Consider the following 70,548-nt stretch of genomic DNA (forward strand, 5'->3'; position numbering starts at 1 on the left):
CCCTTGGGCTTGTGGCAGGAGTACAAGTTCTCTGCTGCAGGTCTTACGGAAAAGTTTTATTTAATTTCATATCAGAGAACGGTGATAAGTCTCCAGAAGCTGTCGGTAGAACCCTGTGATCAAACTGCTCTTACTGTTGCATTTCAGAAGTGAAGTTAGAAGCCAAAGCAGCTCTGAACCAAGCCCTTGAAATGAAGCGCCAAGGAAAGCGAGAAAAAGCGCACAAACTCTTTGTATACGCCCTCAAAATGGACCCTGATTACGTGGATGCCCTGAATGAATTTGGCATTTTTTCTGAAGAGGAAAAAGACATTCTTCAAGCAGACTATTTGTACTCCAAAGCACTAACCCTCTCTCCCTGCAACGAAAAGGCTTTGATCAATCGGGACCGGACGTTGCCTTTAGTTGAAGAAATTGATCAGAGGTATTTTAGCATTATTGACAGCAAGGTTAAAAAAGTGATGGCGATCCCCAAAGGCAATTCTGCCCTGCGCCGAGTGATGGAGGAGTCCTACTATCACCACATCTACCACACGGTTGCTATTGAAGGGAACACTCTGACGCTGTCAGAAATACGACACATCATCGAGACCAGATATGCTGTTCCTGGAAAAAGTTTAGTGGAGCAGAATGAGGTGATTGGCATGCACGCAGCTTTGAAATATGTCAATACCACTCTGGTCTCACGAATAGGCTCCGTTACCATCACTGACATCCTGGAGATACACCGGAGAGTGCTGGGCTACGCTGACCCCGTGGAGGCGGGGCGGTTCAGGACTACGCAGGTGTTTGTGGGGCATCACATACCCCCACACCCCCAGGACGTTGGCAAACAGATGCAGGAGTTTGTGCAGTGGATTAACTCTGAAGATGCCATGAGTTTGCACCCTGTGGAATTTGCTGCGTTGGCCCACTACAAATTGGTTTACGTCCATCCTTTTACAGATGGCAACGGGAGGACGTCACGTTTGCTAATGAACCTCATCCTGATGCAGGCAGGCTACCCACCCATCACCATCCGCAAGGAGCAACGGGCAGAGTATTATCATGTCTTAGAAGTGGCCAACGAGGGCGATGTGAGGCCTTTCATACGCTTTATAGCTAAGTGCACTGAGACAACGCTGGACATGTTGCTCATTGCCACCACAGAGTACTCTGTGGGCTTACCTGAAGCTGATGGCAGCAGTGCTGGATGCAAACAAACCATCCCTGTCAAGACCTGAAGGTTGTGGGTGTTGAGAAGACAGGGAATACATGGGTGAACAGGAAGCCATGCTGCTCAGAATTTCTGCTGGGAAGAGACTTGACAGCAGGAGGTGTCACTCTTTAGCATTTCATTTATTTAAAGCCTATTACATTTGGTTAAATTAATATAATTTATTTACATATATTATGCCAAGCTAAATTGTTGATGTTGACTGTGTGCTGTAACTCGCCTGTGCTACAGTAAGAGGCGGGGAAAAACATCAGAGGGGCTGAACAAACTGAAGTGGAAATCATTTCATTTTTCCATAAAATTAAGCATTCAGAAGCTGCTTCCATCACAGCCCTACACTAAGTCAGCAGCCTTGTCCTACCTTGTCATGGAGCTGCTAGGTGGGACAAAGCCTTAAAAGAGTTGTTGCTCTCATACTACCCCCTTTGTTCTTGTTCAGAACCCAAAGCCTTTGCAGTAACAGCATGCTCCCAGCTGCATTAGGCTGGCTTTCTCCTTCACTATGACACATTCAGCCAGAAAAGATGAGGAAGAAGGCTAGCTGCAGGGTGGCAGTCGCATTTCTCCCCTTCTGTTTCTGCTTTCAGTAGCACTTTGCATATTTACTTTCAGTTGCCTTTCCTAGGGTAATGTATGTGGAACAAATGGGAAATGTTTGGTTTCTGATTACAGCCCATGTGACTGGAACAAGACAAGAAATGCTCTCTGACTTGTTTCACGGAACAGCAAGGTGCTCTTGGTACGTCTTCACCAGGACAATTTTGTGCTGAGACCCTGCTTCACATTGCCTCCCCAGAAGGCAGGTCCCCTGGGAAACTGCAGCTGTCTGCAGGTTTCTGTTCAGGCTTGAAAAGAGCTTGTTTCTGTAAGCTGCAGGCAGAAAAGGTCATTCCACATAGCCACAAGACTGCCTTTATCTGCTGGGCTGTTTTGGTAAGAATTCATATAGTGAGTTTGCCAAAAACTTAAGTTTCCTTCATCTACACAAGAGAGCTTTTCATGATAGGTCTATTAACTACCAAATCCTGTTATTCCTGTGATAAATGCATAAAGAACCACCTAAGGCCTCTCCCTACTGCAGTCTCAGTTTGCACAGCACCTAGAAGCTGCCGCCCAAGTCAAAGTGCTTTTAAGGTAAAAGCAGTTGCAGTTAAACATTGAAAGGAGTTGCTCCCTACACCCCACCTGCCAGCTGTACAAGTGCATAATTCCAGGTATCATCGATCCCAACACCTTCAAGCTCAGAAGACATGGAAGGAATGAATTCCTGTACTGTCCCAGGTCTATTTCTCTCCCCTTTAGCTCTCTTACCTGCAAGGTAATTAGGATACGTTTTATACAGCAAATAGACAACAAACCAAGACCAGGAATTACCTGTACACTGTAGCACCAGCCTCTCCTCGTGTATTATTGCTGACAGGGAATGTGAACAAGTGTTCTATTTTTACAAAGCATGCTTATTTTTGTAGTGCAATGTGAGTATAAAAGTATTCTGCACTTTAGAGCTCTGGAAAAAAAAAAGACGTTCATTTTAATAACAGATTAATAAAGTATTTTAATATTAAGTCTGCAGTAAAATCAGAACTGCTCACAGCTCAGTTCCTGGAGTAGCAAGTTTTACAGCAAGTCCAACGTTAGCAATCCAAGGAAACTCCATTAATTGCTCCTGCTTTGTGCCTGCCTGACATCAGGGTGAGGTAAGCATCTGGAAATACCAGCCCCCACATTAAAGCTCCATATTAGATTGTTATTATATGCCACAAAGCAGATTGAGATCTCATGTTGCTGCTTCATACTGAGTGGTCAGCCCAAGCTCGTAGCACAGAAGCAAATGCACACTGTACTACAAACAAGCTCCACAGGAGGATTCAGGCCCTTGCTCTGTTACCCACACAACTGTTTTACACAGCAAAAACCTACAAAGCAAACCAAGTAAAGCCAAGTCAAAGAAGCACAGAAAGTAAGCACTGAAAATAGTGTTTATTTGCAGCAGTGCTTATGTTGTACAAGTGAACTCGGTGCTGCTCTCCCCCTCACATTCAAACCCCCCACGTGCTGACTTCCAGTTAGCAGCATTTTTAGATAAGCAGTAATATTTCTATCCAAGACCATGTACCAGGTTATTTTCAAGTCTGAGGTGATTACTGAAGTGGTTTCAAGATACTCATACTAAATGGAATGAACTACTTAAAGGTATGCAAGTGACACTGTATCTCAGCGCACCTGAGAGGTGAGGTACATCAGTATTAACTAGCTGCCATAGGATAAGTGCAATTCCAACACCCACATTTCAACAAAAGCAACAGTATTTATAGAAAACCTTTGAGAACTTGAGTTTAATAAACTGTGAAACTTCAGCGTGCACTTCACATTTGTACAAAACCATACAGAAACCACCTGCAAAAGATAGATGAACTAGCTAGCAAAAAAACAACTAACAAAAAAATGGTCCTCAGCAAGAGCATGTACAGCTTTCATGGGGAAAAAATACCAGGTCTAAGTATTATCTCATGACACTTAAAAATAATCTGAATGTCTTTTACAAATACACAATATAAAAAACGGGTCAACTTGAACAGAACATTAACTGAATACATATATATGTATATTGTGTATATACATATACACAGAAATGTATAGAAACTCTCCCAATACTAAAATAGGCCATTGTGGTGAAGTTACTAGCATTTGCCATCTAACTCTTAATGGAAGGAGATCAAGGTGTGAACATGTTTCGGTGTAAAACGGGTCTGTCGTCAGAGAGAATGACTGCAATCACAATCTGAGCTTCTGACCAGTGGATCTCAACCAGGTTATGGCTAGGCCTTCACATGGCATCTCATTCTTTAATGAAAGAGAAATATCTGTAAAGTATTCAGAAAACGGTGTGGCATCCAACCTGTACAGGAAATGTTTCCCCCTCATTACCCTCAATATGAGGAATCACATAACGCCATTTTACCAGAACGTAGTATAACTCTTTGCTCTTAAAAAACAGAGGAAAGTGGATTTGTTCCATCCTACACTGATCTTAATGAATGCAGTAGTCCAGAACAGTATTTACATGTGATTGTGACTGGCGTTCTCTCCTTGCTAGCATAAGGACACAACATGGCTTCCATAAAGGCATTTCACATTTTACCAGCTCAGCTGATTGCTGACCATTTGCTCACTTGTTCAGCAGCATCTTGGCAAAATCAGCGTTGGACATCTTTTTAGGCTCCTCAGTGCTTTCAGACGAAGTTGCTGGTGAATTCTGGACCATCCCATTCTCAGCCTTAGCCACAGGATTACTCTGGCGTTGCAATGCTCGAGGCATCATGGAAAGCTGTGTCCTTCCCTTCCCTCGCCTGGAAAGCAAAAAACGGCACTTAAAAATATCCTCATGCTCTGTGAACATCCTGTTTTAGCCTAGAGAAACAGAAAGGGCTTTGTTTGATCCAGAGAACACTCCTTAAGTATTATTCTTGCCGTTTGTTTCAGTAGTAAGCAGTGCAAAGCTTACAGTGGATGCCCTTTGAAACAGCATTCCTAAACACTGACAGAAAAAAATGCCCAGCAGTTTCCAGAAGCTGAAGCTCCATGTTTTATCTACAGGGCAAAAGCAATTGCAAGCAGCAAGAGCACTTGGGAGGAAGAAAGAGCAGCCTCAGAACTCATTGTGAACAGACTTTGGAACTCTTTGGAACAAGAGGCTGTGGAAGTTAAAAGGGCTCAGGCACGAACACCAGACCACAGGACGTCCAACTCTTGGTCACTACAGACCTATTTCTATTGCTAATGTAAAGAAGAAAAGTCTGCTTCTCCATCAATCAATCATCATTATTATTTAGTACCTCGTTCCCTCACATTCCAGAGGGAACTCCTACGTTTTTGCCTACAAAGCAACCCAATGTTTGCTTTCAAGCACCCCCAAGCTGTCTCCCTTGCCAGCACTCACGCTCCATAAATCTGCCGTGGCACTGCAAACTGGGAGGCTCTGCCTGCCTCAGCCTTGTCTGGCAGCTTTCGGAGAGGTGGGTTACTGATTGCCACCTTGATGACGTGTTCCTTAATTGTCAGGCCATCCATTTTCAGCACGGCTTGCGAGGCCTGGGCTTCGTTTTCAAATTCCACATAGGCCAGGCCCTAAATAAGGAAAAAGGTAACCCAGGTTAGTTTTAGTGCTTCTTCCTCTGTGTGACAGCTGGAAAACACCATACAGAAAGTGGAACTAAACACGGCCACAAATCCCAGTATTCTTTAAGATCAACTAAAGAGAAGTTCTTACCTATGCAAATCTATAACCTGCATTCTTTCTTCACATATAATTTGTGGAAAAGGTATTTAAAAACAAGATCCCAATAAAACATAACAAAGTACTGCCTCAGCAACAAGGCTTTACTTCTAAATATACATCATACATATATCCAGGATAGATCTGATATTGGACTGATTTCCATTCACAGGGGGTGAAAACACCACATGAATTCATGCAGCTAGAACAGAAAGATCCACAAGAACTCTTCTGTGATTTTCCACTACGCTACAGTTTGCATCTATGGAAGGAAGCCCACTAACATAGGCCCACCTTAGTTTCATGGGGAGTAAAACCCACCCCAAGCAGCAATAACAACACAAAGACACTGCTTTTAAGTGACTGGAATCGCTGCCTCCACAACAGAGATGATGACAAAAGCCTTCTTTGCAGGAAATGAATCTGTGTTGCTTTCACAAGGTAACAGCTGCTAACCACCTGCTGCTGGTACACCTGGAGTAATGGTGTCTTGTTTCCAGCAGAGCGAAGGAAAAGGCCCCCCTTGGCATCTGCTGTGCCAGGCTGCTACCAGGGAGTGCACTATAGCTGGAAGGCATCACCTCCCAGTTCTCTTATTGCTATTCTGAAGTTCCACTCAAGCCCTTATGCCGTGTTTTTGGATTAGCCAGCTTCACAGGGCTGGAAATACACCAGGATTCATACAGCATTCAATTCTAGAGTATTTGTTTGCGGTTTAAATAAAATCACAGCTCTCACAGCAGAGAACATGGACTACACAGGGCTTGGGACACCAAAAGAGAACTCTTTAGAAGACATGCACCAACAGGAACTGTCCTTCAAATATTAAGTTAAAAAGAAGTTAAAAATCCAATTTAAAATGCATACACATCACCACCAGGATGGCACCTGTTGGAAGCGCCCGACATCCAGACAGGGCAGAGCTTTCAGGTGGAATTTTGGCAGAACAGCCACTGGTTTAGTTCTTAGTTAACAAACACCCATTTATTCCAGCATGGAAATAACACCTGTCAGAAAGGTGTCTCATTTCTCACTGGCAAATCCATCATTGCAGCAGGTGCTCTGAACAATAGCATCAAGAAACTGAAGATAGAGGAGGAAGGGAATCAGTTACAACAAGTGAACTCTATCCAGTCAGTTACTTCAGAAACAAACGTTCTTTGCAGGTTCACTAATGCCTCTTTTTTATTAAACTGAGAATGCTGTAGATAACCTTCCCCCCTCCCCATTTACATCACACAATCTTTTCCCCCCTCCCCATTTACATCACACACTTTTCTTAAGCAACCGAATGAGCATTTCAGAAAAAAAAATCTCATTGTCCTCTTTTTCTTATCTGTTGGCATAAAACCACATGTTGTATAAAGGTTGACCACAATAATTATTCAAGGCATTTGCATTAAGCTGTAAGACCTACTTTTTGTACCCAGATCTTTTTGAAGGATTTCATTGAAATTAAGAGTGCATTAATGATGCCTACCTTGGGTTTTCCAGCTCGGTTGGTGACCAGCCTAATGTCTTTCACATTCCCATGGGCTTTACATATATCTTCCAGCTCCTCCTTAGTGCAGGAAAATGGCAGACCAGATATAAACAGCTTGTGTTTCTCCAGTGTGGTACTATACCTGAACACCTGAAGAAATTAAAAGGCTGTTAGTGCTCAAATCATTTAGAAACAAAGGGAATTTCAACCTATTATAAAATACTCAGGCATTTGAGGTTATATTTCTGTGATTAAAAATAACAACAACCCACTAAAGCCACAAGCAGCACCTTGACAGATTGACAGTGGTGCTCACTTAGGAAGCTGGTACATGGAACATCACACCATTAAGGTGCTCAGATTATTCAAAGATCCACAGGAATCTGCTAACATCAATCCTAGTTTATGGCAACATCACACAGTATAGAAGAACTAGAAAATGCTGAGACATTACCATTCCCAATTAATACAAGACAAATTCACTAGATGCAGGCAGTCTGAAAGCAGAACGTTCTGCTAGCTTTCCAATGCACTCCCACTATTCAATTTATTCCTTATTCCAACATATTCAACATACTATTGAAAGAACGAAAGTTTACCTTAAAGTCTGGATTCTTGTTCTTGTCAACACAAGGAGAAACAAACATGGGTCTTCCCTCCACGACTTTACGGTCCAGCCCAAGAGCCTGCAGAGCAGACTTCTCGTCCTTGAACTCCACATAGCAGTAGCCCCGGAAAGTCCCCTTGTTGCTGAAAACTGGACGGATTTGAGCAACCTCCCCACAGCTCTCAAAGAGCTCTTTCAGTTTTACTTCAGGATCTGTCATGTTGTAGGAAAGGTTGCTGACGAAGACGGTGATGTTGTCTTTGCTGCTGTCATGCAGAACTTTGGGGACGTCTTTTCGGCTGGTGGACGGCTTTTCCTTCTGGTTTGTGGAGTGATCTGGTTTCTCAGGTCCACTTCTTCCAAACAGCCCAGTTTCCAATTCCATGTCTTCTTCAAGAAGCAAACCATCACCATCTCCCTTATGTCTCTTGCTGGGTTGCTCTGCAGATGAACGGAATTGAAAGACTTAATAGAGAAGTTAACACCATTTCACTTCCCACTCAAATTAGTTTGTCCTCCATCACCAACGTGGAATCTGCAAATAGCAAACATGAATGAAATCAAGAACACAATGACAGATCCCACAGACAAAACAGAAACTTCCCTCTGGTTCTTATTAATAGTTGATTACTTGCCCAAGACAGCAAGGACTTAAAATGGAAGCACCAATGATTTATTTTTCCATCAGTTACAACTACTGACTCATGTTCTAAGAGGTTTTTTACTAAAAAAAATTAAATATCTTAAAATCTTCTTATCACCTTCCAAAAGACTGCTACACAACCGAGCAACCCAATTTAGCCTGATGACTCTGCATCATTTGATGAGTTGAATCATTAAAAAAAATAAAAATCAACACATTATTCATCTGAAGTAATAAAGATCTTTTGAAATCCGTAATAGTTTTTTTTAAACATTCACTTCTGGCCAAAAAAACATTTCGTCTTGCTTTCATTTCATTACATAATGAAGATTTCCTTGGAAAAAGAGCACCTGACAAGACAGCACCTCTAAGGGCAGTGATGGCACCTCCCCATCTGCCTTTAACTGCAGGCAGACACCTGTGACCAAAAGACTGAAACTCTTTTTTCTTTATTTTCTTTTTTACCTTCTTCCTCTTCTTGTCCCCATTCACCCTCATCATCATCATCTGCTTTGCGCTTTTCTCCAATCCTATTTTTCTTCGCCTTTTTGGAAGCTTTCTTTTCCGCTCGAGATTGTTTTCGTTGCTCAGCTTTCTCCTCCTCCTGCCTTGCCAGAGCAGCTTCTTTCTCAGCAGCCTAAAAACATGCAAGATTTTTTTAGGTGACTGCAGACTGCAGAACGTTCTCATATGCTGTTTTTTCCTTTGCTTTTTTTCTCCACTCAACTTGGAAGGTTTTCTCCGAAGCTACATTACACAAACTAATAGGATCATCACTGAAAGCACATCTCAACTGTCTGCTCTTATAGCTTTCCTGGAGTGCTCACGTTATTCTTGTATTTATCCGAGTGCCAAAAGGTGAAATAAAAAAACAGCATCAAAAATAAATTAATCACACTTTAAAATGAAAGTCAATACTTCTGAAGCTTTAAGACAATTTGGGCTTATCTACATGAACCAACGTTAGAAATCTGACATTCATAGCTCATCAGCAGATATTTCCAATAAACTGCTTATATTGTTCACAAGGTTCTGACCTTTGCTCTCTGTTCATTAACACGAGCTAATCTGTTTTCTGTTTTCTGAACAGCTGCATCCCAGTCTTCCAATGTTCCTAAAAGATTAAAAAAAAAAAAAGCCTTGTATTCAGCCTTACAATAAATTGTAAACACAATTCTAGAAAAATATGAATCACTGAGTTCTGTCATTATTCATGACAATTCTAAATATAAATGAACAGCCTTCAAAGAAAACAACACCTAATCAGAGCAGAAACCCCCCATTTGTCATACAGCACTTCAGAAATGCATGGAAAAATCCAACCAATTTCAGCTGGCTCTCAATCGGTCCAGAGAAGGGAAAGAAGTTTTCTGTCTGTCTGTCTGTCCACTGACTACACTGTAAAATGAAATGATGTGCAGTTTGTTACCTTCTATCCTTTCCAGTGTGAGCAGCACCTCGCAGACATGCTCTGGATAGTCACTTGTGCACTGCACTGCTCGATGCAAGGCCTTCCTGCAGTGCTGGGTGTCACCATGAGCTCTACAGTGTAGAAAACGCAGCAGTAAGGAGCCAATCCTCTACATGGTGACTGCAAAGCAGGACTGTTAACTACATTCTATGTAAATCCTCCCCCTCCATCACCAGCTAGCTCACGCTACGCTTTGTTGCTGCAATGTTTCTAAACTACACTCCATAGACCTTCTCTGATAACCTCAAAAGCACACCATAAACCCTTATGAAGTACACCTTTGCTGAGCAAACCAGACTTCTCTCAAACAGATGAGCAAATTAAGAAAAGGTTATACACACACACACACACACACACACACACACACACACACACACACACACAATTCCCTTCAGCCAAGCTCTCACCTTTCCAGGTTATAATATTCCAGCCACATGTTAGCATACTTGGCATTCCCTTTAGTCATAATGTTGTCCCAGAGCTCTCTGGCCTTCTGCATGTTATTACATAAGCGGGCCTGAAAAGCAGAACTCAACACGTTCAGCACAGTTTAGGACTATTTGTTAAGCACCACATCCCTCCCTGCCATCCCCATCATCTCCTCACCAAACCAACCAAAGAACCCCAAGAAACTCCAAAAACCCATAAACATAAAAACTCAACCCACCTAACTAAGCACACAAACCCAGCAAACAGAATTAAACACCTGAGGTCATTCTATCACTGAGTAACACCCCCTGTGCCCACCTGCTGTATCAGTCTCAGTTTCTGGATCTCACATATAACTTCATTTTGATCATTATAAAGCACTGGAGATAATTATTTCTGAACTTTTCCTTCTGTCTTTATTCATTCTTGTTCCTAATACAGCACACTGATACCAGTACTAATTTGAAACTAGCTTGTGTAGGCAGCACTAAATTAAGGAGAATTCAAGGCAATTTCCCAGAGTGAAGTATTCAGCTCCAAGGCACCATGGCTAGTCTGCTGATCAAGGTACTTGCATGTCTGTACTGCAGCACAGCCACAGCAGCAGAGACATTCTAAAAGCCCTGGTGATTTTCTCTAACAGACTGCTGTCCTTTCCAGGACATCCTGCCTCAAACCAGAGGCTACATTATGTGCAGGAATGGAAAAAGAAAGATTTACTCACTGAAGTTACAGAAACAAAATGAAAAGTACAAGAAGATTGCCTGCAATAGCTGGAATGCTTAAAGAGAAATTCCCTCTGGTCTAGCAATTAAAATAGAAAAGATAAAAGCATCACCTCAACCCTTGCCCAGTTCTGCATGATAGTACAGGATGGATCTCCACTTTCACTGAAGCCTGGGAAGAAAAACACTGTTTGTGAATGGCTTTTGGAAAAATTATTCTGAACAAAGCAGGTGATACATTGCATGACTGAACTTACGCTCCTCTACTTCTTGTTTCAAATACTCCACAGCACGGGCAAACGCAGATCGCAGCTCTTCAAGTTCTTTACTGGAGTCTTTAGAGAAGAGAAAGAAATGCCTTACTGTTACCATTTTCATTTCTCATCCCCTAAAGCCTCTTCACCAACACCCATGTATGACTTTATTTTGGCAGGAAATGAAACAGGTACAACTCACTACTTCAGTGAAACTCAAACAGCAACAAAATTTAACACAAGCAACAAAGCCCATCAAGTAGCTAAAATATTAATCAGGGCCTTTCTGTGACAGCAAGATCTATTCTTTCAGCAAGGAACTGCTCTAAAATAGTTGATTTTATAGACAATAACTGGGGGGAGAAAGTAGTTTTTGTGAGAGATACAAAGCTTGTGTTTTTCTGTATGCTTGTTTTTAATAGCAGTTCTGTGCATCCGAAATAGTGGCAGTAAACAAATGTATATTCAAACATATTGTACATACCTTGTGTAAAATCCACCCTTCTTCTCAGGTAGTCAAGATATGCCTGCCAGATTTCTACATAGTCTGTTGCCTGAATAAAGCCTGCATTCAGAGCCTTTTCAAACATGTCTGAAAGAAATGGAGGGAAAAAACCCACACAAACATGTATTTCCTTTTCCACTGTATTTCAAAGTATAGGACAAAGAAAATACAAGAAGTCCTGCACACAGTGAATTAGTTAAGAAATTCAATGTAAAGCCAGTTTAATTCAGCAGTGTTCAAGCAAAGCTTGAAATGAAGCACTTACTCAGAAGTGAAGCTGCTCAACCAACACAGCTGTGCCTCAGAAGCACACTACTGTAAATTTCATCAGTTTTAAGACTGCTACAGAAGGGTTGCAATGAATTCTACAGGTCACACATCATTTAGAGCACAGCAAGCAGTTCTGCACTGTAAAGAAATTCGGTTGAGGTCATCTTTCCTTACCAGAAATAATGCAGTGATCAACTCCATGCCTCTCCATTGCCAAAAGATACTGAATCCAGAGCCCAACGGTCCAAGGACAGTTCCTGACAGCACGGTCATGGGCAGACAAAACCAACTCTTTCACTTTCAGCTGCCGGTCCTGAGATAATCACACACCAAAGTTTTAAGCTCCTATGAGCCAAAAAGCCCACCCAAGATAAATATCAGCTTAAAAAAATACAACCTTAAAAATATATATTTTATATTTGAAAGTTTAAAGACAGGACTGGTATTTTAGATTCTATATACACATAAGAACTCAGTGAATGCCCTCAAAACAGAAAGGAGGAGCATAACAAACAATAACTCTGTGCCATGTTAAGTCTGGGGAAGACATAAAAACCCACGAGGAAAATAAAACCTCAAGATTTTTTTTTCCTTCCTTACCAAATACTGATTGTAGCGTGCCCACAGGTCTGGTACAAGGCAGTTCTCAGCCAAAGCTCTTTCGTAGATCAACTGAATGCGAGCTGGATCACCAGCTTTCATTTCAAAATCAATGTAAGCTTGGTATTCTGCTAGCTTCGGTGTCTCAGCACCCAGCTATAGGACATGAAAAATAAAAGTCTTCTAAACAAAGCACGATTCAAACAGCTCAACTGACTCAGTAGGTCCTGCACAACATTTCAAGCCTGAACTCTGCCTCTAAATAGCAACAGCTCCACCAGTTTTAGTGCTGGGAATTACACTCCAGCTTTTGATTTAATTCTTAATTTTAAAGGAGCGTGTAAGTAGCAACGTTACCAGTGCCTCTTCGTATGGTTTACACTTCTCCAGCAGCTGTAGAGCTTTTTTGTAGCTCTTTATTGTTGTTTCTGGTATCGGATCTTCGGACCATTCCTCATACTCAGCATATGAAGCCTCCATATCTGTTAAAACAGACACAAAATCCTATCACTAATTCACTCTACAGACTAAATAATCATAATTCAACCTCTGCTTGATTCTAAGGTGTTCGTGTTTCTGTTTATAGTTTTATACCTTAACTGTCAGATTACCACAATTAAAGGGTTCAGACACTTTCAGCTTATAGGTGTAATTTGAACAAAAACTTAGAACAAGTTGCTCAAAATCATTAGCTTTTACTTTGCAAAACCAAAGTTGCAAGATTTTCCCAGGGCTTTAAAGAAGAAACAAACCTAGATTCTTTCAATGGGCAAATAAAGAAGTTTAAGACCTACACCACCTTTCTCCTGCCTGCAGACCAAGCAGCAAGGGACTTGAAGAGTTTAAAGTATGAAAGTGATACAGGAGGACTATCAATCCAGCTGTCAGCATGTATCGTTTACCTGTCAGCCAATGTTCTTACACAGTGAGCTTCTCAGCTGAATTCCTAGCTCCTAAGGGTCATGCTTTGTGCTAACTGTACTTTAAACAGCCTGAACGACCTCAAACCACGCACCATGGAAACACATAAACGAACAAACAGGAAACGTGCATCATTCAGGGGGCCCCAAAGACAGGCAAACACGACTGATTCATGAACACCCAAATACCCCAGCTGCAATCTGTGTGGCTCTACTAAAAGAATAATCACAATTAATGCCTACTTTGCCATAATACAGTTTCTCCATGCCAGCTCCCCAAGCACACAGGCTCTCACCTAACAGTGGGATCCCTAGCTGGCGCCTGAACAGCGTGTGGATCCTCTCAAGTTGGCTGCAGAGCATCTGCTGCTGCTCAGGCGACGGAACGCTGCCAGGAGCTGGCTGCAAACAAAAGGATTGAAACCGAATCAGCTCCCTCAAGCCTGAGCTGATGGACATGAAGGGGTATCGTTTATGGGTTGGGGATCTGGGCTCCAAATGACTCCTACACGATCCTTGAAGGACACACATGGCCAACTTGCTGCTGCAAAAGGTAAAACTTGGAAACTGCTAGAGACAGAAGCTGATGAAAGTACAAAGCATCCCCCAGTGAAGGCAGACACAGTGGGAAATGATAACCTGGAGAACAACAGTGTGTGATCATGCCAATTCACAAACCTACAGATAGGTTTTCAATAAATCCCTGGTGCTTGCAGAGATGATTTAAGACTCCAGATTCTTTTTACAAGCAGAAGAGTATTCTGCCATTACTCTTCTGCTTGGACATTTCATTACTGATCAACTTCTACATCTTATGTAGCAAGCTACAAGGAAATAGAAATATTCACATTCTGGTCATCTACCAAAGTCTGGCGTTTCAAAAAGAGTGAAACAGTGAATAAATTCAACACTGAGGTGCAAGGCAGCCTAGAAAAACAAACATGATTGATTATGGGCAAAAGCATTCACTGGAAAGAATAATAATGCTTAATAATGAAGATACAGCTGAAAAGAAACAAGTGAGTGACACCACAGCCTCTTTTCTCCCAGGAGGCTGATGACAGAGCAGCATAAGACTTCAGAAGCTCCAGCACAACTTCTTACTGACAGCAGCCCACCAGACCAGCCTTACCTGTGCTGTCTCCAGGATGGCATTCTCAAACTCACGGTAAGCTTCCCACAGAGCTGTTCCTTTTGTCACGTGCAGCCCCACCGCTGTCAATGCTCTCTCAAATACTGAGCGAACTTTCTCAATTCCCCCTTCCTGACCAATGCCACCGATTGAATACTGGGCATATTCCAGCCAAATTTCAGGACCTAAACAAAGTTATGAGAAACAGGTGAGCTAACATCCTCGAAAATAAAAAGGCATCTCAAATACTTATCAAAGACATGATCGTTTTCTTTGCTATTCAGTGTAGTAGACCTTTAAATGGTTTTTAACTCCCATGCTTCAGGAAAAGAAAACATTCCATTCTTGTATTTTTGATCCCATTTCTGCAGTACAACATAATGAAAAAGCTTTCCTCAAAAAAGAAAATCATAACCTGAAGGCAGCAAATTTTATAGCACCTATTAACATGTATTAAAAACTTACAGATGTAGTCTTTCACGGCTCTCTCAAACAGCTCATAAACTTTCTCTCGCTCTGAGATTTCAGAAGCCATTTTTATCTCATCCTTCAACCAATCCAGCCAAATTTCTGAAACCAAGAAGTTTACAAATCACCAATGCTTGGAAAAAAAAAACACAAACAAACCAAAAAAGCCTTCATTTTCAATGTTCTTTTTACATTTTCGGTTAGTTTTTAATAACAGTCTTAAAAATGGGAACAAAGACAATGGGAAGAGCAATTTTAAGTCCCCGCATCTACGCACAATTAATTTAAATGAAAATGTTGGTACTGATCTCTGGTGATCTGCATCATCACACTGATGGTGCTTATTCAGTATCAGCTGCAAGGAGAAGCAGCTCTGTACCTTCAGTAAGTGGGAAGAGTTCACTCATCTTCTGCCGAGCTCTTCTGAGCTTCACCAGCTCTCCCTCCTGGCGAAGCAGCTTTATCAGATCCAAGTGGCAGTTGTAGTCAAAAGCATTGATGGAAAGCTTTAAAAAATAAATAAACTTTTTTAAAGGCACGCAGAAGTCAGAGAATATTTAGTAGAGCAGAACTTCACACTTTGTTTTGCGGCATGCAAATCCCCTCACCAGTTCATAGCATCACTAAGGCTGGAAAAGATCAGTATGATCACCAAACCCCATCCCAGCCCACCCCCACCACACCACTAACCATATCTCCAAGTGTCACATCTCCATGTTCTTGAACCCCTTCAGGGATGGTGATCCCACACCTCCCTGGGCAGCCTGTCTCAATGCCTGACTGCTCTTTCAGAGAAGCAATCTTTCCTAATACTCAACCAGAACCTCCCCTGGCACAACTTAAGGCCTCACCTCTTGTCCCATCACTGTTACCTGGGAGAAGAACCAATCCTCACCGTGCTACAACCTCTTTTCAGGGGGTTGTGGAGAGCCATCAGGTCTCCTCTGAGCATCCCTAGCTCCAGACTAAGCAATCCCAGCTCTTTCAGCCTCTCCCTAGGGAACTTGTACTCCAGATCTGCTTCACAGCTCTGCTGCCATTCTCTGGACACGCTCCAGGGCCTCAATGCCTTTCTTTTAGCAAGTGACCCAGAACTGAACACAGCACTTGAGGTGCTTGGCCCTCACCAGGAGCAAGTACAGAGGGACAATGACCTCAGTGCTCAGTTACACAGAATCACAGAACTGTAGGGGTCAGAAAAGACCTCTGAGGATCCCTGAATCCAACCACTCCATAGCAGGTCACATAAGAAAGCATCCTGGTGGATTTTGAGCATCTTTAGGGAAAGAGACTGCATCACCTCCCTAGGCAGATCATGTCAGGGCTCTGTCAGCTTCCCAGTGAAGAAGTTCTTTCTCATGCTCAGATGGAACTTCCTGGGTTCCAGTTTGCGCCCATTGCCCCTCGTCCTGTCGCTAGGCATGGCTGAGAAGAGCCCGGCCCCATCCTCCTGATTCCCACTCTGACAAGTACTGCTCCCTCAGCCTTCCCTTCTGCAGGAAGGGCAGCCCCAGGGCTCACCAGAGAGAAGCTGCAGGCCCCGACCACCGCTGCAGCCCTCCCTATAAGATCCCTTTTATAAAAGCTGAGCTTTAAAGTTCCGCACAAAGCTGAACTCACAGCCCCAAGAGCCCCCGGGTGCAGACAGCGCTGAGCAACACCCACAGAGCCCTCCTCTGCAAACGCGTTGTAATTCCTTCAAAAATCAAGAAAGAAGCCACCATCGCAGTTTATTTTCAACATGTAAGAGCTGCTCACTAAGACTCTCTCGCCCTCCAGCGAGAAATAAAATCAAATTAAAAGGGACAGCTCGCACTGCCGGCGCCCAAAGGTGACCGCATCACCTCCGGAGGCGTTTCCAGGGCTTCACGACCAAAGCGGGGCACGGCCGGGCCCCACCTGCTCCTCCAGCCGTTGGATCTCCGCCTCGTTCTCCTTCTCCTCATCCTCGCCGTCGCCCGACGAATCCGAGTCGCCCTCATCCTCCGAATCGCCCCCCGACTCGGGGTCGCCCTCTGCCATGCGCTTCTCCTCCTCCGCCGCCGCCGCCGCCGCCTCGGCTCCCGCCGCCGCCATCTTGTTGCAGCTCGCCTCGCCGCCGGCCGCGCTCCGCCAGCCGCCGGGGATGGCCGCAGCGCGCCTGTCCCAATACTGCACGCTTCCCACAGCCAAGAGAGGTGAGAAGAAGGAAGAGAAATTCTCTCGGCGAGGTTCCGCGCTTCTGCGCGCCCCGCAGCCACAGAGAGCCGAGCAGCTCCGCGCGCTGCCCCTTGTAGTCCCGTCGGCGGCGCAGGCGGCGCCGCGGACACCTCGGGGCCTTGGCCGGCTGAGGTCCTTGGGAAGGAGGGGATGTGCGCCGCTGCCAGGCGCGGGCAGACGCAAGATGGCGGCGCTGAGGGCGGCGGGGGCGGCGCTGCTGCGGCCCGGGCGGGGGGCGGTGGTGGGGGTGGGCTACCATAAGAAGGTGAGGGGCGGCGGGGAGGGCTGTGAGGAGCCGATAGCGGCTGCTGGGGACTGTCAGTGATGCGTTCATCTCGCAGGTGGTGGATCACTACGAGAACCCGCGCAACGTGGGCTCTCTCGATCGCAACGCAAAGAACGTGGGCACGGGCCTGGTGGGCGCCCCGGCCTGCGGCGACGTCATGAAGCTGCAGGTGAGGGGAGCCTGGGGTCCCGCTGCAAGGCCCCAACTCGCCGCTGTCTCCCATCCTATGGCTGTGACATAGATTTCCCCGTCATACCCCCTCGGACCCTAAAGTCCCTCCCCAGGATCTAAAATCCAAAGACCCCCAGCCCTAAAATCACTCTCCCATCCCTGGCCCTGTGTGGGTGGTTCCTGTGCTTTGTGGAGCTGAGCACCCTTCTGACGTTCTCACAGGTGGAAGTGGATGAGAACGGCCGCATCGTTGATGCTCGCTTCAAAACCTTTGGCTGTGGCTCTGCCATCGCCTCCAGCTCGTTGGCAACAGAGTGGGTGAAAGGGAAAACGGTAAGGGCTTGGCTTGAGGGCTACGGTGAGGAGCAGTTACATATTCACACCTACCTCTGGGATCAGGGAATGAAATGGGTCTAAGGAGGTGCACTCCAAGTGTTAGGTACACATAGAAGCTCAGAATGCAGTTTAATCTTTTCTGGCCTAATTTCTGAAGCAGTGTTTGCCTTTTCTGGGAACCCCCAGTAAGCTGTGAAGAAGCTTTCTGTGCTATACAACAATAAAAAAAATAGGTAGTGAGCACTGATTCTGAAAGCACTTGTATAGAGGAATGTCTTTTGATGACCTCCATGTTTTTGGCATTTTGACAAGCAGAATGCTTCTGTATTACAGTGGAAGGTAAACAGACCTAGAGCAATCAGTGATAGTAGTGTGCTTTGGTTTATTAACCACCACTGCTTGCTGCGAGATGTTCCTTACATTTCACAGAATCACAGAGGTTGAAAGGGACCTCTGAGTATCATCTAGTCCAACTCCCCTGCTAAGGGAGGTTCCCTACAGTAGGTTGCAGATTTGCTGCTTGGGAGAAGCAGAATAAGAAGCAGAAAAATGTATTGTCAAAAGGCTTTTCTCATGGTAGAACACCATCAGCATCCTTTACTGCCTTCTCAGAGTGTCAGTCTGGTTGGTTCCAGAGCCTTGAAGCACACTGGCAGCAAATGCCTGTGTAGTGTGTGTGTGCATCATGTGTATGCAAAGTGACTGATGACTGTACCCTACCCATACATTTCAGGTTGATGAAGCATTGAAAATCAAGAACACGGATATTGCAAAAGAACTTTGCCTTCCTCCAGTCAAACTGCACTGCTCTAGTAAGTAAAGAATCAAACAAGTTTTTATTTGAGAGCACTGGTGCTTTTGTGTGTTTTCCAAATAAAGTTTCTGCACACATAACAGCTAAGGCTGACCCACAGTGGTGGGTACTGCTGGCTGCTTCTGCTTGTACTGCATTCTTTGCTCTAAGTGACTTGTCATTGTTCTTGAAATGTCTGTAAATGACTGTCTTGTAAAAGACATTGTTTTATGCTTGCTTTTTCCCCTCTAGTGCTGGCTGAGGATGCAATCAAGGCTGCCTTGGCTGACTACAAGTTGAAGCAGGATCCAAAGAAAGGAGAGTCTGAGCAGAAAGCAAACTAATTCATAAATGGACTGTAGAGGTTGTCTTCATTCCAGTTAAATTTGCAGTGCAATTATTCTAGCTTTTAATAGAATCCTGTGCACTACTCGAGAAGCTGTAAAATACGCACAACTCAACGCACAATGTGTCACTGCTCCTGTGTGTGTAGCCACCCTGGTAGTGCTTAAATGACTGGAACGTGGGTATTTCAGCAGCCTTTATCCTGTTGGGACTGGTTTTGAAATGTCAAAAGTGAAGGACTGCTCCACTGCTGGGAACCCCAGTAGCTTCTCAAGAGAGAAAGAATCCTGCTGTTCCAGCATTGGAAGGGCTGCACTTTTTTCTTCTGGAAACGTATAGTTTTGCCTAATGTTTTACAGAGTTTGGTGGGAAACAATGCCTTGGTCTTGATGTAAGATCCGCAGGTCACTTTGTAAATCATTACAGTATATAAGTTTTGGGTGGTTTGTCTGCAGCTGTGTTGGAGTTTGGTTTCACAATCTGTGACCTCTCACATGCTGTCTATCCCCTGCGTCATGCTGCTCTGTGGGAAGAGCTGGGATGCTTCAGCAGGCACTAGAGGGCACTGACTGTGTGACTGTGGGAGGTGAGCACATAGCAGCTGCGGTTGGGTGCCAGGAAGCACAGACCCAGCAGCGTTGGCAGGTCTTGTTTGTGCTCATATCCTCCAATAGCAGGAGAGTTAACGTTGGAGCATCTTTTAAAAGCATTCAAACCCTTCAATTTGCCAAATACCGTTAAAAGAGATTAAATACACGCTGAGGATTCAAACCCAGAATGCAAATAGCTTTAACTGGGATGTAATACTGAGGGGAATCTCCCTGGAAGACCAGGAATCAGTCTGTACTCTCTGGGGGTGTCTTCTGAACTTCCCCCATCCCCTCCAAAGCAGAGCTAGCAGTCGGTGTTCTTGTTACTAAGCCAGGGACAGAAGGGGATCCTTACCTGCTGCAGGAGCCGATTTTGGATGCTATTTCTGACAGCCTCTGTTGCCTTTAGTAGTTTTAGGGCTGGATTCTCTTCAGCTGTGGAAGGAAGTTCAAAAAAAAACAGCCTGGCAGATCTGCACAGCTAAAGATGCTTAAACTGCTTTGCTGGAGAGGTGGGTTGTGGGGAGAGCAAGGGTAATGCTCACTAAGTGAAAGATTTGCACACCCACCACGTGAGCCGGCTCCCTGGGAGCGTGGGGCACAGCATCATTTCAAAACAAGCGTTTTATGGCCACACAGCATGGCTTACCCTCTGTTCTTCAGGCCTCTGTGCTCCTTTGTGCCTCACGCTGATGGCTGTTTTCCAAGGGAGCGTTGCCACAGATCTTCAAATCAAAAGATAATAACACTTGAAAAACCTCCCCTGGTCTTACAGATTTAAAACATCCTCACCCCACACCCCACCCTGTCTTCCTTTCCAGTTTTCATACCTATATGATGTTTCACAGCTGCATTAAAAACAATGAGTTTGAAAAATAAGTGGCTCGTTCTGGTTTCTGTCTGCAGTGCAACGATTTTTTCAGTGCCCTCATCTGCCCAGCAGGACATGTGTTCTTGCTGCTGTGGTTTGTGGTCCCTCAGCTCAGCACCACCCTGTGCCCATTCCTCCACATACTGCTGAGCTGCAGGCTGGACTCTGGCCCTTGGCGTTGCCCCTCCTGTAATAAGGAATGCACGTCGTTCCCTGGGAGCAGCTGCATGGTTTGCCAGTCAAAAAAAATAATAATAATCAGGGAAACTTCAGCCACCCACGTGCACTTTGGGACAGAATGGGTTGGTTGTGCTCATAAAAGCCCCTCGGGCAAAGAGCAGGAGGGAGATAAAAAGCCAGCACTCACTGTGCTGGGAAGGCATCTGGATGGCCACGTTCCCACTTGCGCTGTGGTTGTTGCAGGGATCTGGTGGGGCTCTGCTGACCTCTCCTGTGCCCCACAGAGCACTGAGGAATGAGGTGGGAATCTCAGCGGGTTGCTGTCACCTCCCTGCTTGGGGGAATCCTTTGGTTTCCCTGCCAAATGCTGTCAGCTGGAGTAACGGGGATGCGTAAGTGTGGGGTTGCAGTGGTAGAAGGATGCAGAATGTTGAGATATGGATATAAAGGCAAACAGGAACGTGAGGGGTAAGGATAAGTGACAGCAGATACAGTTGCTTTAAACCCAAGAACGATAGTAGTCACAATCCAGGAATAAAAACAGAATTGCTTACCCCTTCCCAAGAATCAGGGCTCACCAAACCTGATGATCTCCAGGTAGAGATGCTTCCTTTGTGGCTGCCAGCCCTTACATGAGGTTAGGCAGGGGTGGACCCAGGGTTACACAGGTGAATTGCTTCCACCTGCGCTCCCAGGGCTGGCTACACCCCTTCACCAGGTGCTCAATCACTGGGTCAGCCCATGACCTAATGCTTCCCATACATGAGGATACAGGAACGTGTGCCTTCCTGGTACAGCAGACTCTTGCCTTCCATCAGCTCTTCCTGCTGCAGGACAAAGCAAAGTGACTGAATTCTCAAAGCAAAACCAGGGTGAGATCAGGAAACAAGCCTGTGTGCATCTCTCCAGAGAGGATCTCAGCCCAGAGCTCTGCACCCTGGCAAGGCAGCGCCGTGCCCTCCCCACTCACACAGCTGTGTGACTCTAGATAACGGTTTCTGAGAATTGCATGCAGATTGTGCAAGTGATAACAACGTCCCCTGGCTCTGAGGGTGTCACCAGCAGCAAGCACACAGCTGTAGGGAGCATAACTCTGGGAAGGATGCTGTTACAGTTTTCTAAACAAAATATTTTGCTGCCTGCTGCAGTGCAGAGCCTCCCCTGCCCATCCTGATGTCCCCAAGCACTGCCAGGGAAGGATGGCACTGAGCCCATGGCTTGCCTATCCTGACAACTCAAGAAACACACATGAGAGGAAGAAATGTGCATAATAGATGTCTTTATTCATAGCAAAGGGGGTTAAGAAAATAAGGCAAAACTCCAGCTCCTCTCTGAGCTCTGTTCACTGTGCTTTCCGACGGGTCTGTGACATTCAGGACATGCAAACAAAAGGACAGGGGCATTGTCACTGCATCCTGCTAAGGTTGGCTAAGGTTTTCCCTTCTTTTTCTCACCAAAACAAGTCCAAAATGCCTCCAATCTCCACAAAGCACTGGGGGGGGTGGGGTGGGGGAGGGGCGTTGGAAGAATGGGATGGGAGCAGCTGATCCGAGGGGTCTGCAATGTCTCTAGGCCACCATAGAAGGTCATGAAGTCATGGGTCATGACACCTCCATGCCCTGTTACCTGGGTGGGGGCCAGGATGCGATAAAGAGCAAAAATAACATCTGCAAAAAAGCTGTGCGAGGACGGTGGGGAGACCCAGCCTGGGTTTTTCTCTTTATTTTTGGGGGGGGATCCAAGGAAAGCACCCATGGAGAGAGCACAAGCGATGGGTTTAGCTGCGCTGAGCTCCTCAACGGCCCGAAGCGCAGCTCAAAAATGGCATCCCATGGCTGTATGGGGTCAGGGGGAGGCAAAGGAGGGGGGTGTGGGGCTTCATCGGGGCTTCTTCGAGCCTCCACGTTCGGGTGGGCGGCGAGCAGGGCCGCCAGGAGACCGGCTCCTAGTCCATGGTTGGCACTAGGTGCTGGGAGAGCCATCTTGGACCTCCTTGCCCTCTGCGTTTGTTGCCTCTGACCCCGCTCCTTCAGCATCTTGATTCAGGGGATGGGGCTCAATGGGATGCTCGCTGCCTTCTTCCTCCCCGCCCTCGTGCTCTCCCTGGGCACCGGCCCCGTTGGTCAACGGCGCTTTATTGGGAGATTTGAGGTTCTGGGCTGCAGCCAAGATGTCAGCCTGCAGCTGTCGTCCACAGTCCAGGGGCTCCTCAGCGTCGGGGTCTGGAGCCTTCTCAGGCACCTCGTTGAAGTCCCGAGGCCCTCCGGTCTTATCCCGTTGGTCCACGTACTTCTTTTTGGGGAAAGAGGATGGGTAGTAGGCTGACGCCTTGTGCTTCTGCCGCACGATGACGGCGGCGCAGATGATGAAGAGCAAGACGAAGGCCAACGATCCCACCACCACCACCAGCAGCATGTACTCCTTGAAGAAATCCACCAACCCATCCAAGACGTTGCCCGGCGCCGAGCTGTTGGTGATGGCTGTCCCCACCGCGTCCCCCACTGTGGGGCCGCTTCCCAGCGTCACGGGTTGGGCGGGGGGCACAGCGGAGGCCTCCTCTCCATCCCCGCTGCCAACACTGGGCTCGTGGAACGCAGCCACGTGCCGTGGGGCTGCCGAGTGCACCAGGGCCACCAGAAACACCAACAGAAGGCACGCGGGCAGCTGCGCCGCCATCGCCCTGCAGAGAGCAGGGGGACAGCAAAACGTTAGGGCTTAGTGGAGGAAAAACCCAAACCCCAAGCCAAGACTGCGTCACATTGACCCCAACCCAAGCAGTGCATTGACCCCCAGCCACACACAGCTGAAATTCTTCAAGAAAAGCAAAAAATGGACTCGCTGCAGTGGTGAGGATAAGCAAAGTTTGTGTTTGTTTTGCGAAGAGGCGCTGTAAAAATAGATGGAAAGCAGCCCAACGCGATTGCTCAAGTCATGGGGACGCTGCGTGCGCGACGAGGTGACCAGGGTGAGAGCCAAGAGCTGGCTGCAGGCTGCCTTCGTCTGGTTTGAAAATTCCTGAAAATTGAGGTTTCCAAGTGGAAACTCTGACACAGATGGAGCCGCCGCATTTCCCAACGTTCGTCCCAGCGCTGCGCGCTCCAAACGGTTCCCAGCCTGAGCTCAGCTATAAATAGGCTGGCAGGAGCTCAACCGGTATCAGACACAGCATATCCCCCCAGGCCCGTCTCCCATCCTTACACCCCCAAATCCCGACCAGCTTGGGGTTCTCTCCCCCCAGTCTCAGCCTCCAGCCGGAGCTCTTGGCGCTCCAGCTCTCTCTGGCTGCAGAAATCTGGTTTGCATTAAAGCAGCGCGTGCACGGGGTGGGAGGTGGCCCTGCAATCCCTGCTGGGAGTTTGGGGGATGCAGTTTCAGGATTGGGGTGCGATCCCATGTCCCAGGAATGTGACTTTGTTTGCAAAAGGAACCAGCAGCTGTAGAGTCAATACACGAAACCCAAATGGGTGACCACTGCCGTCTCCTTGTCCCCATCCCCACCATATGGCCCCATCCCTGGCTTTGCCACACCAGCGCAGATGCAACTCTGCTTTTCTGCAACTCATGAATTTGGAGATTTCGGTGCTGTGCAGACATACTATCCTCCAAAGCATACAGACAGCTGCAGCCCCATCCTGCACCCCAAAAGCCATCAAGCCACCCAAAAAATTGGAGTTTGAGCAGAAAAGAGAGCACAAAGCATTAGAAAGTAAGAGCTTTGGGGAGAGCAGACTCCATGCAACAGACTCGGGGTTCAGGGGGCTCACCTCACCGGCACTGCGTGTCTGTCCCGTGCTCCTCTGCCTGTCTGCACTGAGCCCTGGTCCCGTTCCCTCCTCCTCCTTTTCTTCCTCTCCTCCTCCTTCATCCGCCGTAGCCCTGAGCTCACTGGCTGTGTGCGCAGCAGACCAGCTTGTTCTCATTAGGGCCGTGTTGGGGAGGGAGCAGGGGGAGGCTGGAGAGGGGCAGGCGGCCCCCAGCCCACTATGGCTCCCTCCCAGTGGGGCGGCCCTGGGCTGGGGGCTGCTCAATGAAGGGGGTCACCTTCCGCACACTCCTTTTTGGGATGCAAGTGAGGAAAGGGGGGTGTGAGGAGGGGGTTGTAGCAAGGGATGGAGTTAACAGCGTGGTTCCTTCAGGGCTACGTGCAGCCCCAAAACGTGAGCTTTTCCCCCATGCAGTTTCCTTTGGCTGCAACCCAACCTGGGGCTGGATCCCATCCCTGTAAACCTAAGTCTTGCCATGATGTGGGCTCAGGACACATGGTCCTGCAAAGCATGATCATGCATCTGCGCTGGGACAAAAGGGGATCAAAACTGCACGCAGAGCTCTGCTCACCTGCCCCATCCATCCTATCCATCCCATCCACCCCGTCAGTCCCATCAGTCTCTTCCATCCCATTCGTCCACCCATACCGTCCACCTCATTCACCCCCTCCATCACCTCCAGCTCATCCCCCCTTACACCCTATCCACCCTGTCTGCCACCAGGCACAACAAAGATGTCCATTCTGCCACCCCCTTTCAGCTTTGGCCTTTCCCTGGAGGCCAGATTGTCACATAGCTCCCATCATCCTGTGGCAGAGCAATGTCTCCATGATAGAGAGAGAGTTGGGAGGTGTTACCCTGAGATCCACAGGGATAAGGACAGGGATGGGGACCAAGACAGGGACAGGGATGGGGAGGGTTTGGGGTTTGGTTCCCTGAGACTTTTGATGGCTCACAGTGTGGCCTTGAGGTGCAGAAACATCTCCAGAATGAGGGCATCACCCATCCCACCCTTCTTGGCCCCTCATCCCCTCCGTTGCAGCTGAAGTAACTCAAGCAGTGACCTCATCCCCTTGCTATTTGCATCCCGCCTCCCTGGGGACCCTGCCAGAATCCCCCTAAGAAGCCACTGCTTTTGGACCACAGGGTAGGGGATGAGGGTGGGCGTCTCCATTCCTGTCCCTGTCCCCATTTCCATCCCCGACGCAGTTCAGGTTTCACCCGGCGTCACCCCCTCTCTCCCAGAAATAACGCATCTGTCCGTCTGCCTGCAGCCCGCCGGCTGCTCACAGCTGCTGCTTTATCCCGACCTTAAATTATCTGCAAATCCTAAAAGGGAGAGGAGAGCCTGGGATGGAGCCAAGGCCCCACTACGTGCCATGTGTCCCCATTCCTCAAGGGACACATGGGTCCATGGGTCCGTGATGAGATTTGGAATAAAGCAGCACTGGGGAGCACTGAACCACTGTCCCTGTCTGCAAAGAGCACAATTTGGGGTGGTCCCTCTGCCAGCACCCACCGACCATTACGATGCTGTTTTTGGGGACTGGGCAGGGCAGCACCACCCGGGCTGTGCTGTGTAATTTGGGGCAGATGAAAGGTGGGGGCCCACAGGGCTCGGCTCAGCACAGCCCCGAGCCCAACCAGCAATTTGGGAAATTTTGGCCTTGGTCTGCTTGTAATTTGCTCCGTTGGGTTTGCTCTTTGCTGTGGCAGCAAAATAGCTGGGGGGGGAACCTCGTCCTGCAGGGCTGCACCACGGTGTGCGTGGCCATGTGGGCAGCACAGCAGTGAGCCACAAAGCAGCCTGCACAACACAGCACTGTGCTCTGCCCAGCACTGTGCACAGCCACTGCATCCCAAGCACGGAGCTACCCTTGGAGCCAACTTGGCCGCTGCCCTGTGTTGTGGCTCAAGGCATGGGGACATCCCGTCCTACACCATGTCCCTCGCAAGGAGCGTGGCACCACATCCATCTGATGGCAGACAGCTGTCATTATGGAAGAGCAGCTGTGGGGTGGCCCCACCACGCCATCCCCGCTGCACCGGCCCTGCAGCCTCACCGTAAACATTTACATTGAGCGAGGTGGAAAATATTCAAAGCAGAGCGTGAATGTAAACACACAGAGGCCAGGGCGGGAGCGGGATGGCCACTCCTCTGCTTTCGAGGCACGGATGCACTGGGGCACAGCACTTGGGGAGGGGCTTCGCTGCCCAAATGCAGCTGCAAACGGTGGTGTGAGCAGGGTGGTGGGGACATGGGGGCAGGGCGGGGGGAGAGGGCTGAGGATGGTGGGAGCAGGATGCTGAGTTGGGACAGGGATGGGGAGATTGGGGATGGAGACGTTGGGGATGGTGATGTTGAGACTGGAAGAGCAGGGGTGGGGATGCTGTGCCCAAATGGCACATGGATGGGGATGCAAGGATGTGCCCATGGAGGACCAGGATGGTGACATAGGGGCACAGCCCTATGGTGGGGCAGGGACGTAAGCCATTTTTGCTCACTTGGGTGACTCCTCCAAGCTGAGCACAGAGAAGAGGTTGGGTTGATGACTCTAGGGATGGCCGACACCTCCCCATTGGGACAAGGTGGGACCAGCATGGTCCCAGAGTCCTCTTCTCCCCCTGGACACAAGGCCAAGAGCCCACAACCACCACCTGTGGGTGTGGGATACAGGCCAGCAGCACCTTACCAGCCCCAGTGCCATCCCCTCGCCCCATTGCATTTGACCGCAGGCAGGAGCATGTTAAGCCACAAACACACCCACTGCAGCACCACCACCCTTTCCACTCCCAGCATGAGGTTGGGAACCCTGGGATCACCATCTCCATACTCTCTGCACCCTGGGAGGGTTTCATTTCTGCTGCTGCCATCAGAGGAGGAGGATGGAGAAGCGAAATTTCAGGAGGGGGATGTGGGCAGGCACCGAGAGATCACCGCATCTGTGTAGCAGAGGCATTTTAATGGGGTGGATGAGTCTTTTCCATACAGTTCCAAGGCGAACAGTGGTGGCACCAGCGGCGGACCCCACGCTGTTCCATCACCACGATGCTTCAGGAATGCTCCGGCAGAAAGCTGCTGAGCGTCAGGTTATCACCATCAGCTTCAGAGCTGGCATCGACCAGCAGCCTGTGACGCACGGGGATGCCACGCCGGGGACCATTGCTGGCAGCACGCTCGCTGTCGGGCAGCAGGGAGGAAATACAAATCATCTCGGTGGGGCCGAGCTGCCGACGAGCCGTCCTCATCCGCCGCCAAAGCAAGGTGCCCAGCACTGCCGTGCACACCATGAAGAGCCCAGCCACCAGTGCCAGCAGCAGGATGGCCAGCAGGCACTTGTTCATCAGCGAGCTGTTGTCCCACAGGTCATCGGAGGGCTCCGACGCCGTGGTCCCCCATGGTTTCATGGATAAAGGTGTTGTGTCCACCTCCCATGGAGGGCGAGAGCCAGTTTTTTTGGAAAATGTGGTGGTGGGGAGAAGAGCTGAGCCTGGCTCCGTGGAGATGTCCATGTCACTGGTGACGGTCCCATCCGTGCCATGCCCTGTGGATTCCATCAGCTGGTTGGGCACAACGGTGCTGCCGCTTTGGGGTGCTGTGCCGGGCGCTGTCTCAGGAGAGTCGGTCTCATCCAAAGGATCCATTGTGGTGACCAGTGAGGCCTTGGCTTGCCTGGGGGTGTTGCCTGGCTCTGGTGGTGACTTTGTGCCCAAGAGCTGAGACTGGGGGGAATCAGTCTTATCCAAGGAACCAGCTGTGGTCGGCACCAAGGCCTGGCTGGAGGTGTTGTCTGCTTCCGCATCCAGCAGTGCATGAGGCTCAGTGGAGTCATCCATTTGACCTGCTGTGGTGACCACCAAAGGTTTGGGCTGCCCAGTGGTGTTATCCAGCTCCATGCCCATCAGCATGTCATGCAAAGGATCCATTGTGGTGACCACCAAGGCCTTGGCTTTGCTGGTGCTGTCGTTCGTCTTTGATGTCAGCTCCAAGCCCAGCGGCACAGTGGGCTCAGGGGTGTTGGTCTCATCCAAAGGATCCATTGTGGTGACCAGCGAGGCCTTGGCTTGCCTGAGGGTGTTGCCTGGCTCTGGTGGTGACTTTGTGCCCAAGAGCTGAGACTGGGGGGAATCGGTCTTACCCAAGGAACCAGCCGTGGTCGGCACCAAGGCCTGGCTGGAGGTGTTGTCTGCCTCCGCGTCCAGCAGTGCATGAGGCTCAGTGGAGTCATCCATTTGACCTGCTGTGGTGACCACCAAAGGTTTGGGCTGCCCAGTGGTGTTATCCGGCTCCATGCCCATCAGCGTGTCATGCCCAGGGGATGCAGTCTCATTGCTAACAGGCATCACAGTGGTGCTGTGGGGTCCAGCATCAGCTCTTCTTCTGCGGAAGGGCAGCGGGGCCTCAGCCGGGATCTTCTCTGCTGCCCCCCAGACCCACTGCAGGTCCTGCTGCATGGGCCGGGGCCTGCAGTCCTGCAGGGTGCTGAGCAGCAGTGCCAGCAGCACGGTGTAGCCCAGTGCCATGGGACCTGGGGAGGACACGTGGGGTGGGTGAAACGAGGCCCCTCCACCCGAGCAAAGAGAGTTTGCAAAGGGAAGTGGAGAGGCTGGAAATGGGAAACGAGCTGTGATGGAGACGGCCGCTGTAAAAAGAGTGGGTGCAGGAGGGCTGCCTGAGTGGAAATGAAAGTGTGGGGATGGTACGGGCTGCAGATTGAGAACCCCCAGTGCCTTCCTCCCCCTCTGTGCTGCCAACATAATGCTGGGGGCATCCACTCAGAGCAGGATTAAAACCACCCAAGCCCACCCGGCACTCAGCAGTCCCCAAACAGCTCACATCCAGCCCCAAAACTGCCCCACATCCGCCCTCCTCACATCCCAGTGAGCAGCATGGGGAAGAGGGTGGCAGCCCCTGCAGACTCTATGCATCCCCTGGGCACCCTGCTCCATCCCCATGGGTTTTGAGGCTCACCTGTGCCGGGGGATGTTGAGGGACCCCGAGCTGCAGCACCGGTGGCTGTCGCTGCTGAGGTCCCAAACCCAGGGGCGTCGTGGGCTGCGCTCCGCCTGCAACTCCCCAGTGAGGCAGGCAGGAAATGTGGCTGCGGTTTTGGAGCCTTGCAAGAAGAGGACGTGACGCTGACACCGGAGGCCAGGGGGCTGTGTGCACCCCAGAAATCAGCCTCCTGCTCCTTTACCAGGATGATGGTCCCGTGGCTATTCCACCGCCCTGCTTCTCTGAGCCTGCACGCTGGGGCTTGTGCTCAAAGCACAAGTGAAAGCAGAAGTGATAGGAAAGGCAGTGCAAAAGCTGGCAGTGCCCGTGGCACGGTGCAGGCACAGATCCCTGAGAGCTGACCCCATGGGATGACACAGGGGATCCCCTGTGGAAAGGAGGAGGGCAGGGGCTTGGCTCTATGCATTCACAGAGCCCCCACATCTAAATGCTTGTCCTTGCACCCGCCCAAGGCAGCACTCAGGCTCACAGAGCACAGGGATGCTGAGGAGGAACCCGCCCTGACCGCAAGCACCGGCACAGCAGTGCGCAGGAGCTGCACCCGCAGGAAGGGTGCTGCAAGAGCACATCCGCAGCACACACCCTGCATCCAAAAACAACCCCACCACAGCCCTCTGCCCCAACACAGGGTGCAGTGCTTGGCTGCATCCACCCCAAAGCTTCTGGGAAACCCACAGGGCAGGGGTAGAGCATCACTGGGACAAGGCCAGGGCATGCACAGGCTGCAAGGGAGCATCTCCTGCAGAGAGCATTCCCATCTTGCCCTCTCAGCAGCCCCCAGCTGTGCTTGCAGGGGAACCACCATCCCTTGGGGCCAGACTGGGCAGAATGCAGAGTCCCAGAAGAGGGGTGGCTCAGCCCACTACCGGGTTTCCATTGCTGTGGTTATCCCGTGGTGCCATCATTCATCAGAACCCACACCCCAACCCCACAGCCCCCACACCTGCCTGGGACCAGCTCCAAGAGGGAAACTGGGCACGGCTGATGACATCCCCCATCCCCACGCCTTCCTGGGCACCCAGGCCTGGCAAGAACACAGTCAAAGAACAAACCAAGAGAAGGAAGTTTGTAATCAATGACTTTTTATCTCTTGAAAATGGAAGCAAATATTTGGACAGATAACTATGGCCGCTCTATAAGAGCGCATCTTTCAGGACGTCGCTGGTTCTCTTCTGGGATATCGCGGCTACAAAAAGCTTCAGGCACTGACTCTGGCTGAGCCTGGCGAGGCATCATCAGTTCATTTAAATAAAGCACAAGCTATAAGCTCACAGCCACGGCGGCCATTCCTCAAACCTCCACCGCACACCAACCCCATCTGGGCACCTCCATCCAGCGGTTCGGAAACTTATTTCCCTCCAATTCGAAAAGAAAAAAATAAAATAAAAGTTCTCCCCAAGCACACAACCACCCTGAAGTCACACAAATCAACACAGAGATCACCGTTTCGGGGGGAGTGGAACGTTTGGTTTTGACTTCCCAAAAGTAAAGACACATCAGCTCAGCCATATACTGCGGCACAGAAACATCACCAAACGGCCCCAGGACCCGGAGGGCTGCGACACGGCACCAGCGGTCACCCACAACCCCCACCTAAAAACACTTTGAGGAAGCTTTCGTGCTCTGGGATCATAACACATTCTCTGCCTCTCGCATCCCATCCTCATGCCTCTCTGCTACTTCTCCTAGCTGTCCCCATTCTCACCGACACAGACATCCCTTCCAGCACAGAGAATCCTTAACGGGTAAGGAGTGAACATGCAAACACTGAAAAAAGGAAAACCCCCCCAAAAAACCAACCTAATGGGGGATTTGAGGCTGTCTATAGCTAACCTAATGGAAAAAAGGATCAGCCTGGATGAAGGGACGCATCCTGCTGCTGCTCTGAGCACACACACAGGCACGCACGCTGCAGCCGTGCAGGATGAAGGACTAGAGCACAGCTGGGAGGGGACTGGGGGCTCATCAGCTGCTGACTGCTTCCCAGATGTTGGTCTGAACCCAACAGGTTTGCTCACGTTGGGTTAGATAAGGGATGCTGGGCACTGCATATGGGCTGCACCAATGCAGCAAAGCCTGAGGGCTGGCAGAGTTTGGCTGGGCAGCATCATCCTGGGCACACCTATGGGAACTCCTATGACCAGATACAGAGTCAAGAACATGGCTGTCCCGTGCCCAGACACCCCCCTGGCAGTGCAGACCTCATGTGAGCAGCAGAAACCCAGCTTGGAGCTTGGCGTGCCTTGCACCTTTCAGCTGAGGACCTCAAAGAGGAGGAGAGTTGCTGATCTCATCCAGGAAGAAACCATTTCCTGCAAAGTTTTAAGGCAGGGATGATAGAGGGGGAGAAAAAGATCAACAACAGTCGGAGGCGTTTTGTTTCTGAGATCCATCGTGAAAGTTGCCTGGCTGCTCCTAACACTGCTTCGGAAGCAGAGTCCAAATTTCTATCATCAGCACTACAGTCTGGGACAAAGAATTGCAAAGTCACAGCTTTCAAAAGGCTTCTGAAAGCAATGAAGGTGCAGGCACACATTTACAGCCACGCACACAGCACAGGAGCTGGCTGTACGTGTGGCCTGCAGGCTGCTGACACCGCACACCGTAAGCTTTGTGCCCCATCAACACCACTGCCTGCACAGAGGTCACTTCTGCCTTAAAACAAAACCTGGCAACGAGCACACGTCCATTTGGACACAGCTGGGATGGTCCCAAACTCTTTTCCAAGGGCAGCACGACGCTGGTTCAGAAGTCCTGCAGGGTGTACAAAGGAGAAGAGGCATTGCGGCACGGATCGCTTCGTTCAGAACGATATATATATTTTTCAACCACGGTCAGAAGGCATTAGGAAGGCAGGAAAGTCACCTCTGAGGGGCTCAGCAGCAGCCACACTGCGAGGGAAGCCGATCTGATTGTTCAACATGGAAGATTTATACAAAATAGCTTCAGTTCCGATCTCTAAACAGTATAAACACCCCCATACACGCACGCGCACACACACACAGTGCTGTCCCTTTAAATTTAAAACACAAATACTGCAAAGTGGCAAATAAAATTTAAAAAAAAAAAAAAAAAAAGCAAGGTTTTTTTTTTTTCTCTTTTCTTTTTTTTTTTTTTTTGGCAACTTTAAAAAAAAAAAAAAATGGTTACGAACAATGTGGCATTGGTCCCTACATCTAGAAAAGATATTTGGGCACAACATGGAAAGAGTCAGAATGGGTTTCTTTTCAAGAATTCATAACATCTGTGAAAAAAAAAAAATAAAGACTGTAAAAGTAGCACTTATTCTCGTTGAATTGTTTGACACAGTCACATAAATTCATTAAAACATCAGGGAAAAAAAAAATTCTTTCACTAAAAAGCTTGGCTTTAATCATCGGCTCTCGTTGACGTGAATTTGGGAGAACAGGAAAGCTCGTACTGGAATGCTGCACGCTGCTGCTGGCCAAACCGGGGAACTGGAATGTGTTGGGCTGGCAGCGCCCACCAGCCCCGCTCAGTCTGCGATCTTCGCCATCTGCTGTTCCAGCTTGGAAATGCGCTCATCTTGGTTGGTGATGGTGTCTTTTATGGATTTCAGCTCTTTCAAAATCTCATCCAATTTGGCTTCGTTTTGCTGGAAGGAAAGACACAGCATATATTCGTTATGAGATGGCAGGATTCAGTCCTGCAGAATTCAGTTGTTAAAGCAAAGGGACTTCTCTGGATGGGAGCCTTGCAAGGCTCGAGCATGCTGAACTCCCACTGTGGAATCATTAAGGTTAGAAAAGACCTCTGAGATCATCAAGTCCAACCATCAGCCCACTCATGCTGCTAACCACATCCCTTATGCAAACCCTCCTTGCAGACAGCAGCCTGACCCAATCCCAGCGTGCTGGAATTGCACACACCAGCTTTGTTAGAACTGTTCCTAAGGATGGCAAACAATTTCAGGCCTGCACCCCCATAAACCTGCAGATTTTACTCACAGTGTCTGAGGCATCAGCTGCTTTCTTTGGAGCACTTATGAGATCGCTTTTCTTGTTTGCAGCAGGTTTGTTATCCAGTATATTCTTCTTGACCACCTTGAGATCCCTGTTCTTGCCAGGAATGTACCCATGCTTCAAGGAAATGAGAAGGGGATCAGCATTCTTCCCCTCAAACCACTCTTCTGCTTCCAGCGCTGCCTCTGGGCCAGCTGTGTCGGGGTACAGGTCATCCTGGAAGAGGTCCGACTGCAAGGAGAAATGAGTGGGTCAGGAGCTTTGGGGCTGGAAGGCAGCAGTGGCCTGCACACCGTGCCAGCAGCATCCTGGGCTCACCTTTCGAGGGACTGTCATGATGATGGGCTCACATTTCCGCTCATGAAGCTTGAAGAACCTTTCAAAAAAAGGATAATAATAATGAAGAAGAGGTGTGACTTGGAGGGAGGACAGTTGACACGCCATGCAGAGGAAGCCTCAGTTCTGCTGCTCATGCATAGCAGTGTACTGAGAGGCAGAGGCAATCCTAAAGAGTCACAGCAGGGCTGCGCTAGAGCAGAGCCCTTGTAAAGCCCAGAGAAAGCTACCTGTGTGTGTGCAGAACTCCCTCCTAGGCACTGCATGACTTCAGAGAGCACTCTGGCCAGAAGGGCCATCAGAATGGCACAGCCCGCTGCTTGGGCTGTTGAGACAAGCACCACACAAGTGATTTCCAGGCATCACAGCACCAGCAGCGTCCTGCTCACTACACAGCCTTACTCTGAGCCAGTTACACAAACTCCAATCCCTCAGCTCAGCCACTGAGGCACTGCTACTGGAAAATTCATATGCTGCAGACAATTCGTTTGAAGGCTTTGCTTCCTTTCTGACTCTCCTGCTTTCATTAATAACAAGAGGAGGACCAAGCAGAAACCACCTCCAGCACATTCCCTACCAGCAGTATGCCAGGAGCCACTGCAGACATCAGCCTGCATCCCCGAGGTGCTTTCCTTTGCCTTACTTTCCTTGGTGATTCTGAACCACATCTGCACACGCTGCTGCTCACAATAAATTCTTGAGACAGCTTCAAACCTGCTTGCTGCATCCAAGCTGGAGATTGGGATCAGCCTTTCTCCTTACCTGGCAATCTCGCACTTGTTCACATCAAGGCCCCTCTTTGGCATGAACCCCATTCCCCTCTGCGGCTCTTTGCTGCTGAAGGTGTTGAGGTAGTGAACATAGGGGGATTCATCCGTGATCTCAAAGTAGCGAATGCTGCTGTCACCCTGCAGGACACAAAAAGATCACTCCAGAGTGAATCCTGCTATGCAGGCATCTCTGAAACAACAGGAGAGGTAGCAGGCATACGGAACAAGTGCTTCCCATTAGCGGCCTACATTGGATTTACTTGTATGGGCCCTCCTTTTTAATTACTTGTTCACCTCTTCTTGTTTTTAGCTCCTCTCGTAGGAAGTCCAAAGCTGCAGCACTCAGAAGTGGGCACTTCAGAGCACTTAATGCCAACAGATTGCTTTTAGAAAGGAGCACAGGTGACCCCAGTTTTCTATTATCTAACACCACAAAATTAGCACGAGCATTGCTGCATGCTCCATCACCTTCAAGTGTGAGGATAACACAATCTAAAATGCACTTTCCTCCGATACTAATGCACAAACATTCAGGTCAACGCCAACAAAAGATGTTTGAATGAAAGCATCTGACTTGTTGAATGAAGAGCAGCTTTACCCATATGAATTCATCTCATAGAAACGTCCAATTACACACCAGGCCTTCACAGTGCAGACCTCACAGGCTCTGTGTAGCCCTGCAGAGTGAGGATCAAAGCAGCCTGGAATTTTTCAGATTTGTTTACAACTTCATCAGCATCATTCATCCAATCAGTCTACCTCTGAACAAGCCTGGTTATTAAAAGCTTCTCCTCACCTTGCCACACAAGTAAATAATGTTGGTATCTGGGTCATAGAATGGCAGCAGGACCCCATTGCTGGTGTCCATCTCGTGAAGGGCTATTGGCTCCTCCATGTTTTTCTGGAAATTTGAAGAAGAAAATTCTATTGTTACCAAAGAATGGAAAAGCTGATATGAACACAGGATCTGCATCATTAACAGCTCTTTGGAGCTTGAGAACACTCGGCTTCTCCACCCTGAAGGCTCTATGTGTTAGAGTAACAAATGCTGATGTCTTGCAAGCTCATCCATTCCCTCAGGATGTTTTAATCACAAGACACATTCAGAGCAGGACCCCAGGCAAGGGGGTCAAGTTAAGGGGAAAGATATGATGCAGTCATGTTAGTGAGAATCCTGTGCCAGTGTGATAGATTTGCTGCTGTCTCGCTCTGTACAACTCAAGTACTCTCCCTGCACTTCAGACGTGCAGCTGCCAGCTTCACTTCTGCTCTCAGTGAGGCAGGGGCTGACAGAAGAAAACCCACTTCCTCTCCTGAGCGAGCATCACGTCCAAATAACATCAACACGCTCTGGCACAGGAAGTCTGAGTAGGGTCAGAAAGAAGGAAGAAGCTCAAGTAGATCAACCAAACACAGCAGCTGACTGTAGGTCCTGGTCACCAGCTCAGCTGGGCACGACAACAGCACAGCAGTCGTGGGACAAGAACCTACTGGATTCCAGAGGGCCAGCTGCCGCTCGCTCATGCGGCTGAAGCCGGTCGTGAAGATGTTTCCATCAGCGAGGAAAATGGCTCGCATGGGCCGGGCTCCCTCATGGGTTTTCTCTTTCTCCTGAAATAGATGTGAAGAACAGCCTTTAGCAAGGAGCAGAATGCCCCACTGGTGGTGATTCTCTTTTGACTGCACAGAACGCCAGCAGGACATGCTGCTCCTTCACGATGCTGACTATATGGAGCAACATCCAGCCACCCCTGCCTGATGCTTGAGGGAAGAAAGCCATTACTAAGCTACAAAAGAAGTGGTCACAGCCAGCTTGCTTCAGCTTTGCCTATCCAATTCTTACAAGGCTGAAGGAAGGCTTCTTCTCAAGCTACAATACATACAAGGCTGCTAAATCTCTGTTCTGCATACACAACTTTGAAACTGTAATTATGCAAAAGGATTAGATGTGGAATTACACTCCAGCAGGTTTTAAAACTGAGCCCTCAAATCCCAGTTCAAACACTAATTCCAATAAACCCAGACAAATCCTCCAAGCACTGCTATCCCTCTTGTAATTTCTTTCTCACTTTGAAGAAGATGACTGAACGTGGTGTGCACTGGGAAAAAAAAGGTACTTCCTCTATATGCTCTCTCTGCTGAAGTGAAATGACTGCACAAACTTACAGCAATGATTTCTTGTTTCCTGGGGTCAATGATTCGAACTTTTTTGTCTTTGGAAGCTGTACAGATTAGGCTGCCATTGCGATTCCAGCTCACATTGTAGATCACATCCACGTGCATGTCATCCAAGTTGATGAGGGCTTCACCTGTCCCCACGTTCCAGATGATAATTGCATTATCACAACCTGAAAGAGAAAATAAAAGCTAAAAAATCACAGCCGTGATGTGAACTGAAGAAAGCCAGCAGCAGAGAGTAAGGAATAAGACCTGCTGCAGCTGCAGTGCCTCGGGCACTGTCTCTTAAGTGTGCTCTGTGTGCAGCGCCCCAGGCAGCACCACCTCACTTGAATACAGGGTCAGAGAGGGGACAAAGTGGACAGAGAAGGCAAAGAGGTGATGTTCTTACAGCTCTGCACATGACAGCACTGGCTGACAGTCACTGCTCTCTCAGGTTATAGAGATTTGCAGCAGAAAGTGGCGTGGATGGAAAATTAGGCAAGTGACAGTAGAAGAAACAGCGGAACATAGCGGGGGGAAAAACAGCAGGCATCAAAAGCTGAGGTCAGCTGTTTCATGAGAATCATTAGGCAGGTGGTTTTGTTCAAGGACCAAACAGCAAGAAGAAAAAAGAATAAAGCCTTGAACAAGATGACAGCAAAATAAAGAACAGGACTGCAGCCATAAGATCCCAGAGAAGAGAACAAAAGCACAACGTGCAAGTTAGCAATGCTTCCTAATGCTTAAGGAGGGCTGAAAACATAATGAGGGGAACATAATGATCCCTGTGCACTCCTAAACAGTCCAATAGACATCCAACATCAGTTTGGTGCCACCAAGAGGAAGCCTGGAGGCTGCAGTGACCTGATGGTATCCTCCTGGCCAGGCTGCCTGGACACACACAGCAGGAGTCTGAGCAAGCTGCCTTCTCCTTTCGTGCATTCCCACACTGAGCTTTGTTAATTTAACTGCCACAAAGTCTGCATCAAAGCATTTTTGGGGAAACCAGATCCAAACCAAACCAGCACCTCAGAGAGCCTTTACATCTACCAAAAACACACAGCTCATCTGACAGCCCAGCTGAAACCATTTGCTGCTTTTATTACGCTCCAAGCTAAAGGTCATGCTGTGAAAGCTGCAGAGTGAGCTAATGGATAACGACTTTCCATTTTATTTCCATAATGATTTGACTGTTTTTCAGTGGCCAAAAAAATCTCATTGCATAAACTGTACCAGTTGAGGAGGCCATTTGGAAAATACTGAAAGTTTGTGGAATGAAGAGCCAGGCATTGGGACAGCTGACAGCGAAATGGAGGAACAGTTAGGCCTTTTATAAGAAGTACATGAGAACAGGGGTGAGGAGAGTGCATATGAACGCCTCTCAGCTGACGAAACTTGCAGATCAAAGAAAGTCTAACAGTTGTAATCCTGTAATTCATACCTCCAATTTCCTGCTTCTCGTCCCTGTAAACTGAGGGCAATAAAAGGCCAAGGAAGGGGCTGTGAGCCACATGTCACAGTGTTCCTAGGAACTGTCACGGGTCTTGTGATTCCCTGAAGCAGCTGGGAGAGGACAGGAGGAGCCATCAGCTCCCTCTCCTCCAACACACCCAACTGGGATGCCACGGGGATGGCTGCTGCCCACACAGCACTGCCACATACCTGCACTGAGCAGCACGTTGCGCGCCGTCGGGTGCCAAGCCACGATGCCCACTCGCTTCGAATGGCCTTCTAGAACTACCACTGGCTCTGTCAAGGACAGCGTGAGCCCATTCTCAGGAATCTGCCATACCTGGAAAAGGGGAAAAGGAAAGATGGTGAGGCAGAGGGCATCCTTCTGATGAGCACATTAGTCATTCGCTTCACGCATCCTGTGCCAAGCCACAGCAGAAGCCTGGGTTGTCACTTCTCCACATAAATGGGAAAACAGAGGGAGGAGACTTTTGTCAAGGCTGAGTGTAACATCCTTCCAGCACAGCACCTGACTGATGGCTGGTCACACCATGAATCCCCTCCACCACTACATCCCAGAGCCATACATGTCAGCTGCTGCCTGCGAAGGACTCAGAAAACACTGCCTCGCTGCTCGATTCCACCTGAACCAGCTGCTGTCCTTTCAAGTTATGCTTGTCCCTCGTAAAGAAGAAGTTGCAGCTACGTTGGGGTCGACTTCTTTAGAAATGCTGGCTGTTTTCTGTCTCACCTACATGGCTCCACATCCTTCCGCTGATCAGGACAGTGCCAGCAGGGGGAGGAGCAGTCCCAGGGCTCTGATCACACCTCTGCAGTCCCAGCTGTGGGGCCAGAACAGCTAAACTGTGCCCAGGTGGTGCCCTCTGCAATGGGCAATGACAGGGGAGAAGATTCATCCCTATGGCCCAGGGAAGGAGCAGCCCACCAAAGCTTTTGCTGCAGTTTAGCACTGGACAACCATATTTGAACTGAGTTTGACCTACATCCGGCATGTTAACAGAAATTAAAGGAGAAGCCTTCAACTGAGCACTTATAGCTGCTGGAGGTAGGTGGCAGCAGCAGAGCACGTTTCCTTCCCTTCTATTGTTCATTTTTTCTGGAGGAGAAGAGGGATTGCCAAGCCCTGCCCGCAGTGCCCAGCAATCTGTCAGAGGTAGCAGGATGACTCCAAGAGGATTTCAGAATCAGGGCAGCTCACTTCCAAACAACCCCAAATGACTTCAACAGCGCAGCTGCACCCCTGCCTGCACCCTCCAGGGTTTCAAACCCTTCAATCTCCTCTTGCCCAGCCATCCCAGCTGCACCCACAGCACCAGGATGGCATGTGCTGGCTTTCACCAGCAATCACCTTTTTCATCATGTTACAAAAGAGCAAGGCAGCATCAGCAACTGCAGACTCCATCTGAAAGCAAAATACACCTTGCACACTGCAACAAGTCAGTGCACCTGCCCAAGACAAGGTAACTCCAGGTTAGAGAGCTGTCAGCTCTTATAGGAGCAGCTTTGTTCGTGCCAGCCAAGGAATAAAAGCCTGACAGCAGCAACAGCTAACGCACGTCTGCTGACAGCAGCTCAGAGCTTCAGTCAGTCTGCTAAAACTGGCACTGGCACTTAATGTAATTATTTTACGTAGGTCTCACAGGAACCACCTCCAAAGCCTTAATGATTCTGAGTGCGAATGCTACGCTGCAGGAAATAGCTGCTGCCTGAGGCAGACAGCAGGGAGGAGTGGGAGTGCTGGGGAGGGGGCTGTGCAGGAACAACAGGGACCATGGGTGCAACCTGGGGCACAGGCAGGAGAGGACCAGAAACAAACAAGACCCAGAAGCCACCCAAAATGCTTCTCCTCTAGATGAAAAGGCCAGGACAGTTAGGTCTGCCAGAGGCAGGCTGATGTGCTGAGGATGGGGCAGGGAACCAGAGCTCTGCTCACCCTGAAGTTTGGGGAGTCTTTGGAAATAGCAAACCTTGACGAGCACAGCATCTTCTTCCCCTTGGAGAGACAAAGCTGTTCTTCCACACTGCTCTGCCCCAAATTCATGTGGCCTCACCCCAAGCGGATGGCTGTCCTGAGCCAGGGCAGCTTTCAGAGCCACAGCTCCAGCTGTGAGGGACCACCAAATGAAGGGTGGGAGAGGAGAGAGGGGGGAACTGCAGGCAGAAACCAATAGAAGGGATTTTTAAGAAGCCTCTGGAGGACGGAGATATGTTTTTTTCCTTCAAGGAAAAGAGGGAAAGCCCCTATAGCTTACAGCAGCTGCAGGCCAGTGTAATCCCCTGCAGATTACACAAACTATTGACCTAATAATCCTGCTTGGTATTGCAAAAAAGCCAGGAGTGTAAAAGGTCGGGGTGTGCTCCCGAGCGACCCGGCCCAGCATTCCTGCGTGGGGAGGGAACCTCCCTGTGTGGGATGGAATGGGCACAGCACAGCTTCCCACGTGGAAGCCTTCACACTGCATGATCAAATGAAGGCTTTCACCTGCATCCCTGCAGGAGCAGGCACTGAGAGCAGCCATTCTCACTGCTGCAAGGGCTCTCCTTTCATTTGAAACCAATTTGCTCCATGGAACGAACTCTTCTCTGATTGTTAACAAGAAGATCATTAGTGTTCACCTTCTGATGAAGCAAATTTTCCCTATCTGAGAAGGACCATCTGATACCATTTACGAGCCTTTCCAGAATCAAACGTTTTCCAGCTGAATTAAACAGCCTTCAGTACGTTACAGTCATTCAGCAGAGCACCAGGCATGAATATTTAAATAATTCCTGATTTGTTGGCACAAGAGAATCCTTCTTCAAAGAGAAGCCACAGAAGGTATCCGCATGCCTCTGTGTTTTCAAAGAAGTCTTTCTGAGAACAGCGTGGAGCAGAGAAGATGGGGATGCCCCACTGGTATCAAAAAAAAAGATGCCTGCTTTTCCAGTGCCCTAATGAGCCCAAATAATTACCTGCTCAGATGCAGTTCCCAGGCTATTTTCACCTTACAGATTGACTTTTCTCATTGCTTGGCTGGATGGATTCTCAGAGCCACGTTCTCCCCCTCACCACGAGCCTAGCTGATGCTGATGGGTCCTGTTGTGGCACAGGGTCAGATCCTAAATCCTTAAGTGTCAACATACAGATGGCCTCCGACAATTTCAGTTACTTTTTAAAAGCAGCTGGTGCTTCTGCAAAAAGCCACATCATTTCCCTCCACTGCATCACTGTTTTTTGCATTTTCTGTTGGCTAATGAACAGTTCAGAGTTGAAGAAGTGCTACATATCTCTCAAAGGAATTAAGATGAGTTTATTCAGCGCCAGGCTGCTCAGGAAGCAGGACTCCAAAACCTCTGCTGAAGAAAAGCAAGGAAAACAGGATGCGGAACAACTTGTGCCAAGCCAGACAAGCAATTAAAGCTGGGACAGCTCAGCTCACCGGCTCATCCAGTTCCTCTCCCAAGCAATGCAGGCCAGCCACGTTCTTTACAATCTCCAGCTCTCTGTCCAGCCCACTTCATACGTGTCCCAGACGACTTGCCCACCAGAAACTACACAAGACCTAACAAGAGACTCAGCTGAGCTTTCAGCCAGCCCTCCTCGATTTCACCTCCACTGCTTTCAATGCAATTTCACAGCCACCATTTCCCAGACCCACACATGTGTGTGTGGTGTGTGGCAGTGACCCTGGAGCACACAAAGCCCTGCTCTGTGTGGACGGTGCTGTCTGCTCATCAGGAGAGTGTGGACAACTCGCAATTGAACACTGTCAGTTTTTCTCCACAATTCAGTCCCTCTGGAGCCTTGCAACATACTTGTCATTGCACTTGGATTAGTGACTTATCTTGCCTCTCCAAAGCAGCTATGGACTACAGCTTTGTCTGCTTCTGTTGATGCTCATGTTTCAGAAAGCATTCGTTCTGACTCACAGCCCTTTTGGATTCTGGTTTCTACAGGAACAAAACAGCATCCTTCAAAGCTCAGTTCTAGCCCAGTAGTGACTGTTACAAACACAGAAGCTTGTTGTTTTGTTTAATATTAAATATAGTAAGCTTTGTTAACATGCTTTGGCTTCCAAGACAGAGAGATCACAGGCAAGAGCTGTCCCAGCATAAGCCACTTGGGATGAATCCCCTCCCAAACATTTTAACGATGAACAGAAGCAAAGGAATTTATCTGACATGATCTATAATAAGATTTCAATATAACATTCAGCCTACAGCATTTCTAAATATGGCCAAAGATCACTGAAGTTATTTGGCATTATTTCATCTTACAAGCATTTTCTTTCACTTATTCTGCTGTGTTTGCATACACAGGATTCCACATCCATCACTGAGCAAGGTCGCCTATTGTTCAGTGCGTAAAACAGGACTGGGGACCAAGGCTGGCAGGTGTAAAAATTGGATCACTGTTAATATACTTAAATAAAAATAAATTTTAAGAAATCCCAAACTTTTGACATCGACTCACAACCTTTGACTAGGAAAAGATGTTTCAACTTTAAACCAAGGGCTGAAGCAATTATGAAAGCAGAATAGCTTGTTCCTCCCTCTAATCTCCACGGCTTTGCAGCACACGCCACCACATCCATTTGGATACCTGAGATTGGGAACCTCCTCCACCTTCTGTAAAGCACTGCAAACCAAACCAAGCCACTACTGAGTGGCACGCTGCCTTCCTTCCCTTCCCAAACATCAGATCCCCAGAGGAAGAACTGCTCTTCTACTAGCCCAAGAGAAAACCAGAAAGTTGGATGCCAAGGTAGAAGGCACCTCAGTTCTCAACAGAACCAAAACCCACTACGGAGAATGCCCATAAGCAGTCCTCCAGCAGAAAGGATTCTACCTTTGGTATCAGGACAGGAGACAGCCACATGCATTCAGAAACATAAGCACCATTCGCAGCATCATTCTCAGCATGAAAGCAGGCCCACTCACCATGACAGTGCAGTCCTCAGAGCCGCTGGCGATGACCTGGTCGTTGTGGGGACACCAGTCAATGTCCAGCACTGGTCCTGTGTGCCCGCACACCGTTGGGTAGGACTTGTCAATTCGGCCCGTCTGGAGGAGAAAAGCAAAGAGGAGAGCTGTGATACGTTGACAATACAGAGCACATCTCAAACAACAGAAGAAGACTCTTCCTAACGCTTCACTGAGGCTTTTGGTATTCAGTTTTATGGCATTTGGATTATCTTGTGCACCAACAGAGGAAACGAGCCGGCGACTTTCTTCTTGGAGACATCCCGTGGTGCAAGCCAGCTCTGCTCGTGCTTCATGACAGTGGGCAGCCACAGCTAAAGATAACCAGGCTGCAGCTCTAATTGCAGGGTGCTGCAGCGCTTTGAATTCACCAAGCCTGCTCGCTTTCATCCCAAAGGCATTTTGCTGAGATGGAAAGCATTTAAGGCGCAGTTAAGTGAAGCAAAGCACTGTGTTACAGGACTAAATGACAAAAGTGATCCACCGACTGCCGCAGCGACGCCCTCCCTGACTCCCACCCGCCTCTATGGCACACCTCAGTGCCACCAGCGTGCCACCAAAGTCAGCTCCCCATCAGAACAAGCCAACAAAATACCCCACGTGAGATGGATCCAGCAATGGCAACACAGCACCCCTTTACATCCTGAAGCCAGAGCAAGATTCCCATGGCTGCAGGGCCAGGAACTGCAGCCCCTCCCCTAAAGGATTTTGCTGCCCACATGGATGCATCAGCAAAACACTGCTGACGGGAGGCAGGGAGAGAACGTTTTGGGACAGATTCTTCACTTCTTGTGTTTAAACATGTGGAAGAAATGGTTGGCATTTCAGTTCTACCACTTGGTGGTGACAGCCTCAGCCTCGGAGCTGGGCACTCCTCCTGCTGATTGCCATACAGAAGGCTCTCCCTGCTCAAAGCTGGAGGGTCAGAATCAAGCTGGATGTGGGCTTTGGAGGACTGCTGACCTCCAGACCTCTCCTGGTGAGAAAACAAGACAGAGATCCAACAGACTCAGAGTTAAATCACAGGAACACCACAACAGACATTTCCTGAATGGCCAAATTCAGGTTAAAAAGTAAATAAAAATGCTACAGTGAGCAGCAGCAGACATCCATCACTTGTACTGCACACCTCTCCAATCTGCACGTGGACTGACCTATGGAAAAAGATTCTTAATAAACGAATAAAGAAAAGGAAAAGAAATGGGCAGCCCCATCCCCTGCACAGCCACTATGCAGAAAAAGGCTTTAAGATTTATTTGGGGTGGGGGGGTTGGTCAAAAGTGAATTCTTGGACTAAAGTGCTTCCGCAGTCCTCCCAGGTTTGAGAGTTTGGTTTTGTTTCCTTTCTTTCTTTTTCCTTTTTTTTTAATGTAATCTTTTAATTAGTTAAGGATTTAAAATAAACCTCAAGCGCTGATACAGAGCTTAAAATTAACTCAGTATGACTTCAAGAAATTAAATCCTTCTCAAAATCCATTACCGCTCTGCTTGAGCGACACTTCACTGTAACAGCTTTTGATGCTCTAAAAGTTGTGCTTTGAGAAGAGTTATGAAAGCCATAAAAAGCCTTGAGGACCAGCCCTGGTGTGCTGGATGGTGCTGAGCTGGAGCACGCTCAAAGTTCAGGTCCTTTAGCAGGGGTGGGCTGCCCTTAACAACTGACAGATAAGAACAAAAAGCTCTGTTATTAAATCCATAGGGGTCAGATAAGCAGCACGGGAAAACCGTTCCCAGCAGCGGCAGTTTTATCAATTAATGTGATTGTCTCCCAACTGCTTCTATGCCAGAAAAGGGCGACTGGCTGCAGGAAACAGCCCCCAGATGGTGGTAAAAATATCACTGGGAACAGCTGCTTCCCCCAGGCCAGGCTATGCTCACCACCACCAAGAGGGAAGTGGCATTGAGTTGCACAAGGAGCAGCGATTTCACCACCCTCACTTTGCAGAAGTCTGAAGAAAGAAATCAGGTTGCAAGCACCAAGCCTGAAAGACAAACTGACCTCTACCTGTCTTCTCTGAGCCGTGTGACAATCCCCAATTCTGCAAAATTGGATGGAGCGAAGCTTGATGCACTCTGGGCACTGATCTTCCACCTCTGGTTGCAGCAGCTGGCCACGCACGTGGCACTCAGGGAAAATAACATGGGATGCAATGGAAGTGTATTGCTCTCTCGTGACCGTGACAAATAGCCATTAGTCACTGCTAAACCAATCACAGTATCCACAGCTAATGTGGAAGATGATGAAGAGAGATGCTGATGGCTCAGTGCAGCGATCCCTTCCATCCCTGTCTGCCGCCACCGAGCTCAGCTTCCACCCTCAGCGCTGCACAAGGCTTGAAGAGCTGCAGCAGCCTTGCCTTGCACGGAGCTCTACCTGAGCATAAGGCAGAGGGCTAACAACGCTTGCCCCTCAATTTCCTACAGAAGTAAGATTTCTGGAGCTTTAGTGCCTGCCTGCTCTTCCTTAGTTCATCAAGAACCTGATGATCCACTGCAGTCAAGCTGATGGTGATAAATGAAAACCATTAATATCTTGCTTTTTTTATCTAGTTGTTGCACGGTTGTCTTCAATTCTCATCTCCCCGACTCAACACACACCATTGCTTGGGGCTGTGTGAGAATCCAAGCAAAATTTAGGGGAAAAAAATTGTGGCCTTCAGAGGGACAGAAGGAGTCCGCAGCCTCACGGTAGAAAGGCAGCACTTCCCCTTCTAGAGGCTTTATGTAACGCCTCACTCTCTGCCACAGCTGAGAACTCCCTGCAGCAGCATTTTCTTCTTTGCAAGCTGCAAAGATTTTGCAGAGAGGGGGGAAAAAAAAAATGGTCCCCAGTTCCCACAAAGCACAGCCCCAGCACCACGGTGTTTGTGAGCCGCTTTCCCAGCACGTCAGGAAACTCCCAGCTATCAGCTGCATGGAGCTGCTGCGTGCAGCAAGCAGGAGAGGCTCCAGAGGAGCTGCGTGCAGCTTGCTTGTGAGGATCGGTGCACACCTCCTCACCGGGCTCCCTCCCTGCACATTCACTGGGACCAGGATCCCAGATCAGCTCTGCAGTCCTGCTCTGCACCGCTCTGCTCAGTGCCCATCACACACAATCTGCAGCAAACGCGCTGTTTCCACTCTTCTTCCCCGACGCGCACAGCTCACTCCAATTAGCCTATTATCTGCGCTCCATAATGGATACAGATTAAAGCACTTCATCTACGGCTGGCCCCGCAGAGCGGCCGACCCGCGGGAATCGCAATTCCCAGCAAGTCTGGAGGCTCCTGCTGGCGCACGGGGACGGTGAATCCCGGAAGGTCCACGCACAGGGCGGGACGACGCAGCGGCCCGGCGGCACCCAACTCCGCTGACCGCAGCCCCGGCCACGCAGCGGTTAACCGGCTCGCACTTGCCGCGCATTGGCTCGGCCCCCGCCAATCAGCGCGGCGGCTGCCGGCGGCCCCGAGCGCTGTCATGACCATATAAGGCAAAAAGCCGCGGTCGCCGCAGTACCGCTGCGGCGGGCGCGGGAACGCGCGCGCGCGGCGCGGGAAAGGGCGGGGGAGTGACACGTGCGCGGCCCGGAACCGGCAGCGCCCGCAAAGCACTGCGGGCCCCGGAGGGGTGAAGGGCTGGGGAACCAGCCGCAAAGCGGGGCGTGGAGCCGGCGCTGCGCGGGGTTCCTGCGGTCTTTGCCGTGCTGACAGCTCCCGGAGGTCAGACTGCGAGAGTGATGCCCCAGGAGGTGGAAGGGGGGATGCTTTCCCTGTGGCTGGAGCCGCATCAGGTGTTAAACGTTAAAAGCATACCAAAGGCAAGGTGTAGAAGTGACTGCTTTCATCTCCAGAACAAAACAGCAAGCACTATGCTGTGGGAACTCAAACACCTGTGCTAAATGGACTCGATCAGAAGTCAGAATGGGGGGGGGAGGGAGGAGTGTTCGGGGAGCTGAAGGAGCAAGTGTCATCGCTCACAGAGGCAGAAATAAAAGAGGAACACAGGAAGTGATAGAGCACGGCCCACAGCGTGCTGCGCTGCAAAAGAAATCATCAGGCTGAGGGATTTGAGAGCAGCGGTCCTCAGCAACCAGCCATGCCTCAAACCTTGTCGCATCAGAACCTTGGGGAAGTGGAAAACAGCGGGAATGTGGCTGAGGACACAAGTGAAGCCAAAGGATGGCAGGAGGAATCACTGACTGAATGAAAAAAATATATAAAAATAAACAACCCACTAAATAATAACACATAGCAAGGGGAAAATAGGAGCCTGTCCTGGCAAGGCTGAGCTGCAAGGCATGCAATGTCACAGCAACTGAGCAAGGGGCTTCCAACCCAAATCTGTGCTATGGGACCAGGCTTGGGCAGGAGCAGGACACACAGCTTGAGGGCAGCCACATCCCAGAATGCTTGCAAAGAGCTGCTGAGGAGATGAGCAAAATGCAGAGCTATAGAAGAGCCCGGGGGCTGGCTTGCCTCGTTATAGCTAGAAAGGCAGAAGTGAGAACTTGCCACGTCTGCTCCTGTGATGCACTCTCCATCAGAATGCTATATTCACTTCTGGTCACTTCTGCTATTTATAACAGGACAGATCTGCACAGAGAGCTAGGAAAAAGGACTGATAACAGACAGAGCATTTGGAGAGTACGGCTAAGAGAGGCGTGAGGGTCACAAAGACAAAATGTTACTGAAGAGGAATACTAGCTTTTCTTTTTTCCTGATTCACACAAATACAAAATGCCATCTCAAACAAAAAATAGGAAGGATTTGAAAGAATGAGGAAACACCAGGAGATGCTGGAACACACCACAGAGCACGCTTCCTGATCTGGTGCTCCTCTGTTGGAAAGAACCCTTTTTTCTAAAGGGTTATGAACCCAAATCTAACTGCTTTTGTAAAGCAACACCATCAAAATACTTCAGCTTTAAGTCTGTATTGAAATCAGTTTGCATCAGTATTAGACTACTGATTCTATCTAACATGGCAAGAATTTACACTAAATGCATAAACGAAGCCAGGCGTGCAATTTTAGAAGCATCAAACACGCAGAATTGAGGAGAGCAAGAAACATTGTCAGTACGATCCCCTATCACTCTCAAGGACATTCATTTCCCTTCTATCTCATCAAGCTATCCATCTTACACATTGTAAATTTTCAAAGGAGAAAAAATTCCTGTGGAAACAAATCACTAAGATGAAGTAATGCATTTAGGTTTGATGTTTCTCGCTTTTGTTTCTAACTATGAACACATGAAGGGATTGGGGTGGCCAAGAGCCTGTCAAAGGTTTTCAGGTTAGCATTCTTGTAATCTGACTGTGGTAAAAGCTAGCACATCAGAAAGGGAGAGGAGAGCAGCACTCTCCTGCAAGGATGAAAGATGTACTGTGGTTTTTCCACGTGATACCTGGGGGCAGAATGAATTTATAAGAATTTATTTCAGTCTCAGACACTGCTCCTGCTCATTTGTACAGTCTTATACCATAAAATTATGAGACTGGCAGGGAGATTTCCATGCCAATCTTTACAGCTTCCTCCAGCTATTTGATGCAGCCATTTTTGTATCCGGTGGGCAGCAGCCTATCATTTCTGTGTGCTTTACAAAGCATTGGCCTGAGGAGCTACAAAAATATTCAAAGGAAAGAGAAGTAAATTGTACATATAGCCTCATTGTGAGATTTTTTCTGGAGACTGAGCAGCATTTGGCACAGAAAAAATAAGGAACAGACTAAGACGAAGCTTAGACTGCTTCTCTCTGCGTCAGGTACTAAGGGCTAGCAAGACCTGGCTGCAGTGTCAGAGCCCAGACAGAGCCACACGGGCTGGGAGAGCTGCAGGAGAGCTGTGACAGCCCTGGAGCTGTTGTCTCACTGAACTAGTTCTCATCTCACACCACACAACAGAAGTGTAACGACAGGACAAGCAGCAGCCAGACCAGCTGTGCCATGGTCACAAGGGCTGTGCACATGCACTGCAGGGAGCAGCACCCAGCTGTGCCACCCACTCCATTCTGGTTTGCAAGAAGCATTCCTGAATTTAGTAATTCTCACGAAGCTCAAGGAGCCAAATCCTAATGGCCAAAAAACCTGACTGCAGCTAGCACAAATAGAGAGGCTTTAGGAAGAGCACGAGTTCTACTCAGAAACCTCTGACATAAAGATTTGCTTTAGATCAGTCAAGCAAACTACTTATTTACTGTGTTTAATGCATGGGAAGCGTTACCCTGATTCCAGCAGCATTACATGTGTTCCTACACGGCACAGCCGAGCAATGTTTGTCACAACACAGCAGAGACTTCACAGGCGTAGCGCCGCTCACAAACAAGCACTGAAGTGACAAGGGAAAGCTGAGCACGTTAACAGCAAGAAACTGAGCAGCACTCACCTTGTGCAAAGGCAGCACCAGGAAGGCCCCGCCGCCGCTCGCATCCACGATGATTGCAACAAACCTGGGGTTCACAGCACAGAAGGAGCTGTCCCAAGTGACGCGAGAGACACGGATGTCATCGTAGCACTGGTCGTTCTTCACTGCCTGGCCAAACACATGCCGGAATTTGCTCTGTCGTACCACTCGCCTCATTGTGTCTGTAGAGAAAAGGGATGGCAGAGGGTGGTCAGCCACACGCAGGGATGTGCTGCTTGTCAGAAGGCAAGTCAAGGGCTTGTCACCTCGCTGTCACCCAGCCCCACCGCTACACGATGCAGTTTCACACACTGCTGCATTCACAGGGAGCTTCCTGCAGACCTGCTAAGTTCTCAAGTTGTTTTACATTTAAAAAACAACACAGGTTGCCTCATCCCTGACACAACCAAACCGCACGTTCAAGGCTGTTTCACAGAAGGAGCTCACTGGTTAAGCGTCAGCACTGCTATTGTAGACGCTCTTTCTGCAGCAAAGGAAGTCCCTAATCCTAAAAGCAGTTTTTAGACAAGTCTCCGCATATTTTCAGGGATAAATCTGGGCTTGGATTGAACTTGTTTACTTTCAAGTCAGACAGGGTCCAGAAGATGTAAATAAAAATGCAAGCTCTCAAAATCCGGTGTTCCTGTGAAGTGGTTCCACATGTCAGCCAGCTTCCACTTCTTTCTTCTCACTCCAAAATCTCACAAAAAAAAAAAAATAAAATAAAAGTTTCCTAGGCAGAAAGGAGTAATGGAAACAACCTAATGACTCAAATTAACTTAGCGTGTCTGTAGCACTTCTCTTGAGACAAGGATTTTCAAGAAGGCTTCAGTTAAAATAGAGGGAAACTGACCAGCATGGAAAATTCCAGTGCTGGATGAAGACTCAGGTAGGGGACCTTGTATGAATCCCAACCCTGGAAGCAAGCATCCACCTCCTGTCTTGCTTCCCAGAAACTTCCCATGTGGAAACAGTGCTGGGAAAGCCACAGTGCTTTGCAAAGCTGCTTCCTGCAGACCCAGGCTGATGCCCAAGTGAGAGACTGAGCAGGGTGCAAGTGTGCATCTCTGCTTTTTGGTGATGAAAGGCTGTGCATCCATCTGACTGCAGCGCCTTTGCGTGAGAGCACTGAAAGAGACTGCAGAACGAGCGCCGTTTGTAGTCGTGAGGTTACAAAGAGCTGCAAAACTGGAGCAAAGCACTCATCAGAGCTGGGAAATCAGCAGTCACACGGTGTTTGAAGAAAAGAAAAACGTTACAATTAATGTCACAGACAGCTACAGAGCAAAACGCTCTGCTCTAGGTGTTTGTAAGAAAAAAAGCACTCTGCCTGCTTCCCACGAGATCCCCCTGAGCACCATGCAGCCCCAGTGCCCCCTGCCATCACAAGGTTCTGCCCAGGTGAGGGCACAACAAGGACGGTTTCTGACGGTCTGTTCAATCTCTCAAATGAATTCCGTCATTTTGAAGATACAGAAGTGCCACAAACACCATTTTGTAATCACAGGGCTGTAGAATGGTTTGAGTTGGAATGGGCACACAGCTGCAGCAGTGCTCACAGCCCTGTCCCTTGACCGTGGCTGTGTGCAGGGATGGGGCACCACCAGCTCTCTGGGCATCCTGTGCCAGTGCAGCTTATAGGAAAAAAAGAAAAAAAAGCAATTGTAATTTTTAAATGCAAAACATTGTGAACTATTACAATTCCCAGATGAAAAAAGCTAGATGCAACTTATTAATGATTGCTGTCACCTTTGAGATGAACTTAGGCTTCCTCTGTCAGTTAGTGCGGTTGCACAACGCATGTTCTGCCACACATTGCACTTAAAACCACGGGGCTGCTCTGGGCTGGGCACACCCAGCGACAGCACAGCGCAATGGAAGCCACCAAGCAGCAGCAATGAGAACACGAAGCGCGGCCTGCCGGCGCCATTTTGTGCTCTCAGCAGGCCTCAGCAAAGCCTGACCCAGGAGCACTTCAGCTCAAGGTGCCTGAAAGAAACAAAACACGTCGTCCTATTGCTGCTTGAGGACTGGCGGAGACGTAGCATGCAAGAAACACAGCTCCACACCCAGCTGCTAATCTATTGCATAGATGCAGAGAGGCTGGGCCTACTCCCAGCGAGCCATTAGTGCTGCATGGCAATGGGACACAGAGCTTTGGGTCCACTGCTGTGAGTCCTGCCCTTGGCACTGGTTCTGAGGGCTTCCAGTGCTGCTCCCATCCCCACTACCAGCCACACGCTGCCTTGCTGGTCACATTGGCTCCCTGGTGGGAATGCAGCCTGTTCTCATCCCACCGATGTTTCAGAAGAAAGTACAGAGAGGGCTTCGAGCTGTCTGGTGGAGTTAACGTGCAGCAAACTGCCCACCATCAACATATGGTACATGCAGGGGTTTTCTGATTCGTCTGCTTTAATGCTAAGAACATGGATAGGGCGGTTAATAAGAGGGATTGTTTGTATAGCTTGGATAATTATATCTCTCCTTCAGTTCATCAATACCTGAACACCATAAGGAAGTCCCTCTCAAGCATTCTATTTTCTCCAGTAATAAAATCCTACTATGCTATTTCCCTCATTTTTGCCATTTCCCAGGATTTTTAGCATTCGAAATTTCTTGTTTTCCACAACTGACATTTAAAATCACAGAGAGCCAGAAGTATCCCAAAATACCCCTATTTGTTCCAAACCGATTTGTTTGAGCACACCTTCGCTGCCCTCTTCCCCCACCTACAGCTCATCATTCTTAGCAGGAGCTCTCCATGATGAACACATGGTGAACAGCCTCTGAGTCCTCATTTCCATAGCAAAGGGAGTGATTCTTGGCTTTGGATCACAGCCATTTTGATCTGGCTGCTCTCCAAAGAGAAGTGGGGAAAAAATAAATGTGCAGGCTCCAGCTATAAAGAGCAGCAAGTATGGATCTTCCCGCACAGCACAGAAAGTGGGCAGGTGGAAAACAACACGGGTTAGCTCGATCCTGAGCACCAAGAAGAGTCATGCTATCCCTATGCCAGCCTCCTGTGAAAATGCAAAGAGCGTTTAGTATCCTAATTTGTCTCTCAGTGAAGTGTGAAGGACCGCTCTTCCACCACCCACAACGAGCAGAATTTGGAAGCTCCATCCCTGGGGACACCCAAGGTCAGGGGATGGGGCTCTGAGCACCTGATGGAGCTGTGGGTGTCCCTGTGCACTGCAGTGGAGTTAGATCAGATGACCTTTAAGGATGCCTTCCAATCGAAGAGATGCTATGAATCTAATCCGGTAACTGGGCTGGGACAGGTCCTCCTGGTCATCAGCAGAGGTAGGGCAGCACTCAGCCTGCCCACTCGCAGGATCATACAGTGAAACGCCAAAATTTATGCCGATCTGATGTCTGGAAAGAGTGATGCAGCCTTCAGTATCTGCAAAACCCTGCAAGGCTTCTGGGAGCCAGAGCACATCCACAGCCAAACAGGGCCGGGCTTGGGCAGCAGACTCAGCGTTAAGCTTTCAAAAGAGAACGATAATTAGATCGTGGTCGGTGCCGCTAAATCTGAGCTGAGGAACTGGAACGATCTTCGTACACTTGCTAGACAGGAAACGCTTTTTTTTTTTTTTTTGTAAAGTACAACTTTGGAGGATTTAAAGCCTCACTGCTGCGAGTTGAAAGGAGTTTGAATTTTGCCAGAGTTACAGCCCTCAGCAAAATGAGAACAGAAGCGCTCGACGCCCTGCAAAGACAGCGACAATAGAAGTGCTGACAGCTCTGTGCCTGAACTGATCTCCTGGACCTGCTTGGGGGCACCGACATCTTGCATGTCCTGCGCAGGACACAGCCGTCCACCTTCAGTCTTTTCCTCCCCAAATGTCAAGTGACATTCAGCTGAATTTTACCTCGCATTCAGCTCCGTCTCCCACTGCCATATGGTTCAGGCTCCGGCCTTTGTTCCAGTCTTTAAAAGGATCTCAGAAATGCAGAATGCCATCAGCCATACTTGCACAGTGATACTTTTCATCCCGTTTCTTTCTGATCTCCCATCACGATGTGTCACAAGAGTTACCATGAGTTTGCCCATTTTCCTGTTTATAAAGGATTTATCTGTCTAGAGAAACCAACAGATGTATTTCTGTGGCTTCGGAGGGTTTTCAGGCTGCTTATGCAAGAGGAAACACATCCTGCTAGGGAACACTTACAGGAAAACCCCCCACTAATGGCAAAATCCTGCTCAGCCCATGTGATTGTGATCCCTTCTGGAAAGAGCGACATTTGAAAGAAAGGGCTGGATTCAGGCACAGCCAGCCGGAGGCTATGGCTAAGGGAGGGGGGTACAAAGCAACCAGCCTGGGAGAACGGCGCTTCCTTATAAAACGCTGCTTCTTTTGGGGCTGGAAAGGAACACGGCTTTCCCTTAAATGGGAAACTTGAAGATAAGCAAGAGTTGCATCTGTTTATGGTAAGCCCCAAACTCCATTCAGCACCAGCTTTATTGAAGGGATTCCATGCGCTTCAACGGCGGCTTTGAAATAAATTCAGTCTCAGATAACGATCAACAAATGCAAAGCAGATAAGGAGAATGACCAAGGCACTGTAGGCAATGTTACCAGAGCAAATCACTATTGATGCTCACCATGAAAGGACACCTGCCTTGCTGCTGACATGGAGAGTCCCTTGTGTCCCTGCCATGATGCTATCTCTCTACGTACGATTCTCCCCCAGCAAGGGGATGGTGGGTGTGTGACTGCTCCATCCCAACACACGTGAGGATGGGAGCAGCTGAGCACTGCCCAGGTATTTCCTAATCTCACACTGCCATTTCTTCATCTTGGAGTGCTGGGTTGTGCAACTTCAGTACATCCTCTGTGAGCCACGCATGTGCGCTGAGTGCAGTGCAAACATACATCTGCCTGCAGACATATGCTTCACAGCCTTACCATACTGCACAGGACAGCACCTTAAGAACATCTCAGAGGAAACATCCAGCAAAAGGAAAAGCTTGCCAGATCGTTTTAAGGGCACGGATCACTAAGCCTGAAGCAGCGTGCCAACCTGCAGGAGTTACCCAGGCAAGCAGTGCTGGGCAGGCTACGATGGGTTGCACAGGCTGCAATGTACAACGGCAGTCAGAGTGCAGAACCAGCACAGCACCAGCAAGGCTGCAGGAGCTCATCTCCCTTCCTGAGCAAAATCAATGGGCACAGCCTCATAACGTCTTGCCATATTTAGGCAGGGGGAAGCAGAGGGGAAAAAATAAAATAAGAAATCACACGACCACAGAAACTGCAGCTTGCCCTACCACAGTGCATGAAAGCTCTGGTAGGAAAGGGAACTGCTTGACTCAGTCCTACTCTGTTTGACTTCACACTATCACCTCTGTGGTGTACCATTTCAAATCAATTCATACTGAGCCCACTGCTGACAGAACTTTTGTTTTCAGATGTTCAGAGTTATTTAAACGCAGGGTGTACACTACTACAGATGGTCACAATCCCAAAATACATCATATTTGCGCACAGATTATTTTCAGTCTTTGGTTACTTTAGTCTAGGTTGAGCAAGACTCTGCCATCTGATTTCACTTCATTTTAAAGACAAAAAGCTGCAATCTGAACTCAATACTGAAATTTCCAGCTGTTATACCACTGGCAAGATTCTATTTTGGGATGGGAACCCAAGCCACAAACTACCAGGGAATTTGATTATATCTCAACTGGGGAGCACAGCACACTCAAAAATGTAATGCAACCCAAACTTGAAATAAGCTGGAATTGCAGTCCTGGACAAAGTGCAAGGTGCTAGTTCTAACCTGTGAAATACTTGATACCATTGTTTTTCAGAGCTGTACCAACACTCCCATCTCACACACACTGTTGGGAAGCATGGCCCCATGTAGGGGCTGATGCTCCTCAAAAGAACATGCAGGGATGCCGTGGATATTTTCACTTGAATTGCATACCTGGAAATCTTCATCTTCTTGGGTGCACAAGCTTATTACTCACATTATTTTGTAGCTTTAATCTTTACTGACTAACACTACATCATTTACTGTAATTTGCAGCAGGTGCTCTCCTGCTGCCTATCCCAACAGCAGTTTCCAGCCAAACCTCCTTCCTAGCCTGCATCTTTTGTAACACCTTGTGTCATGCCGCAGGCACTGATCAGTGATGTGTCTGGGGATACGTGGATGACGGCAATTTCATGTAGACTGGACAAAAAGGATCACTAAAAATGAAAAACGTGTCATAACCAAAGACAGGGGAGAGCAAAGCAAAGCAGAAGGCATTAAAACCCAGGACAAGATCTCACAATGGCTTATAACATGTGCCTTCCCCATACTCTTCTGCTAAAGCCTTCCTTCTCCTCCACTTTCTCCATTGGAATAAACACCAGAGATTGCTTCCTTGCACATTGTACAACATCTACTGCCAAGAGAAAGCAATACACTTCCAGTGTTGAACAACAGCCCTATGAACTTCAGCCAGAGACATTACACCAGCGTGATGGAAGATGCTACTTACACCCCTGGGGACTGAGTGCATCACCTCAACAGTAAGAGCAGCATAACCCACAAAGTAGAGGGCAACAGGGCTTCAGACCACGCTCTGACCCTGAGGAAAACACAAGACAGAGAGCACAGCCCCTGTGCAGAGCTGCAAGTCAGCCAGCCTGTTCTGACAGCCAAGCTCCAGGAACCCTGTTAAGAGAAGTATGCAGATAAAATGCTTGCTCCATACAGCTGACCTAGTTCTCTTATCAGTGCAGCAGAGCTAACGGGGAAGTACCAGTCTGTTTGAGGCTGCTACTCCGATTTGCTGAATTCTTCTGCTCTCTTGAAGGTTACATGAAGCTTCTTCTGAGATCATTTGTATTTCTGAATGACAGACCACAAGGCTTTTCCTCTCCCTTCTTTCAACCTGGGAGATGAGCTTTGGCTGAAAGCACAGGAGCAGCTAAGGGTGGTTCTTATGAATGCAGAAAGAGCTCTTCCCCACCAGACCTTCATTAACTTCTTACCAAACCATTAGTCTCACAATCCAGCAGAGGCCCACCACATCCCACCATTCCCAGCTAATTAGCCAAGGCACAAGTGCTTTTCTCTAGCACAGCTAAGCCCTACCAGCAGGAAAGGACTGTATTTTCTCCTGCAGCTTGAATCAACCATAGGTCCTCAAATGAAATAAACTGCAAACCTAAGCCTGTGTGCGACAGGAGCTCATCAGTATCCACTGGACCCAAAACAGCTCCTGATGCAGGAATGCATCATCTTCAGTGATGAACCTAACCTGGAGGCCAAACAGAAGCAGCACCCAGGAGCTGGGAGCCCAACATAAAGAATAACAAGTGCAGGATTTCCCATTCCACACAAGTCAAGAGAAAGTGCGGTCATGAAGGTAATTTGATTAACACGGTGTTTTCTAAGGTAAGCATGTTTCCTGTCAAACTTCAGTAGCCTTAAGACATTACTGGGAACATTATGCTGTTTCCCCTTGCTTATAGCTACGTGGATTACACCTTAAAACCCAAAAAGATTTATCAAAAGGAGAAACCTCCAAAGGATTTGATGAACCGTTTTCTGTTCCTCCTGAATTCCAACACGTCACAGTGCCCAGATGTACCACAGCACTACAAACACTGAAGATGCTTTGAAGAAAACCTATCTCATGGATGAAGTGCTCTCCAAGCACCCCACAGCACCTCAGCCTGAGCCCCACAAGGAAACCCAGACCCACGGAAAGTGTTTTGCTATAAACATGAAGGCAGCTGGGATGCAAATTCCTCACCACTTTGAAATAAAGCAGAAACGTCAGCTCAGCACAGCCAGGACAGCAGAGCTGCCAAGTGTGACTCAGACTGACCGAGCTCTGCAAACGGCCCAGCCATTGAACCAGATGATCTTGGAGGTCCCTTCCAACCCAAGCCAATCTATGATAATTGTCAAAGGCAAGACAGTATCTTCAGCAGAGGAGACACAGAAGGTTCAGGCTGGACAAACATGAACACATTTCAGATTTTAACACCGGACAAATAAGCTGCAGAATGCATCTCACTTCCCACAGCTGGAACTGGCATGTCCTTCTCCAGATTTCCATCTGCTGTCCTGCCAGCAATTCTGGCCAAGCAGCCTGTAATTCAACGAGCGCCATTGTCGTCCTGTCCCGTTTCCATAATGAGTAACTGGAAATCAGGGTTGGGCTAGATCACAGCATCATTAACACTGGAAAAGACCACCAATATCATCTAATCCAACCCCATGCACTCACCAACCCCAGTAGCTGTGTCCCTCAGTGCCACATCACATTTCTTAAACACCTCCAAGGACGCTGACCACACCACTTCCCTAGGCAGCCTGTGCCAGTGCCTGACCACTCTTCTGGAGCACAAATTGTTCCTACTGTCCAACATGAACTGCCCTGGTGCTACTTAAGGCTACTTAATCACCTCTTGTCCTACAGCTGTTACCTGTGAGAAGAAGCTGACCCCCACCTACCTGTAGAGAGTGATAAGGTCAATCTGCCAACTCAATTTTAGATCCCTGTCCCACAGTACCAACTACAACCACTCCGATGTTTGCTTTAATCAAGGGCTGAGTTTAAGCTTCTCTGTCCTACAGCTGCTCTGCTCATGGACCCAGTGTCTGGCACAGGCAGCAGAGACATGGGCACAGCCTGGCCTCGGGCAAGGCAGGCAGGAATCACAGCCCCTGGTGACCTTTAAGCTTTACCTACCTGCTGTCTCGACAGTCACGTTACCGCACGCACAACCTCAGCTTTCAACCCTCCGACAGAGCTCCTGTGGCATTTACAGCACTGCGGGAGGAACAGCCAAAACAACAGGCAGCATCGCGTCGAGATAAGCCCCAGCTGCTTTTCATGTGATCCTTCGTAGTGCCTCAGAGCTCCCCTTGTAGACCAATGTGGCAAGCACTACATAAAAGGAACCAAGAGATAACCTTTGCCCTCAGAGAAACATCAGGGAGCGAAGCAAGGAGTGCACAGATAACACACGAGCATCTAAAGCATGGTGAAACAGGAGGCAGAATCCGGGCTGCACTGGGAGAAGCTGTGCAGAACCTGAACGAATCGCTCCAGAGATGGCTGGGGCCGGGAAAAGAAATGCTGAAGGCACAACACACAGCTCACAGCAAGGACAGCTGTGCCTCCACGCCATGCTGCACCGAGGCAGGGCTGTGTCTGGCAGCTGCCTCCCCATTTCTTCCTGCCTTGCAAACCGACCTCAGCAGATCAGAAATGAAAATTACTCTCCCCTTCCCCCCACCCCAGGACCATTGAAAACTCAAAAAAAAAAAGAAAAAAAAATTCAATTAACCCTCCTCCAATTCTGAACAAGGCAGCTCTGTGGCCACTGACTCCATTCTTCACGGCAGTGCTTCCATCAGTCACACAGTATGAAATGAGCTGAGCAGCTCAGGGTGTGAATGGCCATCTACCTGCACACACTGTGACCTGTGCTGCTGCAAATAGCAGAGCTGCCCAGCCCCACACCTGAGGAGCCCAGCACAATGCATGACCTCCCATTTCCCATCCGGAAACGAGAAACATTTGCAATGCTAACCACAAGCCAACTCCAAGTGTACACCCCAAACCACCGTGTGTTCAGGATAGCAGCATGCACTGAGTGACTGTGAGTGGCTTGAGTACCTCCAATGAGTGGAAAAACCGTATCTAGGAGTATCTCTGAGACACCAGCACTGCTGCCCTTGCCATGTGTGTGCCCATGGCCATCTCTGTGCTGAGCAACCGGCCAGCTCCTAGGGGGCAGAGCGATTACTCCAGCCTCGTTATTGCCTGCTAATCCCTGGTGGTGCTAATTATCTCCATTATCAGTCTGGCTGACTGTGCCTGACACACACCCACTATCCAAATGTGCAGGACCAGAGGATGTCAAATCCCTGCCAGATCCAAACAGAAAGAGAATCCTGCCAGATGCAGCATTACAAGGTGGCACTTGATGCATTTACGTGAGATAAACAAGAGCTTCCCAGGGACCGGAGAGCACAGTCACTATGGCAACTACATGCAGAACAGGGACCGAGTTCCCACATCGCAGAGCACTCGGACGACCCAAAATCCCAGATCCTGGAGCTGCAGGTGGAACGCAGTACCAGGGCACATATGGAATGTAGACAAAGATGCTCCAGCCAGCCAAGATTTGGGGATAATTTGCACCTATTCTGGAGAGCCATGAGAAAAAAACCAAGAACCTTCCAAAAGAAGACTGACTTCATCACAAATGGCTGAAGCTGCAGAAGACTGCGGTCGGTGTGCCGAGATGCACTAGCAGCACCAGGCTCGACGTAATCACTTTAAGTCAGACCCCACCACTACTCTAATGTTATTTCCACTGCTTTTCCAAATCAAATTATTAAAATGGAAACCAAGGAAAACCCAATTAAGATGAATCAGGAGGCCCAGCTCAGTGCCAAGCGGCAGTGCTGTAACTGAGCCAACCACCACCGGCTTCCCCCTCCGAACCCAGACCTCAGCACAGCCATCACACGCTGATAGTGAGAAACTTATCATCCATTGCTTGTTATCAGCAAAGAAAAGAAAAAAAGAGAAAGCAACACTGATGAAGAAACAAAGTGATAACGCTGAAGGAATCATCCTTTCTCCTATGCAGACAATTCCTCCTTGCTATCTAAACCATAAACAACGTTGTGTTTTGTCACTTCTGAGGCAGGGAGACCTCTTCTATTGCAGGGCACCAGGCAGACAGGCTCTGACAGAACTGATGGTTTCCTCCCTGCGAGGAACAGACACCATTTTCCTGATTTCTGTTGAGTTCCTTGCTAGCTCCTGCCCTGCAGAGCTGGATTTTAGAGCTGTTACGGTATTCCATCACAGGTCTGCCCCAGTTCAGGAGCACTTGGTGACCTCTTAGAAGGATGACCGCTGTTAAGAGATTACATGTGTCTTATTAGCATGAAGGATTGCATGGCAAAAGTGTAAAGAAAAATAATCTGTTTGAACAAGCACGCAGCAGTGCCTAAACAGTCACCTTCCATTTCATGCCCAATCACTACCTCCAGCCATATCCTGCTGCTCGTTCCGACCGTTTTTTACTCACCACATAAAACTACGAGGCTCATTTACAGCAGAATGAATGCCATGATGCTGTAACCAGGAAGAATTTCACCATGCCTATTGCAGAGGAGCACCCTTCACACTGGGTGAGCTGACCCCAGCATCACCCTGAAGTGAAGTCGCCTGCTGAGCAGCCAGACCTCAGAACAACTCGAGGAATCCATTTTTGTGTTATTACTCAGATGGGAAAAACAGAACGAGAAAATCCTAACAGCAGGTAGAGAGTGCAGAAAGCCATCCCTACCTACATGTGCACATCTGGAACCGTCAGCACTCACCCCCATCTGTCCTGAGACACAGCTCTCAGTCCAAAGCCTTTCTGACCCGAAGTTCTAAGCGGGGGAGGCTGCAGGGAGAGAACTAAAAGAGAGCACAGACATATAATTCTTATGCCTGTGCCCTGTAATGCTGAAACTGGGGCGCTTCAAATCCTCAGCGAGTTCTGCTCCAACGCATCCTTACAGGAGGGCTGAGATTATCACCAAAGCCCTCAGGAAAACAAAACCAAAACAAACAAAACCACGTTTTAAAAGCCAAGAGAAAATGTGCCTGCAAGCTCGCAGAAAAGGACATTCCTGGCCCTGGGAGTGGTGCAGCGATGACCTCACCGAGGCGAAAACCCAGGCCAGGAAGTGTTTTGCTCATGTCTTCCAACTAGGAAGCTGGCATCCGAGCTAATTATATTTCCCGGCAATCAATAACCAAATTAAAAACATTAACATAAATTCTCCTACTACCGACACACAACTTTATGCTGTAATGAGCCATTTTATGACACAGTCATTGAAGTCTCTACCATTAAAGTTCAGTGTGATGCATGAAGCAGTCACTGAGTGCGGACCTCTCCCAGCCCTCTGCCGTATCTCTGAAGAAGGCTGATATTTTACCCTTCTGTGCATTCCATCCCATTGCCATTACACTGAATCTGCCTTTCGCTTGGAGTGCATCCCAGAAGTGACAGATGCAATAAGCATGAAGATTTAACTTGAAAAACACAATGATGTTTGAAAGGCAGCTCGCTAGAAGACATGGTGGTGCCAACAGCACACATAAAAGAGACACAAAGTGCTGATTAAAGCGATCCCTAAGCAAGGCTACAAACGACCACTGAAAAATTACTGCCAAACACACACTGACTTCAGCACAACAGCACTTCATCTGCTACCTTTGCTTGCACAGTTTGCAGCAAACATAACTATCAGCTGCAACACAGCGTTGTCAATGAGTGCACAGGAATCTGCTCTTCCCCTGGAGCATGGGGTGATTCAATGGGGTCGAACACAGCCCTGTGTGCTTATAAAGGCACGAGGGGGAGTAAGCAACACAGAGAGCAATTTGGGTATAGCCCAGCTTGAAATGAAAGCAGAGCTGCTACTGGCAAAGTGGAAAGCGCGCCGCAGAGTGCTGCATTGCAAATGTCACTCCTCCACATCGCTGCCATCCTTCTTGCTGGGTCTAATCCACGGCACAGCTGCATGAATGGGCTGAATGGGCATGCTCCGACACACAGCCTACAACTACAGCTGGGAACAAAAAACCCACACCGATGCATAGCACTCACCCTCCACAATAGAACTGCATCAATCAGTTATACTTTTGTTTCTAGATAGATTGGAGAGAAACAAACAAAAAAAAACAAGCAACAGAGCGAAAGCTGTCTCCTGCAGCACATTGTCTGGATGAAGGCACAACAGAGGGATGCTTATGCATGTCAGAAGGCTTTCTGTGCAGCGCAGCAGAGCGGCAGCTGACGGCAGAGGCGCGGACAAGCGGCGTTCCGGCCCTCGGCGTGCTGCTGCCCGTGCTCAACAACAAAGCCCGGCGGCGGGGCACAGCCCGGGGCAGCCGGCATCGGGACAAAGGGCGGCTGTGCCGAGCCGAGCCGAGCCGGGCGACACAGCGGGCGCTGCCGGCACCCAGCGGGCGGCCCCAGCCCGGCAGCGCTCCGCCGGATGCCGGAACCGCGGCGGTGCCGGAGCGTTTCGCTACCTAATAAGGAGGCGAGCGGCGAGAAACCGCGGTTTGCAACCGCCCGCGCTCCCAGGGCGCTTCCCCCGCAGGCCCCGGGCGCTGACAGCCGCCTCTGAGGGAAGGGCCCAAGAAGGAAGGGCCCCGCCCGAGCATCCCCCGCGGCCACCGGCTGCTCCCTCTGGGCGGCCCCGCCTGCCCTCGCCGCCCGGCTCGGCCCGGGCCCGGCCCTACCGCCTCGCCGCGGGCACGGCCGCCCCAACTTCGCCGCCTCCACCCTAGCGGGCGACCCACCGCCGTCCCTGGTTCCCCTCCCGCCGCCCCCGCGCACCGCGATCCTTCAGCCGCCTCCCCGCGTCCGCTCCTCAGCCCGGCGGATCCCCCTCCGCCACTGCCGCCTCCGCCGCCGCCACCGCCCGACTGACCGCGGCGCAGCGGGCGCAGGCTCCGCCCCCTCGTGGCCACGCCTCCCGCCGGGGTAGCCACGCCCCTCTCCCCCTGCTCGGATGAGTGGCAGGAGTCTCGGCCAATGGCGACGCGGCGCTCGCATCCACGCGTGGTCGCGCGCTCTGTGTCTCCCACCCTTCTGCTGACTGACGCCGCCAAAAGCCGCGGGGCTGCAGGGAGCGGCGGGCAGTTGTGCGTTAGGGGTGGGTGAGGGTCTGGTTGTTGCCTTCATGGTTCTGGCAGTGCCAGAAGCAATGCTGCTCCCCTCAGGCTCTCGGTCCCTTCCATCAGTGCCTGGTCTCCCACTGGCGTAGTACCCACAGCAGTCCCCACTGCTCCCCAGGCTGCCCACAGGTTGCCCCCAGGCCTCTTCCCTCACAGACAGCTCTGCTCTGTCACACACAGCTCCTTGATGTGGTGACAACAAGCCCTGCCCTGTGCTTTAAGCTAAAACACACAAGCGGACAGCGGGCAGAGGTGCACAGAGGTTTTTGGGGCTCCTTGTGTTAGCAGAGCACAGCCAGAGCCAACAGCTTGTCGCAAACCCCCAGGCTGGTTTGCTCTCAACAAAAACACCGAATGGACCCACTAGTTCCACACTGAAATCAGCCGTCGCCTCGTTGGGTCGCACAGGCTCATCAGCGGGCACCCAGCTGCTGTAAAACCAGAGACGGAAGCTGGAAGTGAAGCCCTTCTGGGGATGCTGGTGTGGGGCTGCCCACAGCTTTGCTCCTGTGGGCACATTGGGCCGCGCTGTTTTTACCATACATGGCCAAAACCTGAGGCTGCACGGCTTCCTCGTGTGTTTCAGCCAATATTGGTGAATCTGTTTGCATGTGGTTAAGGGGCCTGGCTGTGCAGGGGAGCGGCACGCCCGTGGCTTCCTCTCTGTGTGATGCAGAGCTGGGTGAGGTGGCTGTGGGGAGATGAGAGCCGCTTCTTCCCATGTGAAGGGCCTGCAGAAAGCCTCCGAGCTGCGTGTGTGTGAAGCGAGGAAGCGACGTATGCCTCGACTACAAATTCAACCAGCAAACGCCATTGAATGTTTGCTAAACTTCTACACAAGCCCAACAGCCAACCAGCAGGAAAATCTCCATTTCATACCCAGCAACATCTTGGGACAAAACGATAGACCTGGAGATCAGAGCTGCATCCCGGCCGGCTCCCACCCTTGGCAGCAGTTAACATGAAATTAATGTCTTCCTCCCCAGAGCTCAGCCCTCATCACACAAATAATCTCTTGAAATCTGAAAAAAGAGGAAAACAAAAGCAGCGTGGCAGCCCTACAGGGGGCAGACCTGTAGGTAATCTGCAGTTTAATGGGTTTGGATGGTGATTCATGTTTTCCATCCAGGTACGTGACTCAGTGAAGGTCATACAATGAGTCAGTGACCAGCGCCGGTCCCGCTGCCATCGCTGTGCTGCGCCTATTGAGCATCTGGGGTAAAAGTTGATTGAAGCTGCTCATGCAAGGGGATAATGGTACTGATAATAACATGATCTTGCATGCGTATAGCTCCTTTTAGCTCAGGATGTGGTGTTTTAATCATTACTCTGGTCTGAAATGCAACAGGCAAGGTGGAAGGTACCCAACACCACACATGGCTTAGAACAGAAACCAGGTGAAGTGTTGGCATCTACCTACAGTTTGAAACTAAAAGAGGGGAGATTTAGATCGGATGTAAGGTAGTTTTGACACTGAGGGCAGTGAGGCACTGCACAGGGTGCCCAGAGAGCTGGTGCTGCCCCATCCCTGCACACAGCCACGCTCAGGGGACGGGGCTGTGAGCACTGCTGGAGCTGTGGGTGTCCCTGTGCACTGCAGGCACTGGGAGCAGACGGCCTTTGGGGGTCCTTTCCGGCACTAACCATTCTATGACTCTATGATGAGTGATATGCAGAGGGGACGAAGTGAAATTTGCCCTGAGAAATCCAACCAGAGCACAGCCCTTGCAATAACCGCCCTGACCGACGTGTTGTGCGCTCCCTGTGCAGGGCAGCTCACTCGACACATGGCTGGAAGAATCACTCGCTCTGACTCAGAAGGAAGCGATACCTGTTGGATTTTCACTGGTGTTACATTAAGAGTTTGGCTGAAAACACTCCAAAGATCACTCGGCCCCTGACCTGTGTTAATGAGCCGTGTCAATCCCAACAGACTACCATAGAAGGCGATGAAGAAATGACAGAAATTTCAGGCTGAAGCCTTCAGCAACAGAAAAGGATGGCCAAGGTTCTACAGACGCTCTCTGGCTCCTCTGTAAACAGTAATCTTCATCACTTCAGCTGAATGAAATCATTCTAACAAACCGTACATAAATTACAGCCGAGCCTAACAGCTTGTCAAAATATGTCACAAATTCTAAGTTTTCTAAAGGAAAATATCCTATTACCAAATTCTTGCAGCTACAAGGGATCCGACAACAAAGTTTGTCCCTCTATTTTAGAAGCTCTAACACACCCAGTAATTAAATTTTGCAGGAAAAAATCAGAATTAACTCAGAAGCATGTTTCTGCTGCTTTCAGCCATCTCACCTATCCTGCCCTCTGCTACATGGATGCACAATTGCTGCCGAGTCTGTCTGACAGCCTTTATACGGAAACAGCACCGTGGCTCCAGACTCCATCTCTGGAACTTAGGTCAGCAGCTAAATTTAGCTTGCTTGCAAATATGCATCAATTCCATCGGTGCAATAAATCACCGCGGCGATCCCGACACGCCTTATAAGTAACACATTCAATACAGCCCACAACGCTCCTTGCCAGCGCAGCGATGCTCGTTTTAGTTCAGAAAAGGTGAAGAAAGCAACAGCAGGAGGCACACAGGGCTATTTGCAAAGCTCTGGAGCGTTGCTCCTCATCATCTGCCCAGAGCTGTGGCTCTCAGCGCTGCTGGAAAATTGCTTTGCTCGCAGCACAGCGCGGAATCAGCTGCAGCATCAGGAGCAAACCTCAGGAGTGCATCTCCCCCGGGCATCCCACTGAAAGAATAAGTGCTTAAGACAGCTATAAATGAGACATTAGAACATGGAAAATAGGGTGGCACAGACTGCCTGCTGCCTCCACAGGGGCCTGAGCTGCTCCTAAGGGCAGGGCAGGGCAGAGCCATCCCTGATGGACGCGGCCCAGCCAAGCAGTCTCTAGGAAGTCACTTGGGGGATGCATTTGTTACAAACATTTCAATTTGCCCAAATCCTCGTGGCTAAATATATTCTGAATGAAGGAAAACGGCTTACGGAGGGTTTAGAGAGATCAACAATTTTAAAGTCCTATTTTTGCAGCTTAACTGCTAAGTCACACAAAATACGCCAGACAGGAGAGCTTGGGACTGTGGGCACCCCAACTATACAACTTGTCCAGGACATTTGTGTCCACCATATTTCTTGAAGCCTTTGGACTTCCCAGAGACCAATGGGCACACGTTGGCAAGAGCAGCTCTAGCCATTGCACAAGCTTTATTTTTAAGGGACGCCTCAACGGCCACCCAAAGCAGGGCACAGTGGTTCTGAGGCATTTCTTGGTGCTGGCCCACCCATCCCAGTTCAGCCTTCAGACCTCGGGACCATGCAAGCAAATCCCTTTTATTCAGTCCTCGGCCAGAAAGGGGAGCTGTGGAATCACAGAGCAAAGCTTACATGAACAATGTGTTCTGTCAGGTTTGTGGAATAACAAGCTAGGAAAGGGAGAAATGTGAGAGCACATCAGTGATGCGGACAGAAGGAAAGGTGAATGAGTGAGTGAAAGTAGGGCTGAGGAGCTACAGCCCCCCCAGTTTTAGCTCTGCCCACCTCCGCGTGGCCCCATCCCTGCACATGAACATTAGGCCATGGCATTATCCATAATTCATATTGCCTCTATGAATGATTTAACACACATTTGATAAAGCACATCTATTACTACTTATGCACGCTCTCACACACGTTATGTGTAGCAATAGAGATGTCACAGCCATCCATTCCAGCAGCTCCATAGGAAAGGCACAGAACACAGTGCTGCCCAGCTTTACAGCCAGAGCTGATCTTTATATTAAATCTGAGCTCAGCTTTCTCCTCCTATAGTTTTCTTCTCCATCCAGGATCACTCAAAGACCCGGACCTGCAGACACCCAAGGTCAGGGGACGGGTCTGTGAGCACTGCTGGAGCTGTGGGTGTCCCTGTGCACTGCAGGCACTGCGACCAGATGGCTTTGGGGGTCCCTTCCGACTCAAACCATTCTATGATCACATCATATATTTTCCTTTTTCCTCGTTTCTTTTGCAATAAAAGACTGGTAGTCCCTGCACCGAACTAAACTGTTGGGACACCAAATAGCCACAAAGCAATCGGTTGCAACAGATGGGATTTTTCTTTGTTGCTATCTCCACTACACCAGATGACTGAACATGGGAGAGAGACAAGAAAGCAGAACGCACGCACACACACAAAAAATAGCAGTAATGAACAGAGCAAGCTGTATTTTATTTACATCATGGATATCCCAGGACTGACACTTCCTATCATTCTGAATAGCAGGAAAAAATCAGGCAGGCAGCAGGGAGTGAGCGGGGCTGTGAGCGGGGCTGCGTGCGGGGCTGGGCGCTGCGGGTCTCCGCGTCACAACATCCCACAGCCCAGTCTTGTCCTCATTAGTCAACCAGTCTTTTGGAAGCCTTTTGCCATCTTGTTCTGTTTCTCTCCCTGCTGTCTAGGATCAAGTTGGGCCAAAGGTGCTGGAAAAATCAGAGGTATAAGAAAGGCATCACACGGCGGTACACAGAAGCAGGATGTCCTTGTGCAGCGCGAGGCGTGGGAAGATGTGAGCTCGGCAGCAGGTTTGCTCAATGGGCTGCAGGAACAGAACTCTCCCCCCTGTTCTGTACCACCCCAGGAGGGCTCTCATCTCAGTGTGATTGTCCCCTGGGGCGCCCGGCCCTGTGGGGTAACAGCCCCTGGCTTTTAATAACGGCGTTACTCCATTCCAAACCAGCACAGATTTCCTGCGCCCTGACATTTATTTTCCTTTATAAGGAAATCCCCAATCGCGGACTGTCAGTACGCCGAAGGTGCAGCTTCACCATCACGGTGCGACACGTCCTCAAGCACACTCACTGCTAACCTCTCCCTGTTTCTGTTTCACTGCTAAAATCCCAGCACAGCTCACTTATTCACAGCTTCGCAGGGGGACGGCTTCCAACTGATGTCATTCTCCTGCACTCACCCAGCCAAGTCCCAGCACAGGAAAAAAGAACCCGAAGATGACAATACCTGCTGATTACACCATAATTAAACTGATATCAGATCACCCAGTGTGCAGAGAGACAAAGAAGGACAGGTGAAAGCGTGAAAAAGTACCGTGCAGTCACTCTTACGTTAGATCTGTTCATGCAATCATCTAAACTAGACGTGGCACTCATTTACTAATTGCACCAAAGGCTCCAGGAGAGTCATGACATAGCAAAATCCCATCTCACACAGCAGTTCCACTGGCACCTGTCAGAATTCCGTCCCTGATACAACCACAGCTCTGCAGGATGGAGCCCTGCCCCGCAGCCCTCACCCCACTGACCCCTTTCCACCCATTTTGCAGAGCTGTGTCCCACTCCCCCCATTGTCCCCCTCACCTTTCCGGGCACTGCTAGCTGCTGCCTTCCCCTCTGCTTTCGCCTTCTCAAAGGTTTTCTTCGCATCGGCAACTTTGAGCACTTTCTCCTCCTCCTCTTCCTCCTCCTCCTCGCTCTTCCTCCCCTGCTCCTTTGGGCCCCCTCCTGTTGGCTCCTTCCCCCCTGGCCGGGCCGCAGTGCTGCAGGGCTCCAGCAGTGCCTCGCTCAGTGCTACGGTCTTGCTCATGCTCAGTGCCAGGCTCTCCTTACTGTGTGACCTGGCCGGTGGGGCCGGAGGTGACTTTTTCTGGCTGTATGACTCCAGCATCTCCATATCCACATCTGCTCCAAGCCATTCCTTGTTCTCCGGCATCTGGGTGCTGTTCTGCCTTGTAAGCTTACCAGCCTCTCTCGCCGCCCGGCTCTTTGTGAGCTGCCCATCTTCTCCGTTCTGGCACGGTGCAAAGCCCAACACCTGCATGAATCCATCTCGGGGGCTGTGGGACAGCGGTGCCCCCGCCTCCTGCCTGCTCTGCAGGATGTAATCCATCAGCTCAAAGCTGTCTGATCTGGCAGGGACGCGGGGTTTGCCACCCTCCGTGGGGCAGTCCGGCGCTTTGCTCGCCACCCGCAGCTCCACGCTGCTCTCCGAGTACGAGCGGATCAGCGGGGCTCCCCGCAGGACATCAATCCGATGGAGCCTGGGGCTCGCCGTCACCCCGTTCCCTGGGCAGCCCTCCTGCGGTCCGAGCCCCTCATTCTCAGGCTCCCAGTCCTCCTCGGGCCCTTCTTCTGCCTCCTTCAGCAGCCGCCGATACTCGCTCTCCTCCAGCCTGTACACCACCGGCCTCACCGTGCGCCCGCTGCCGGCCCGCCGCTGCCCCACCTGCATCTCATACACCTTCGGAGGGCTTTCTCCTTCCATCCCCGCAGAGCTCATGGTGGGGCAGTGTGCCTGGATCGTGGCACCCAGGCCCTGCTGGAGAGGCTGTGGGCTGCACTCCTGGCGTGCTACTGCCGAACCTCCCCGGGACGTGGCGCAGTCTGTGCCTCGTGCCTGGCTTGTGTCATCCCGTAAATATCCACAGGACTGCCAGGTGGAGGCTGCCATGCTCAGCGCCTCGCTTCCACCAGGGCTCACTGCCTTCTCCTTGCTCAGTGCTGGCGCTGTGGGGGCTTCTCAACCTCGTGGCTGCCCGCTGGCATGGCACAGCTCCTAGCGCTGGGCCCGGGGTCGCTCCTTGCGCAGTGCCCATCACCGCACCACGTGCTGCCCCATGGTGCTTTATGGGCAGCGCTCCTTTCGCATCCTCCTCCAGGCTCTCTCCTCCTTTCCCCAGCAGTCACAGCTCCTCGCTCCCCTCTGCTCTCAGTGATTTTGAGGTCAGGCCCAATGTCAGGGCAGGGTCACCCTTTAGCAGGAGCGCTGGGTTCACCCCGTAGCTGCTGCCTGCCTGCTGCTCGCTGGGACGCAGCAGTGCTGGCGCAGGGCCCCCAGGAGGGCCGGGCCGGCTGCAGTGAACGCAGGGACGGCTCAGTGCTAAGGGAGTTTCTGTGGCATCATTAACAGCGGGGCTCAACGGCAGCCACGCTCAGAAACAATTTTCCTATAGGAGACTCCAAGGCATAACTTAGCAAAAATCCCTACGGATGTGCTGGGTGCTTCTCTAAACAGTGCTGTGAGCTCAAAAGTTCTTCCCTTCGGATGTGGCCACCGTTGCCAAGCGGGCTCCAGGAGCTCAGCCACGGGGGGAGCGGGTGCCTGGCACTGGGCTCCATCCCAGCACGTCCCCAGTGCTTTGCCTTTTATGGTGCAGTGCTGCCCTGGGGCGGGATCCCAACAAGGGATGCAGAAAAA

General features: G+C 49.5%; 6 protein-coding genes across 6 annotated transcripts in view; 2 read left to right on the plus strand and 4 right to left on the minus strand.

The window, feature by feature from the left end:
- Positions 1-1,223, plus strand: part of FICD (FIC domain protein adenylyltransferase) — a gene marked incomplete at both ends in the record, with an annotated part of 2,572 nt that extends 1,349 nt beyond the window's left edge. The window contains one exon of the mRNA XM_079544053.1: positions 148-1,223. Coding sequence (XP_079400179.1) covers positions 148-1,223 — 1,076 coding nt within the window. The remainder of the gene's footprint in view (positions 1-147) is intronic.
- A 3,162-nt stretch (positions 1,224-4,385) lies between these two features.
- On the minus strand, positions 4,386-17,075 carry SART3 (spliceosome associated factor 3, U4/U6 recycling protein; the record flags this gene model as incomplete). Its single annotated transcript, XM_079544009.1, has 19 exons — positions 4,386-4,566; positions 5,157-5,344; positions 6,973-7,125; positions 7,575-8,023; positions 8,691-8,862; positions 9,263-9,339; positions 9,655-9,767; positions 10,104-10,213; positions 10,964-11,022; positions 11,108-11,185; positions 11,589-11,696; positions 12,054-12,192; positions 12,480-12,635; positions 12,837-12,961; positions 13,696-13,801; positions 14,532-14,716; positions 14,997-15,101; positions 15,379-15,505; positions 16,899-17,075. The coding sequence occupies 19 exons, from the start codon at positions 17,073-17,075 to the stop codon at positions 4,386-4,388; spliced, it is 2,808 nt and encodes a 935-aa protein (XP_079400135.1).
- Positions 17,076-17,382: 307 nt separating this feature from the next.
- On the plus strand, positions 17,383-19,128 carry ISCU (iron-sulfur cluster assembly enzyme; the record flags this gene model as incomplete). The annotated part of the gene is made up of 5 exons (XM_079543997.1): positions 17,383-17,463; positions 17,540-17,653; positions 17,878-17,988; positions 18,725-18,803; positions 19,037-19,128. The coding sequence occupies 5 exons, from the start codon at positions 17,383-17,385 to the stop codon at positions 19,126-19,128; spliced, it is 477 nt and encodes a 158-aa protein (XP_079400123.1).
- A 3,604-nt stretch (positions 19,129-22,732) lies between these two features.
- Positions 22,733-23,446, minus strand: TMEM119 (transmembrane protein 119; the record flags this gene model as incomplete). Its single annotated transcript, XM_079543880.1, has 1 exon — positions 22,733-23,446. One exon carries the CDS (start codon positions 23,444-23,446, stop codon positions 22,733-22,735), a length of 714 nt encoding a protein of 237 aa, XP_079400006.1.
- Positions 23,447-27,588: 4,142 nt separating this feature from the next.
- Positions 27,589-29,957, minus strand: SELPLG (selectin P ligand; the record flags this gene model as incomplete). Its single annotated transcript, XM_079543972.1, is given in 6 exon segments — positions 27,589-28,257; positions 28,537-28,915; positions 29,507-29,712; positions 29,716-29,751; positions 29,755-29,918; positions 29,921-29,957. Coding segments are annotated over 6 exon segments (1,491 nt in total).
- Positions 29,958-33,047: 3,090 nt separating this feature from the next.
- CORO1C (coronin 1C) lies at positions 33,048-69,024 on the minus strand (the record flags this gene model as incomplete). Its single annotated transcript, XM_079543978.1, has 11 exons — positions 33,048-33,167; positions 33,520-33,765; positions 33,853-33,910; positions 34,633-34,778; positions 35,437-35,541; positions 36,132-36,251; positions 36,807-36,988; positions 38,463-38,592; positions 43,194-43,316; positions 49,596-49,795; positions 68,712-69,024. The coding sequence occupies 11 exons, from the start codon at positions 69,022-69,024 to the stop codon at positions 33,048-33,050; spliced, it is 1,743 nt and encodes a 580-aa protein (XP_079400104.1).
- Between the last annotated feature and the right edge of the window lie 1,524 nt (positions 69,025-70,548).

The sequence above is a fragment of the Tetrao urogallus genome, assembly GCF_951394365.1.
Source record: "Tetrao urogallus genome assembly, chromosome: 17".
NCBI lineage: Eukaryota > Metazoa > Chordata > Aves > Galliformes > Phasianidae > Tetrao > Tetrao urogallus.